At 45.3% G+C, this 72,089-nt stretch overlaps 1 protein-coding gene across 1 annotated transcript; it reads right to left on the reverse strand.

The window, feature by feature from the left end:
• Nucleotides 1-1,485: 1,485 nt before the first annotated feature.
• SLC34A3 (solute carrier family 34 member 3) lies at nt 1,486-30,645 on the reverse strand. Its single transcript, XM_063431779.1, has 13 exons — nt 30,601-30,645; nt 21,817-21,961; nt 20,127-20,234; nt 19,154-19,282; nt 18,504-18,647; nt 17,688-17,799; nt 17,329-17,524; nt 14,437-14,520; nt 10,349-10,469; nt 9,652-9,819; nt 5,523-5,639; nt 2,708-2,832; nt 1,486-2,395 (listed from the first exon to the last, which is right to left on the reverse strand). The coding sequence occupies exons 2-13, from the start codon at nt 21,914-21,916 to the stop codon at nt 1,886-1,888; spliced, it is 1,914 nt and encodes a 637-aa protein (XP_063287849.1). The 5' UTR covers nt 21,917-21,961; nt 30,601-30,645; the 3' UTR covers nt 1,486-1,885.
• Between the last annotated feature and the right edge of the window lie 41,444 nt (nt 30,646-72,089).

The following is a 72,089-nucleotide window of genomic DNA, read 5'->3' on the forward strand; positions in this document are numbered from 1 at the left end:
ACAGCAGTTACATTGTAATGTCCGTATCCCTTTAGTGTAAAAGATATTGGGGGGGTTTGGTTAATTGCCCCCTCCAGTGTGAGCTGCTGGGTTCCCTGAGTATTCTACAGACAGCAGTTACATTGTAATGTCCGTATCCCTTTAGTGTAAAAGATATTGGGGGGTTTGGTTAATTGCCCCCTCCAGTGTGAGCTGCTGTGTTCCCTGAGTATTCTACAGACAGCAGTTACATTGTAATGTCCGTATCCCTTTAGTGTAAAAGATATTGGGGGTTTTGTTAATTGCCCCCTCCAGTGTGAGCTGCTGGGTTCCCTGAGTATGCTACAGACAGCAGTTACATTGTAATGTCCGTATCCCTTTAGTGTAAAAGATATTGGGGGTTTGGTTAAGTGCCCCCTCCAGTGTGAGCTGCTGTGTTCCCTGAGTATTCTACAGACAGCAGTTACATTGTAATGTCCGTATCCCTTTAGTGTAAAAGATATTGGGGGTTTGGTTAATTGCCCCCTCCAGTGTGAGCTGCTGTGTTCCCTGAGTATTCTACAGACAGCAGTTACATTGTAATGTCCGTATCCCTTTAGTGTAAAAGATATTGGGAGGGTTTGGTTAATTGCCCCCTCCAGTGTGAGCTGCTGTGTTCCCTGAGTATTCTACAGACAGCAGTTACATTGTAATGTCCGTATCCCTTTAGTGTAAAAGATATTGGGGGTTTGGTTAATTGCCCCCTCCAGTGTGAGCTGCTGCGTTCCCTGAGTATTCTACAGACAGCAGTTACATTGTAATGTCCGTATCCCTTTAGTGTAAAAGATATTGGGGGTTTTGTTAATTGCCCCCTCCAGTGTGAGCTGCTGGGTTCCCTGAGTATGCTACAGACAGCAGTTACATTGTAATGTCCGTATCCCTTTAGTGTAAAAGATATTGGGGGTTTGGTTAAGTGCCCCCTCCAGTGTGAGCTGCTGTGTTCCCTGAGTATTCTACAGACAGCAGTTACATTGTAATGTCCGTATCCCTTTAGTGTAAAAGATATTGGGGGTTTGGTTAATTGCCCCCTCCAGTGTGAGCTGCTGTGTTCCCTGAGTATTCTACAGACAGCAGTTACATTGTAATGTCCGTATCCCTTTAGTGTAAAAGATATTGGGGGTTTGGTTAATTGCCCCCTCCAGTGTGAGCTGCTGCGTTCCCTGAGTATTCTACAGACAGCAGTTACATTGTAATGTCCGTATCCCTTTAGTGTAAAAGATATTGGGAGGGTTTGGTTAATTGCCCCCTCCAGTGTGAGCTGCTGTGTCCCCTGAGTATTCTACAGACAGCAGTTACATTGTAATGTCCGTATCCCTATAGTGTAAAAGATATTGGGGGGTTTGGTTAATTGCCCCCCTCCAGTGTGAGCTGCTGTGTTCCCTGAGTATTCTACAGACAGCAGTTACATTGTAATGTCCGTATCCCTTTAGTGTAAAAGATATTGGGGGGTTTGGTTAATTGCCCCCTCCAGTGTGAGCTGCTGTGCTCCCTGAGTATTCTACAGACAGCAGTTGGTCTCTCTAAATGTTTGGATCAGTGGCAGTAGTCTGAACACGGATCCTCACTCACTGACAATAAACCCTAATATCATTCATAGTAAAGGGTTTATGCTGTTACAGTTCTGCTAATATTAATATATGCTACAACATAGTCAGTTAACATTCCCCTTTAAGAATTCACTCGGCAGATCACCCTACATTCCAATCACCATCTGTCACACTCAAACCCATCATCATATTTAAAATATATAGTCAGTACTATGAAAATATAAAAATGTTTTCTTTAACTTAAATAGCAGGGTTGGTTGGAAGAGGAATATGAGTCCAGTTGAATTCTGGGAAGTCCAATATGGCAGCTGACGCCACCCTCATAGCTCCTGAGATTGAACAAACTCGGGATTATCATAGCAGTGCTTTTCACTGGCCAGTGGGTCGACAGCACCAAGGATCTTTGGTTTGTCCTCTTCTTCTTGGTGTTCAGAGCATTTCTTACAGCAGCAGCCACAGGTTTTCTTGATTAGCCGGTCCCATGGAGCTAGAGAGTGCATCCATTTTGGCAGGAAATCCCAGTTCCTCAGGCCCCGTGGGAGCCATGATGGCCGCTTCTTCTGGAGAATATTTATAATGATGGCTACCAAGATGATGAGAAGGATCGGACCACCCACTGCAGCCAGCACTATCCAGCCGGCCATGGAGAGGCCAAAGACAGCCAGCGGTATGATGAGGAAACTGAGGAGAAGATACACTACGGCAAACCAGCGGTACTTGGCCGTGATATCTCCAAATATCATCGCCACTTTGATGGGAATACGAAGAAAAGGTACCACGAACCACAGTAGCAAACCCGTGAGATTGAAGAACAAATGGATGAAGGCAACCTGCGATGGGGGCAAACAGACACAATGAAGACCATATGTGACATCACAGAATTCAAGGTCATCGAAAAGATCATTTGTAAAGCAGGTCATCTCCCACAGCACTACATTAATATCTACACTTCGGCTGTTTGTGTTTCTACAATACCATAACCCCCACCATCATAAGACAGGCTGACTGGAATTGATGAGAATTGTAGCCTAAAACCCATAACAGAGGAGAGGTCGACTCTACGTATATTGTGGGGGTAACACATACGTCCCACCGGTTTGATATAAGGCAATGTAGGTAAATACGGCAAGAAGTCATGTTACCTGAACAGAGTTGCTGAGCGTTTCTGCAGGACTGGCAAGGGCAGCAAGGACGGCTGTAGTAGTTGTACCAATATTGGATCCAAGGAAGAGAGGGTAGGCTCTCTTCATGCTTATAACTCCAACACCTGCCGACCAGAAACACCAGGATGCAAATATAGGACTCGTGAGGTGTACATTTCAGTGTTAAAACAATAATCATTCTCACTTTGCAAAAAGTTTATTAAAGCAGAAAACGAAAGTGGATCCAATCTACATCAGTTTGGTTGCTCCAAATCCCAACCAAAAGTGTTAACTTGCACATTATGCTGCAGTTGAAACTCGATCATATATAAACTGTATCCACTGAAGTCATGTTGTCCTTTCGTGGTTCTAGTGATTCCAACATACTCTGAGGACTTGGCTTGTTAGGATACTCTGAGTGCTAGAATACTGATCTGCCTTTATATTAGTTTTGGAGACTTTGTATCTGCATTGCTGCCTCTGGCTTTCTGTTTCTCCGTCTGGAGATATTCTGTAAGACGGCCATTGTACACTTGATAATACTCTATTATACTCTCAGGGTTTTTTTAGTAATGTGAACATAGTTTGTTTCCAAGTTGGAAGTAGACCGACTTGGAGAATGGTGCTAGTTTTGGTACTTTGGCCTCAAATTTGCAATTCACTTTGAATTTAAATTCTCACATTAGTGAACCCTCCAGAAAGTAAACAAAAGCTGAACAAGACTATGATTAACCTTGCCAATGGTTTAATGTTCTGCAGAGAAATTACTGTCCTAGATTATCAACAGGTCACATGTCCACTAAACACCGAGAGGAGAAAACACTAACAGATTGCAGGAATTAGGCATTCATTACACATAGTGACAGCACTGGACTCAAAGATTCATCCGAGGTCCAATACGGTCATTAATAATCTCCATTCCTCTTTTTAAAGAAAATGTTCCTTTTAAATCATTACCAGAATATATGCTCACTGCAGCTCCGCACACCTCCTATAACCCACACTACCTGAGCAGCACACTCACTGCAGCTCCCCACACCTCCTATAACACACACTACCTGAGCAGCACACTCACCGAAGCTCCTCACACCTTCTATAACCCACACTACCTGAGCAGCACACTCACTGCAGCTCCCCACACCTCCTATAACACACACTACCTGAGCAGCACACTCACCGAAGCTCCTCACACCTTCTATAACCCACACTACCTGAGCAGCACACTCACTGCAGCTCCCCACACCTCCTATAACACACACTACCTGAGCAGCACACTCACTGCAGCTCCCCACACCTCCTATAACCCACACTACCTGAGCAGCACACTCACCGAAGCTCCTCACACCTTCTATAACCCACACTACCTGAGCAGCACACTCACTGCAGCTCCCCACACCGCCTATAACACACACTACCTGAGCAGCACACTCACCGAAGCTCCTCACACCTTCTATAACCCACACTACCTGAGCAGCACACTCACTGCAGCTCCCCACACCTCCTATAACACACACTACCTGAGCAGCACACTCACCGAAGCACCTCACACCTTCTATAACCCACACTACCTGAGCAGCACACTCACTGCAGCTCCCCACACCTCCTATAACACACACTACCTGAGCAGCACACTCACCGCAGTTCCCCACATCTCCTATAACACACACTACCTTAGCAGCACAATTTACTGCAGTTCCCCACACCTCCTATAACCCACACTACCTGAGCAGCACTCACTGCAGCTCCCCACAACTCCTATAACACACACTACCTGAGCAGCACACTCACTGCAGCTCCCCACACCTCCTATAACCCACACTACCTGAGCAGCACACTCACTGCAGCTCCCCACACCTCCTATAACACACACTACCTGAGCAGAACACTCACTGCAGCTCCCCACACCTCCTATAACCCACACTGAGCAGCACACTCACTGCAGCTCCCCACACCTCCTATAACACACACTACCTGAGCAGCACACTCACTGCAGCTCCCCACACCTCCTATAACACACACTACCTGAGCAGCACACTCACTGCAGCTCCCCTACGCCTCCTATAACACACACTACCTGAGCAGCACACTCACTGCAGCTCCCCACACCTCCTATAACACACACTACCTGAGCAGCACACTCACTGCAGCTCCCCACACCTCCTATAACCCACACTACCTGAGCAGCACACTCAATGCAGCTCCCCACACCTCCTAAAACCCACACTACCCGAGCAGCACCCTCACTGCCGCTCCATACACTTCTTTTACCCCACACTACTTTCACCGTAACCGCTATAATTAGTTCTTTGTCATTATAAAAAGGACGCGGTTTGCATGGCCTTCACCTACAGAACTCCATAAACATGGAATAGACTTAGTGTTTACTGTACCACCAGTCTAAAGTTCCAAAAATATATGTTCAGTAAGAAGCCTTTGCAATTGCTGTTAATGTTTAATTGTATTATATATGACGTTTGTTAAATGTGTAACTTTGCTTTGTAGGAGGAAGGGTAAGCCCTCAGTTATTATTCTTGGTGAAATACTTTGCAAATAAAATTAATAAAAAAATAAATAACAATAAGATTGGTCAAGGCATAAAATGAAGATTTACCCACTGTATTCCATGTCCCAGTTTAACCACTTAAGGACACATTACATGTGTGACATGTCATGATTCCCTTTTATTCCAGAAGTTTGGTCTTTAAGGGGTTAAAGGGTATTGTACATCGTTGAGGAAGACGAATTCTTATGATTTCCACTGTCCATATCTTTTGTTGTGATTCAGATCAAGGATCAGTGGTTAAAAACAACTTACCCATTAAGGGGACAATGGCCGCAGTGAACACAGAGCTGCTTTGGACTACGAAGGTCATCACGGCTCCTACCAGGATGGCTAAATAGCCACTCAGCCAACTGAATGGAAATGGAAAATCTGGAAAACACAGAGGAAAACGAGGGTTAGACAAGAAACGTCCTTTCCAAATATTCACATAATAACCATTTCTCTTAAACTTATATAACTGAATAAAACATAGAAAGTCCTTTACAACGTGAGTAAACCTTTTTCGTGATTTTCTGTTTTATTTACCAATAACAGATCATAAATCATTTGTCATGGCATTCTCAGGGCACACAATGCAAACGAGGAGACGAAATAGAAAACTTGGTTTATGGTGACTGACAGGTGCAGAGGGCGGAGCTTCTAACATTGACATTGACAGGTTGCCAACATGCAGGCCCTCAGTCTCAGGATTCACTGATGTGGATTTAAATATCAGATTCCCTTTTTCTGACCATTGTCACGGTCACAGAACGGCTAGATCCAGGCAGCAGATCCAGACCACGTTCCGTTATAAAGTTTGCCCCTTCTAGGCACCAAAGGTCGTTAAATCTGCCCTTTCCCCCAAGAAGTAGCTTCTTAGCAGTTATTTTCCCATGAATCTTTCTCCACATGGAACATTCTGATTTATTACGGATTCACAATCAATCTTCTCTATATCTCATAGATTACATTTTAAACAACTGTGTCTATATAATAAAGTTTCATAATCATGGATTGAGCGAGTACAGATAAGTTTATCGCTGCTAACCGAACAGGATTATTTCTTTAGATGTCACAGGGATAATTGCTCTTTAATTGCAGGAGTTAATATATATCTAGTGATACAATGTAGCCCTTACTCTTCCAGAGATATTAAAGATGGCCTCTGACTGGCTATATCACCCCTGACTATTAACTAAATATTGGGACGAGATTTAAGGAGAAATGAGGACAGGTTGTGTTCTAATCTTCAGGGCTTGAGCCTTACAGAAATATTGATGGCTCGTACACACAGAGGTGGGAGTATGTCATGGCATATCCCCACAGTTCTATGTTATACCCCCTCCTCTCTGTGTTACATCCCCTCCTCTCTATGTTATATCCCATCCTCTCTATGTTATATCCCCTCCTCTCTATGTTATATCCCACCTCTCTATGGTATATCCCCTCATCTCTATGTTATATCCCCTCCTCTCTATGTTATATCCCCTCCTCTCTCTATGTTATATCCCCTCCTCTCTATGTTATATCCCCTCCTCTCTATGTTATATCCCCTCCTCTCTATGTTATATCCCCTCCTCTCTATGTTATATCCCCTCCTCTCTATGTTATATCCCCTCCTCTCTATGTTATATCCCCTCCTCTCTATGTTATATCCCCTCCTCTCTATGTTATATCCCATCCTCTCTATGTTATATCCCCTCCTCTCTATGTTATATCCCCTCCTCTCTATGTTATATCCCATCCTCTCTCTGTTATATTCCCTCCTCTCTATGTTATATCCCCTCCTCTCTATGTTATATCCCCTCCTCTCTATGTTATATCCCTCCTCTCTATGTTATATCGCCTCCTCTCTATGTTATATCCCATCCTCTCTATGTTATATCCCATCCTCTCTATGTTATATCCCCTCCTCTCTATGTTATATCGCCTCCTCTCTATGTTATATCCCATCCTCTCTATGTTATATCCCATCCTCTCTCTGTAATATCCCCTCCTCTCTATGTTATATCCCTCCTCTCTATGTTATATCCCTCCTCTCTATGTTATATCCCTCCTCTCTATGTTATATCCCCTCCTCTCTATGTTATATCCCCTCCTCTCTATGTTATATCCCTCCTCTCTATGTTATATCCCCTCCTCTCTGTGTTATATCCCCTCCTCTCTGTGTTATATCCCTCCTCTCTGTTATATCCCCTCCTCTCTATGTTATATCCCTCCTCTCTATGTTATATCCCTCCTCTCTATGTTATATCCCCTCCTCTCTATGTTATATCCCCTCCTCTCTATGTTATATCCCCTCCTCTCTGTGTTATATCCCCTCCTCTCTATGTTATATCCCACCTCTCTATGTTATATCCCCTCCTCTCTATGTTATAGCCCCTCCTCTCTGTGTTATATCCCCTCCTCTCTATGTTATATCCCCTCCTCTCTGTGTTATATCCCCTCCTCTCTGTGTTATATCCCCTCCTCTCTATGTTATATCCCTCCTCTCTATGTTATATCCCCTCCTCTCTATGTTATATCCCTCCTCTCTGTGTTATATCCCCTCCTCTCTATGTTATATCCCTCCTCTCTATGTTATATCCCTCCTCTCTATGTTATATCCCCTCCTCTCTATGTTATATCCCCTCCTCTCTATGTTATATCCCCTCCTCTCTGTGTTATATCCCACCTCTCTATGTTATATCCCCTCCTCTCTATGTTATATCCCCTCCTCTCTATGTTATATCCCCTCCTCTCTATGTTATATCCCCTCCTCTCTGTGTTATATCCCCTCCTCTCTGTGTTATATCCCCTCCTCTCTATGTTATATCCCTCCTCTCTATGTTATATCCCCTCCTCTCTATGTTATATCCCCTCCTCTCTATGTTATATCCCTCCTCTCTATGTTATATCCCCTCCTCTCTATGTTATATCCCTCCTCTCTATGTTATATCCCTCCTCTCTATGTTATATCCCTCCTCTCTATGTTATATCCCCTCCTCTCTGTGTTATATCCCCTCCTCTCTATGTTATATCCCCTCCTCTCTATGTTATATCCCTCCTCTCTATGTTATATCCCCTCCTCTCTATGTTATATCCCCTCCTCTCTGTGTTATATCCCCTCCTCTCTATGTTATATCCCCTCCTCTCTGTGTTATATCCCCTCCTCTCTATGTTATATTCATCCTCTCTATGTTATATCCCTCCTCTCTGTTATATCCCCTCCTCTCTGTGTTATATCCCCTCCTCTCTATGTTATATCCCTCCTCTCTATGTTATATCCCCTCCGCTCTATGTTATATCCCTCCTCTCTATGTTATATCCCCTCCTCTCTATGTTATATCCCCTCCTCTCTATGTTATATCCCCTCCTCTCTGTGTTATATCCCCTCCTCTCTATGTTATATCCCTCCTCTCTATGTTATATCCCTCCTCTCTATGTTATATCCCCTCCTCTCTATGGTATATCCCCTCCTCTCTATGGTATATCCCCTCCTCTCTATGTTATATCCCTCCTCTCTATGTTATATCCCCTCCGCTCTATGTTATATCCCTCCTCTCTATGTTATATCCCCTCCTCTCTGTGTTATATCCCCTCCTCTCTATGTTATATCCCTCCTCTCTATGTTATATCCCCTCCTCTCTATGTTATATTCATCCTCTCTATGTTATATCCCCTCCTCTCTGTGTTATATCCCCTCCTCTCTATGTTATATCCCTCCTCTCTATGTTATATCCCCTCCGCTCTATGTTATATCCCTCCTCTCTATGTTATATCCCCTCCTCTCTATGTTATATCCCCTCCTCTCTGTGTAATATCCCCTCCTCTCTATGTTATATCCCCTCCTCTCTGTGTAATATCCCCTCCTCTCTATGTTATATCCCCTCCGCTCTATGTTATATCCCTCCTCTCTATGTTATATCGCCTCCTCTCTATGTTATATCCCTCCTCTCTATGTTATATCCCCTCCGCTCTGTTATATCCCTCCTCTCTATGTTATATCCCCTCCGCTCTATGTTATATCCCTCCTCTCTATGTTATATCCCTCCTCTCCTGGACATGTCCTCTCCTCTTTACCCATTAAAAGCTGCTGATGTTCTCTGTTATCTCAATGAAAGCTGGAACCAAGCACATGCTGCAGAGCTATTTATTCAACGTGATCCCTCCACGCTACCTAACTAATAGAGGGGTGTGCAGAAAAGTTTTTTTTATCAACTCTCCATTCAGCTGTCCTCTTGGGGGTACCACAGAGTTCCTGAAAGTAGTAAGAATCCTCTCCATGGTGTAAAATTAGAAATATCATCCTCTTGCTTTCTCCATCAACTTAGAGGAACAGGGCTGAAGAGTCCTACAGTTGGGTCTTCAGCCATAAAGCCTCCCCTTATAACCCATCATAAGCAGTAGTCTATTTCCATACCAGCATTGATGATTTTCTTAATCACAGTAGCGATCTGCCCTTTAAGGACTGAATTGAGTAGTTTGACAATGAGGATGAGACATGTACAGAGGACAAGCAGGGAGGCTATGAGAAGGATGAAACCAACTTCCAGGTCGGACAAGGAGACATTCGCAAATATGTGCGTACCTGTTTGGAGATAAGTCAAGTTAGTCTTCTAGTACATGGCAGAGTTTAATTATTCTAGCCCCCCCCCAGCGCTGACACTGCTGAAAATAAAACTACAGATTGTGTCCTAAATCTACACAAACACTAATGTATTATAAATGACTATTGTGTGTTTCACCCTTTTAAATTATAGCTGCTTCCACACTTCTTGTGCTCCCCTCAAAATCCTTACAAAAACAATAAAACCATAAATAGTGATGAAATGGAGCGCTAATCTGACATTGGTGCTGACATTCGCTCAATTGATAATAACATAGCTTAGTTTGTCATCTGAACTCAGATTGTCTTCTTCTGGTAGATGACCTTAAAATAAACTCAGAGCAAAGTCCCCGGCATTTATCTAGAAAACTTGTGGGACACCAATACAACAAACCATGTGTCCGTGTGTCCTGAGTGGTCAGCAGTCAGACAGTACCCTAACGTGGACAATTTCTTCTTAAGGCTAACTCCTTCTAATGAACACCTGAAGCGTCCCAGGGGAGATACTCACATTGCTTGATGTTCTCAGTCAAGGTTACATTCTTTTCAATGACTGTCCCGTTTTCTGTGTCAAAGCACTGGAAGATGCCATCACATTCTGTCACATTTGTAATGGAGACATTCTGGAGGACCTGGAGATATCCACAGGCATTCATTATTCCAACCGTACCTGCTCCATTCAACCCTTATCCACTCCATTCAACATGTACCCACTTTATTCAACCTGTACCCCCTCCATTTAACCCGTACCCACTTTATTCAACCTGTACCCCCTCCATTTAACCCGTACCTACTTTATTCAAACTGTACTCCCTCCATTCAACCCGTACCTACTTTATTCAACCTGTACCCCCTCCATTTAACCCGTACCCACTTTATTCAACCTGTACCCCCTCCATTTAACCCGTACCCACTTTATTCAACCTGTACCCCCTCCATTCAACATGTACCCACTTTATTCAACCTGTACCCCCTCCATTTAACCCGTACCCACTTTATTCAACCTGTACCCACTCCATTTAACCCGTACCCACTTTATTCAACCTGTACCCCCTCCATTCAACATGTACCCACTTTATTCAACCTGTACCCCCTCCATTTAACCCGTACACACTTTATTCAACCTGTACCCCATCCATTCAACCCGTACCCACTTTATTCAACCTGTACCCCCTCCATTCAACCCGTACCCACTTTATTCAACCTGTACCCCATCCATTTAACCCGCACCCTCTCCATTCAAACTGTACCCAGGGGCGGAATGACCACTCGGGCAGATCGGTCCTGGACCGAGGGCCTCAGTCAGTCAGGGGCCCAGCAGCACAGCCATGCTCTGGCTGGAGAGATCTATTACAGTGATATGTAGCAGGACCTCCTCGCCCCTCCCTCACCCGTTTCCCCTCCCGCAGGGAGACCTGGCAGCTCCTGTTCTTGCTGCCAGGTCTCCTCCTCCTGTGCGGAGCTGTGTGTGAGCAGGAAGAGGCGGGCTGGGAAGTGACATCACTTCCTGCCCTCTCCTGAAGAGAAGGAGCTGCAGCAGCATGGCAGACAGCTCATGTAGGTTCCTTATAGATTTTTAGTTTTAATACTCACCTCAGCACACCCTGTCTCCCTGTACCCACCTCATCTCCCCCCTTTACCCACCTCAGCCCCCCTGTCTCCCTGTACCCACCACATCTCCCCCTTTACCCACCTCAGCCCCCCTGTACCCACCTCAGACCCCCTGTACTCACCTCAGACCCCCTGTACTCGCCTCAGACCCCCTGTACCCACCTCAGACCCCCTGTACCCACCTCAGCCCCCCTGTACCCACCTCAGGCCCCCTGTACCCACCTCAGCCCCCCTGTACCCACCTCAGACCCCCTGTATCCACCTCAGACCCCCTGTATCCACCTCAGACCCCCTGTACCCACCTCAGCCCCCATGTACCCACCTCAGACCCCCTGTATCCACCTCAGCCCCCCTGTACCCACCTCAGCCCCCCTGTATCCACCTCAGCCCCCCTGTACCCACCTCAGCCCCCTGTATCCACCTCAGACCCCCTGTACGCACCTCAGCCCCCCTGTACCCACCTCAGACCCCCTGTATCCCACCTCAGACCCCCTGTACCCACCTCAGCCCCCCTGTATCCACCTCAGACCCCCTTTACCCACCTCAGCCCCCCTGTATCCACCTCAGACCCCCTGTACCCACCTCAGACCCCCTATACCCACCTCAGCACCCCCTGTCTCCCTGTACCCACCACATCTCCCCCCTTTACCCACCTCAGGCCCCCTGTATCCACCTCAGCCCCCCTGTATCCACCTCAGACCCCCTTTACCCACCTCAGCCCCCCTGTACCCACCTCAGCACCCCCTGTCTCCCTGTACCCACCACATCTCCCCCCTTTACCCACCTCAGACCCCCTGTACCCACCTCAGACCCCCTGTACCCACCTCAGACCCCCTTTACCCACCTCAGACCCCCTTTACCCACCTCAGACCCCCTGTATCCACCTCAGACCCCCTGTATCCACCTCAGACCCCCTGTACCCACCTCAGACCCCCTGTATCCACCTCAGACCCCCTTTACCCATCTCAGCCCCCCATTATCCACCTCAGCTCCCCTGTACCCACCTCAGACCCCCCTGTACCCACCTCAGACCCCCTGTACCCACCTCAGACCCCCTGTACCCACCTCAGACCCCCTGTATCCACCTCAGCCCCCCTGTATCCACCTCAGCCCCCCTGTACCCACCACATCTCCCCCCTTTACCCACCTCAGCCCCCCTGTATCCACTTCAGACCCCCTGTACCCACCTCAGCACTCCCTGTCTCCCTGTACCCACCACATCTCCCCCCTTTACCCACCTCAGACCCCCTATATCCACCTCAGACCCCCTGTACCCACCTCAGCCCCCCTGTATCCACCTCAGACCCCCTATATCCACCTCAGACTCCCGTACCCACCTCAGCCCCCTTGTACCCACCTCAGACCCCCTGTACCCCCCTCAGCCCCCCATTATCCACCTCAGCCCCCCATTATCCACCTCAGCACCCCCTGCTCCCACCTCAGCACCCCTTTCTCCATCTCAGCACCCCTTTATCCATCTCAGCCCCCATTATCCACCTCAGCACCCCCCTGTTCCCACCTCAGCACCCCTCTCTACCCACCTCAGCCCCCTCTCTACCCACCTCAACCCCTCTTTGTACCCACCTTAGCTCCTCCTCCACACACCACATCTCCCCTTGCACCCACCGCAGTTCCCCTGAACTCACCTCAGCCACCATTCCTCCCTACACTCACCCCAGGATCTACCTATCCTATGCACCCACCACAGCCCCTATGCCTTCCAGTACCCACCACAGCCCCTATGTCCCTCCCTGCACCCACCACAGCCCCTTGTCTACCCACATCCACCACCCACCATAGTCCCTATCCCTTTCAGTACCCACCACAGCCCTTATGTCCCTCCTGCTCTCACCACAGCTCCTATGTTCCCTTTCTGCGCTTACCACAACCTCTGTCCAGCCCCGCACCCACCTCCGTCCCCGTGCCTCCCCGCGCCCACCAGAGCCCCCATGCCTTCCTGCACCTACTTCAGCATCTACCCCCTACGCACACACTACAGACACTATACTACCTATACACAGTAGAGCCCCTGTTATCCAAACACGCACACACCACCAGATGCTTACTACAGATTCTATCCCACACACATTGCAACAAAACCAGCCCTGTCCACTCACATACTGCACTGCATATAGCCCCATTAACACACGCAAACACCCACAAGGAGCCTCGCTGTATAGACACAATCCCACATGCAGCCTTCCTACAGATACACATCACAAACAGCATACCCACCATTGCAATACTGCACACAGCTTCCATACACACAATTATTACAATCACTTATATAGCGCCAACATATTCTGCAGCGCTGTACAATAGGTAAAACAAGAGTAACGATTAATTCACAACACTTTGACATACAGGCACACAACATCACTAGCAGCATCCCCACACACGCAACCCCACAAGTAGACTCCGAACACATGTGGCTATTTGTATGGTTGCACATGTGGGGACGCTGCTTGTGATGTCCTCAGCAAAATCAGTGAAAAGTCGTCAATAAATTTGCTTTATTTCTTTATTTTAATTGCTGGGGAGGCACGTCAGCAAGGGTTACTCCATCTAAATACAGTGTTTATTAAAACACTGTTTCTGGTTGGACTAACCACTTAAAAGTAAATGTAGCCATTTTTGGAGGCTCCACAGGTGTGGGAGTCAGGGCTGTGTGGCTCTCACACAGCCATTCTGTGTGCTGGCCAGCCTACACATAATACATGTGTGAAAGCAGCAGAAAGAAGGGGGAGAAGAGTAGTAGGGGACCAAGAAACCTTGTACCAGGACCAGGAGGGGGGGCCCTTGATCACGCACTGCCTGAGGGCCCTGTGAGATGTCAGTCCGCCCCTGACTGTACCCCCTCCATTCAACATGTACCCACTTTATTCAACCTGTAACCTCGTTATGCATCCTATAACCTCTAATCAGGAGCATAGAATAGACAAATAATTGATTTTCTAGTCTAATGAAACCCAGGGTTTGGATACTTACTACAGTTTTATTGGTGACACACCACCGTTTAATCAGACTGTCTGGGACTTCAATGGCGCTGTCAGCTACCAGCTTGCTGTCCAGCTACGGGACAAGAACGAGAGCCAAGGTTAGAACATTCAGTATACAGTGAGACACAGCAACGTGGAATGGGAGTGTGATAAACAGAAAGCTCACTCCAGCCACTCAGCCAGACGTGAGCCAAGGTTAAAACATTCAGTATACAGTGAGACACAGCAACGTGGAATGGGAGTGTGATGAACAGAAAGCTCACTCCAGCCACTCAGCCAGACGTGAGCCAAGGTTAGAACATTCAGTATACAGTGAGACACAGCAACGTGGAATGGGAGTGTGATAAACAGAAAGCTCAGTCCAGCCACTCAGCCAGACGTGAGCCAAGGTTAGAACATTCAGCATATCAGTGAGACACAGCAACGTGGAATGGGAGTGTGATAAACAGAAAGCTCACTCCAGCCACTCAGCCAGACGTGAGCCAAGGTTAGAACATTCAGCATATCAGTGAGACACAGCAACGTGGAATGGGAGTGTGATAAACAGAAAGCTCACTCCAGCCACTCAGCCAGACGTGAGCCAAGGTTTGAACATTCAGTATACAGTGAGACACAGCAACATGGAATGGGAGTGTGATAAACAGAAAGCTCAGTCCAGCCACTCAGCCAGACGTGAGCCAAGGTTAGAACATTCAGTATACAGTGAGACACAGCAACGTGGAATGGGAGTGTGATAAACAGAAAGCTCAGTCCAGCCACTCAGCCAGACGTGAGCCAAGGTTAGAACATTCAGTATACAGTGAGACACAGCAACGTGGAATGGGAGTGTGATGAACAGAAAGCTCACTCCAGCCACTCAGCCAGACGTGAGCCAAGGTTAGAACATTCAGTATATCAGTGAGACACAGCAACGTGGAATGGGAGTGTGATAAACAGAAAGCTCAGTCCAGCCACTCAGCCAGACGTGAGCCAAGGTTAGAACATTCAGTATACAGTGAGACACAGCAACGTGGAATGGGAGTGTGATAAACAGAAAGCTCACTCCAGCCACTCAGCCAGACATGAGCCAAGGTTAGAACATTCAGTATACAGTGAGACACAGCAACGTGGAATGGGAGTGTGATAAACGGAAAGCTCACTCCAGCCACTCAGCCAGACGTGAGCCAAGGTTAGAACATTCAGTATATCAGTGAGACACAGCAACGTGGAATGGGAGTGTGATAAACGGAAAGCTCACTCCAGCCACTCAGCCAGACGTGAGCCAAGGTTAGAACATTCAGTATACAGTGAGACACAGCAACGTGGAATGGGAGTGTGATAAACAGAAAGCTCAGTCCAGCCACTCAGCCAGACGTGAGCCAAGGTTAGAACATTCAGTATACAGTGAGACACAGCAACGTGGAATGGGAGTGTGATAAACAGAAAGCTCACTCCAGCCACTCAGCCAGACGTGAGCCAAGGTTAGAACATTCAGTATATCAGTGAGACACAGCAACGTGGAATGGGAGTGTGATAAACGGAAAGCTCACTCCAGCCACTCAGCCAGACGTGAGCCAAGGTTAGAACATTCAGTATACAGTGAGACACAGCAACGTGGAATGGGAGTGTGATAAACAGAAAGCTCAGTCCAGCCACTCAGCCAGACGTGAGCCAAGGTTAGAACATTCAGTATACAGTGAGACACAGCAACGTGGAATGGGAGTGTGATAAACAGAAAGCTCAGTCCAGCCACTCAGCCAGACGTGAGCCAAGGTTAGAACATTCAGTATACAGTGAGACACAGCAACGTGGAATGGGAGTGTGATAAACAGAAAGCTCACTCCAGCCACTCAGCCAGACGTGAGCCAAGATTAGAACATTCAGTATACAGTGAGACACAGCAACATGGAATGGGAGTGTGATAAACAGAAAGCTCACTCCAGCCACTCAGCCAGACATGAGCGGTTAACAACCAACACACAGAATTCACCCCAAACTGGGAACGTAGGAAAATAGCTGAATTGTATATTTTTATCAATAAGTCTTTCACTTTCTTCTGTTTGATTTCCATCAATCTAACACTACGGCTGCACATTAATCTATATCTTCAGGAGTTTATGGGATTTGTAGTCCGGCTGTCACCTTTTTATTGAACATTGTACAGGCCATAATTAGCTTAATTAAAATAAAACCTTTAATTGAGCCATTGTTCCATTAGCCTGTGCTGCATACTTGTTGCTACTTTTTGTATAGAAGAAAGCTGGACTTTCTGAAGTCCCTTCGATGCCAATAATGTTCTGCTGTGTAGCGGTTCATGTGGTTTACTTGGCACTACCAAAAAAAACAGTGGAATCCCTAGGATTGATAGAATCACTTCCTGGTTTGATGAGAGCTCATTAAAGTATTTCGCAATCCTGATGATTTGCAGGAAATGCAGGCATCGACGGCAAGTTATTTCAAATTTCCTTTAGTGTTTTGCATACTTTTATTTAGTTTTGATTTATTGTAGAGTTGTTTAGTTTCTTTGAGGTTGAAGACTAGATTATGTTGGACCAACATGCTCTGGGGCCGTCTCCAGGTAGATCAGCATGTGTTATCGTCCTATTTTGAGACTATACCAGTATAAAGATATAACACTATAAAGTAATAGCTTAATGGGACCTTATCGTCACTAGAACCATTACAGTTTTATGTAGGGGTTCTGGTCTCTATAGCATGTCCCAGCAGCCTTTTTGATTTTCAGAGAAAAGGCTGTGTTTACATTAATGCCTAGTAACACCTTTAGATAAAGTAACCCAGATGGCCATTGCAGGTGCTTTCTAGCCCTAGTTTTTAATGAGAATGGAAGAGGATAATAGGAATCACAATAAACAGACACAGGACGAGGCGCCTCCTCACTTACCTGGATAATGAGATACGTAAATGGGCGTGTGATGACTTTCAGAATGTCGGGTGCATCTCCACCAGCGTAGATGTTGAAACTGTTAATGATGGCTTTGGAAACATGATACAGGTATCCAGTGCCGATCTCGATGGGCAATAAAACTAGGACACACATCCAGTTGAACATACCGTGTACAGCAGAGCCACCAAATGCCCTGTGACAGTGAAATCCAAACGGTTACATATATAGCTGTACCTTGAAATGAGACTTTAGCAATATTTATCTATATAACATTACTAGAAACTGGTCAATAAACCTTTGAGAGGCACGCTGGCATACTACAACCGGTGCTTTAGTAGAGGTCAGATAGAATGTACCTTCGAAACTCATTACGATTTCCAGATTGTGCCAACGACACCAAGGTACTGGTGACTGACGTCCCAACGTTTACACCCATTATGATCGGGATCGAAGACTTCACGTCCAATACTAGGACAGAGCATGGAGTTAGTGCTGATCCCTACGTGTAAGAGGTTCCACATTTACTAAACACATTTTAAGACACTTCTTTAATCTACTTCTTACCATTTGTAGTAAGGTTGGGCAGGGCCAGGGCATGGTGAAAAAAATAGAGGAAGACCTGGTCTTGTCCAAGTTGAAAAAGTGGCAACTGACCTTTAGTTTTGTGACCAGAAATGATGGATTTAGCATTACAGAGGATATTTCCTATGAGACATTATAAGTTTAAGTTTTGTTCCTCTAAATCACTGAGGGCTAACCTTGACACCATAAATGTAAGACTCTAAAAGCTATCTGAGCATCATGGGAAATGTAGTCCAGAAACAATTTATGGTGTCAAGGTTAGCCATCACTGCTCTAGACCCTGTGTCTGATTCCCGTACACAGTTTGACCACTAGAGTGCTGTATATTGGGTAGTGGGTGCTAGGGATTGTAATGGTGGTACATGGACTCCCATTAGCCTAGAACAGGAGTGGGCAAACTGTAGATCCCTAAATGTTGAAGTAAAATAACTGCCATGATGCTTTGGCATTCCAAAGGCTCGCAATGCATCATGGCAGCTGAAGTTCTACAACAGCTGGATATCTTCCTTTTACCCAGCTCTGGACTAACCCTGAACTATGCAATCAGGCACAGAGGAAAGTCTGTTTCTCTAAGATGGAACCCCACTTACTGCCAGAGGACACCATGCTGACTATAATGGAAGAGGAGGTACTGGAGCTCTGTACGAGGACGGTAACTAAAACTCCTATCACCAGGCCAGCGATGGGGTTCGAAAGAACATCATTATCACTGAAGATATCATTTGTCAGTTTACCTGCAGAGGAAAGGAGAACGAGAGATAGAAAGAAAAGAAAAAGCACAAATAAGACACTAACAGACATTCCCGAATTATAGACCGTATTTACTAAGACTTTTCAACATACATAAGGAACTGCACTCAATCCCATCATTCTGAGCCAGGGTGCTTGACAAAGACCGCAAGGTCAAAACGTTGCTGTGGGTTCTTATAAATTTGCCTTTTCTGAACCTTGGAGTTTCTGAACCATCTTTATATTGTATAGTATTTACTAAGACGTGATACATTATGATACAAGATTGTCAGCTCACGCGAGGAAAACCCCACTCACCTTAACTTCCATCAATATCAATGATATTAATGACTTGGCCATTGTGTGGAAGCATTGTACAGGCCCACTGCATATGAAGGTGCTATAATAATTATTTTCAAATGGATTAAATGATCCATCCCCCCTCCCCTTAACATTGAAGGCTATCTTATGGAGTAACGCAAACACAGGGTTATGAACAAACATTACTCACTTCCCACCAGCTGAAAAGCCGAGCTGAGGACATCAAGGGAACAAATAAAGAGGTAAAGTAATCCCAGCAGGAGACAGCCTTTCACTATCCCTATCACAACTCGCTTGATCTTCTGTTCCGTGTTTAATTCTGGAGAGAAAATTAATTATATCAATATTTCTTTTGGGATTGACATGTTTGAACTGGAAGTGTAAACAATATATTAACACATGTATCTAGTGCGCTCGGCACGGAACGTTAAACAGATCTGTTACCTTATAACTTTCGACCAATCACTGCCCTTTGCTTGTGTCACGTGACTACGACTTGGAATTAATCTGACCCATACAAAATATGAATGTGGCAGAGTTTGAGGAGATTAATGTATTATTTCACTTTAAGTTTTGCTATTTTTACTGCAATGACTTTCCTTGCAAATGAAAAAACGTGCCGTATGTAAAATAAAATAATAAAAATAATATATTAACTAAAAGTATCATTTTCTGTTTACTAGGTGGAACATTACCTGTTAATTGCCCTTGTCAGGGCTCAGCACATTCCTAGTAACTAACACCATAATACAATGACGTGCTGTCGGTTTGTAGATAATAAAATAAAATCTGTGTTTGCCTGTAAAATCTTCCTTTGAAGTGATTATTGCAGTTCATAATACAATGTTTTTTTCCATATGGACATGAGCGACACATTTTGTGTTTACTAGAAGCATGTGTGCATCCATGTTCTCCCATAATGCTTTGCTTTCTCCCCGATGAGCGGGGAACGCTTTTACTGGCATTATATCTTTTCAACCCATACATTTTCTGACAGTTTTGTTACCTTAGAATTTAGAGTAAATTTTAAAACTCACAGATTTGTTCTGATGATATATATTCACTTTAAATAAGGGACAAACAATTAACTTTGTCTATTCTTTGTCCATCAGCTTCTCGTTCAAATGGTAGATAGTTGGTAAATAACTGGGAGATATATATACCATTCCAAGCCGGGCCCGTGGCCTGCAGTTCTGGAAGGGCCCATGGATCAAACTCTTCTTCCACCACCTCGTTGTCGGCACTGTCAACATTCGATACGGAGACGGCATCTGTACATCAAACATTTCATCAAAAAATTTAGAAACGTTAACCACAAATCCCACCTCCTATATAGAGTTTTGGGATCGACATGTTTGAACTGGAACTTTGAATAAAATATTATCACATCTATCAATGTGTTACGTGTCTGTTATCCCACCCATTGTACAGCGCTACGGAATTTTGCTGGCGCAATATAAATAATAAAATAATAAATAATATTAATCAAGTGCGCACAGCACGGAACGTTAAACAGATCTGTTACCTTATAACTTTCGACCAATCACTGCCCTTTGCTTGTGTCTTGTGACTACAACTTGGAATTAATCAGAGTTTTCACAGTTAATTCTGCTACGTTTGTTAGCTTTGCTGCAATGACTTTCCTAGCACCTGATAAACGTGCCATATGTAAATAAAATAATAAAAATAATATATTAACTAAAAGTATTTTCATTTGACTAGGTGGAAGATTACTTGCAAATTGCACCTCTCAGAGCTCAGCTGACAAGTGCAATTTACAGAATTCCAATTTACAGTGTTATTTACGGAATAAATACTGTGTGATACGTCAAATAATACCAGCAGATAAATAAAGTGTACATGTTTAACTAGTCGAAAAAACATAGCTGACTAGCTGACTTCTCCCTGTAAACTTGTTTCAGTCAAGGCGCTAATAATAAATTTTACGTTTCATGATCCGAAGTGGTGACATCAAGACATATGTAAATGCTAAACGGTCACTGATTAAACTGTTGCCATGGTGGTCCTCGAGACGATATCATGCCTCTATTCCACGGAAGCAGTAAATCAAGAAAATCATACAGCACCGGCCTTCCGCGGTACGTGTGCCTGGAGCCCCTACGTTAATCTGACCCTGAGTGCATTATATAATTGAGCACAAACTCTTAGGAGCATTGTCCAACCAAGAGAGAAATAAATGTTTAAAGGGACATTATAGTCACCAAAACAACTTTAGCTTAATGAAGCAGTTTTGGTGCTCAATTCTCTTCCATTTAGGAGTTAAATCACTTTTAAATCACTTTTTTTTTCACTGTTTATACTGCCCTAGCCCCGACCTTCATGCATGTTACATTCACATCCTTTTTACACTTCCTGTAAAGAGTGATCTAATGATTACACTTCCTTTATTGCACATTCTGTTTAATTTAGAATGTCTTATTTCTTGCCCTGTTATTAGCCTTCTAGAACCTGCAGTATCCTACCATATGTAATTAAAGTTACATTTACAGAGCAGGTAATAACAAAATTCTAAATTACAGTAAGTTACATTTGATTGAAAATGAAGCCATTTTGTTTTCATGCAGGCTGTGTCAGTCACAGACAGGGGAGGTGTGTCTAGGGCTGCATAAACAGAAACACAAGGGATTTCGCCCATAAATGGCAGAGAATTTAGCAGTGAGACTGCAGGGACATAATCTATACACCAAAACTGCTTCATTAAGGAAGTGAAGTGTACTCCTGAAAATAACATTGATTTCCCCAATAATTTAACATTCTTTTACATATTTTAAGTGACATGCTAAGAAAATAATGTTTTGATAATAACGTTTAATTTATTTTTATTTGCCTCACCCATTGTTCCATTTTCCAGGGGCACCTTGATGTTGATGTCATAGCTGTCCAGGGCGATTTTGGTGAGTGACGGCTGAGAGTTGTTAGTAGTGTATGGCATGTTGGAGGCGCTGGACTGAGACCTTCTCAGATCTGCTGATGTAATCTGTGTTGGAAGCAGAATTACTCAATAGCAGAGAATTTAACACGTAAACCAGTGGTAGCTGGCAAATGATCAAACTGTGATATGAAAAGTGGAGCACAGTTCAAAGAGTGGGGCAGTTGTCATGGAAACCAGTGCAAATGTTTGCAACTTTGCGACAGTTTGGTAACTGAGAAGAGACACTTTGTTCAAATTATGCAACTTTGCAGCAACATTTTAATTTTCTTTTTAATTGATTTAATATTTCTTATATTGCACCCTTATTCTGAGAGCTGTTAGATGCAGCAATTAAGAAGCAATGAGGGTTTACGGATTGTACACATCCCTCGGGAGCAGCGTGGTGAATGTTAATACTTGGAATATTTGTACAGGTTGACACCGGTGTCTCCATTTCCCTGAACCTGCCCACCGTCCTGCAATGCTTAACACCCTTCAAGTTCCTTAGGGTGAGCTATTACACTGTGTGTGAGGCATGGTAACAGTAGCATGTGTCAATCACAAGCACGTTACTTGCGAAGGCGTCTAGTTGTCCATCACCGTTATACTGGGATACTTATCAGTTTGTTAGTTTTATCTTTATGGATGTTCTTTTTTACATGAGCTAACAAGAAAATGTGATTACGGTACTTTTTCTCTGTACACATTTACTTGTGCAATTTGTTGCAGAAGTTCTCGAATACTACTTGTCAGGAGTTACAGGTCAAGTGTTAATCAGCGGTTGGGGACAACATGTGTAAAAGGCTTTAAGGCAGTCAATTGGGCTGATCAGGCTACGAAATCCCTGCGCATTTCACTATATCAAACAAAGGAGCGACCGTCTCTCTGGGTGTAAGATGTACGCCTCTAAAGTCTCCTTTACTGTAAACAATTGTTAGTCTATATTAAAGCATATCTGTACCCGTGAAAAGTAGAGACTTGATGAGGGAGAGGGAATGGTCGGAAGCTATAATACACCCCACGCATTTTGCATTCTCCTAGCACTTACTCATTGGTGGGTAAAGTAACTATACAGGGGTTAAGCACAATCCAGCATCGTGTTCATTCCATAATATTTTCTAAACCTTAGTTCTTAGTGTTTCCAGCACAATCACAATGCAAATATGTCACAACTTTTTTCTGCTATTAGAAATTATTATCAGCTCAGTAGTTATTGTTAATCACACAATCTCAATGAGGCTAATGACAATTAATAAAGATTTGTTGAACCTTTTTTTTCCTTTATTTTCTCTCTTTCCTCTCCTACACTGAAACACCAGTGTAAAAAATAAAATAAAACATAGTGTAAAAGATATTGGGTTCTTTGGTTAATTGCCCCCCTCCAGTGTGAGCTGCTGGGTTCCCTGGGTATTCTACAGACAGCAGTTACATTGTAATGTCTGTATCCCTTTATTGTAAAGATATGGGGGGGGGGGGAGTTAATTGCCCCCTCCAGTGTGAGCTGCTGGGTTCCCTGAGTATTCTACAGACAGCTGTTACATTGTAATGTCCGTATCCCTTTAGTGTAAAAGATATTGGGGGGTTTAGTTAATTGCCCCCTCCAGTGTGAGCTGCTGTGCTCCCTGAGTATTCTACAGACAGCAGTTACATTGTAATGTCCGTATCCCTTTAGTGTAAAAGATATTGGGTTCTTTGGTTAATTGCCCCCTCCAGTGTGAGCTGCTGTGTTCCCTGAGTATTCTACAGACAGCAGTTACATTGTAATGTCCGTATCCCTTTAGTGTAAAAGATATTGGGGGGTTTGGTTAATTACCCCCACCAGTGTGAGCTGCTGTGTTCCCTGAGTATTCTACAGACAGCAGTTACATTGTAATGTCCGTATCCCTTTAGTATAAAAGATATTGGGGGGGGTTTTGGTTAATTGCCCCCTCCAGTGTGAGCTGCTGTGTTCCCTGAGTATTCTACAGACAGCAGTTACATTGTAATGTCCGTATCCCTTTAGTGTAAAAGATATTGGGGGGTTTGGTTAATTACCCCCACCAGTGTGAGCTGCTGTGTTCCCTGAGTATTCTACAGACAGCAGTTACATTGTAATGTCCGTATCCCTTTAGTATAAAAGATATTGGGGGGGGTTTGGTTAATTACCCCCTCCAGTGTGAGCTGCTGGGTTCCCTGAGTATTCTACAGACAGCAGTTACATTGTAATGTCCGTATCCCTTTAGTGTAAAATATATTAGGGGGTTTGGTTAATTACCCCCACCAGTGTGAGCTGCTGGGTTCCCTGAGTATTCTACAGACAGCAGTTACATTGTAATGTCCGTATCCCTTTAGTGTAAAATATATTAGGGGGTTTGGTTAATTATCCCCACCAGTGTGAGCTGCTGGGTTCCCTGAGTATTCTACAGACAGCAGTTACATTGTAATGTCCGTATCCCTTTAGTATAAAATATATTAGGGGGTTTGGTTAATTACCCCCACCAGTGTGAGCTGCTGGGTTCCCTGAGTATTCTACAGACAGCTGTTACATTGTAATGTCCGTATTCCTTTAGTGTAAAAGATATTGGGGGGGTTTGGTTAATTGCCCCCTCCAGTGCGAGCTGCTGTGTTCCCTGAGTATTCTACAGACAGCAGTTACATTGTAATGTCCGTATCCCTTTAGTGTAAAAGATATTGGGTTCTTTGGTTAATTGCCCCCTCCAGTGTGAGCTGCTGTGTTCCCTGAGTATTTTACACACAGCAGTTACATTGTAATGTCCGTATCCCGTTAGTGTAAAAGATATGGGGGTTTGGTTAATTACCCCCACCACTGTGAGCTGCTGTGCTCCCTGAGTATTCTACAGACAGCAGTTACATTGTAATGTCCGTATCCCTTTAGTGTAAAAGATATTGGGGGGTTTGGTTAATTGCCCCCTCCAGTGTGAGCTGCTGTGTTCCCTGAGTCTACAGACAGCAGTTACATTGTAATGTCCGTAACCCTTTAGTGTAAAAGATATTGGGGGATTTTGGTTAATTGCCCCCTCCAGTGTGAGCTGCTGTGTCCCCGGAGTATTCTACAGACAGCAGTTACATTGTATTGTCCGTATCCCTTTAGTGTAAAAGATATTGTGGGGGGGGGGGTGGTTGGTTAATTGCCCCCTCCAGTGTAAGCTGCTGGGTTCCCTGAGTATTCTACAGACAGCAGTTACATTGTAATGTCCGTATCCCTTTAGTATAAAATATATTGGGGGGTTTGGTTAATTGCCCCCCTCCAGTGTGAGCTGCTGGGTTCCCTGAGTATTCTACAGACAGTAGTTACATTGTAATGTCCGTATCCCTTTAGTGTAAAAGATATTGGGGGGTTTGGTTAATTGCCCCCTCCAGTGTGAGCTGCTGTGTTCCCTGAGTATTCTACAGACAGCAGTTACATTGTATTTTCCGTATCCCTTTAGTGTAAAAGATATTGTGGGGGGGGGGGGGGGTGGTTGGTTAATTGCCCCCTCCAGTGTAAGCTGCTGGGTTCCCTGAGTATTCTACAGACAGCAGTTACATTGTAATGTCCGTATCCCTTTAGTATAAAATATATTGGGGGGTTTGGTTAATTGCCCCCCTCCAGTGTGAGCTGCTGTTTTCCCTGAGTATTCTACAGACAGCAGTTACATTGTAATGTCCGTATCCCTTTAGTATAAAATATATTGGGGGGTTTGGTTAATTACCCCCACCAGTGTGAGCTGCTGGGTTCCCTGAGTATTCTACAGACAGTAGTTACATTGTAATGTCCGTATCCCTTTAGTGTAAAAGATATTGGGGGGTTTGGTTAATTGCCCCCTCCAGTGTGAGCTGCTGTGTTCCCTGAGTATTCTACAGACAGCAGTTACATTGTAATGTCCATATGCCGTTAGTGTAAAAGATATTGGGGGGGTTTGGTTAATTGCCCCCTCCAGTGTGAGCTGCTGTGTTCCCTGAGTTTTCTACTTCCTGGTACGATTAGAGTATGTCCGCGCAGGCGTATAGTATTAACATTGCTTGGGTGAGCCGTTAGTCTAGCGTGGCCCCCCCACACAGGCCTTTTGATTGCAAAATTAATTTACTTCCTGGTACTATGCCTCCCAGGGGCCATGTATACCCTTTGTCTACGAATGATAACTTAGTCTTAGAGGAGTATATTCGTGAGAACCTAGACAAAGGGTTCATTAGGAGATCCTCCTCCCCTGCTGGGGCTGGATTTTTATTTTTGTTAAAAAGAAGGATGGTTCTTTAAGACCTTGCATTGACTACCGAGGTTTGAACAAGATAACCATTAGAAATGCCTATCCGATCCCCTTGATCACCAAGCTTTTTGATCGATTAAAGGGTTCCAAGATTTTCACTAAGTTAGACCTCAGAGGTGCTTATAACTTGGTGAGAATTCAGCAGGGACACGAGTGGATGACTGCGTTCAATACTCGTTATGGGCACTATGAGTATACAGTAATGCCTTTTGGTCTCTGTAATGCCCCGGCGGTATTTCAGGATCTAATTAATGAAGTTCTTAGGGAGTTTCAACATGACTGTGTTATTGTATACCTCGATGATATACTTATACATTCCAGGGATATTGAGACTCACCACGGACAGGTCAGAAGGGTTTTGCACAAACTTCTTCAACACGGCTTGTACTGCAAATTAGAGAAATGTAGCTTTGACCAATCCCAGACTAACTTTCTTGGTTACGTGATTTCTGGTGAGGGGTTTGAAATGGATCCGGAGAAACTCCAATCCATTTTAGATTGGCCTTTACCTAAAGGTCTCAAGGCCATTCAGAGATTTATTGGTTTCTCTAATTATTACAGACGTTTCATTAAGGGATACTCCTCTATTATTGCTCCTATCACCAATATGACCAGACAAGGGGCTGACACTAAGAATTGGTCTACTGAAGCACTTCTGGCTTTTAAGACTCTCAAGGAGCTGTTTGCTTCCGCACCAATTTTAGTTCACCCTGATGGTTCTAGAGACTAATCACGCCTCCGCCGAGACCTGATTAGTGTCCGGGATTTGACTGACAGGTCGGGCTAGAATAGCGTCATGACGTCGACTATTGAGCGTCACGTTACAAAAAGGCATAGCTCTCTCGCGGCCGGCGTTTACATGCGCGAGGGAACCGCGAGGAACGGGAGAATCATGCCGTCTGGATGGAAAAACGTCTAGGTCTCTACCCCTCTCAGGGGTAGAGACTACAGGTACCCTGACACCCCTCCAGTGTGAGCTGCTGTGTTCCCTGAGTATTCCACAGACAGCAGTTACATTGTAATGTTCATATGCCGTTAGTGTAAAAGATATTGGGGGGGTTTGGTTAATTGCCCCCTCCAGTGTGAGCTGCTGTGTTCCCTGAGTATTTTACACACAGCAGTTACATTGTAATGTCCATATTCCTTTAGTGTAAAAGATATTGGGGGTTTGGTTAATTGCCCCCTCCAGTGTGAGCTGCTGGGTTCCCTGAGTATTCCACAGACAGCAGTTACATTGTAATGTTCATATGCCGTTAGTGTAAAAGATATTGGGGGGGTTTGGTTAATTGCCCCCTCCAGTGTGAGCTGCTGTGTTCCCTGAGTATTTTACACACAGCAGTTACATTGTAATGTCCATATTCCTTTAGTGTAAAAGATATTGGGGGTTTGGTTAATTGCCCCCTCCAGTGTGAGCTGCTGTGTTCCCTGAGTATTTTACACACAGCAGTTACATTGTAATGTCCATATTCCTTTAGTGTAAAAGATATTGGGGGTTTGGTTAATTACCCCCACCAGTGTGAGCTGCTGTGCTCCCTGAGTATTCTACAGACAGCAGTTACATTGTAATGTCCGTATCCCTTTAGTGTAAAAGATATTGGGGGGTTTGGTTAATTGCCCCCTCCAGTGTGAGCTGCTGTGTTCCCTGAGTATTCTACAGACAGCAGTTACATTGTAATGTCCATATCCCTTTAGTGAAATAGATATTGGGGTTTGGTTAATTGCCCCCTCCAGTGTGAGCTGCTGTGTTCCCTGAGTATTCTACAGACAGCAGTTACATTGTAATGTCCGTATCCCTTTAGTGTAAAAGATATTGGGGGGTTTGGTTAATTTCCCCCTCCAGTGTGAGCTGCTGGGTTCCCTGAGTATTCTACAGACAGCAGTTACATTGTAATGTCCGTATCCCTTTAGTGTAAAAGATATTGGGGGGGGGGGGGGGGGGGGGTTGTTAATTGCCGCCTCCAGTATGAGCTGCTGGGTTCCCTGAGTATATTACAGACAGCAGTCTGATCACCATTTATCTAAAGGTAATCCACTAATAATAATAAAGTAACGTGTCGTATTTCGTTATGTTTCCTACATGGAGATGCAGTTTGTCAGTGATACGATGTGTGGATTATCCAGGAGGTGTCAGTTTTATGTTGTTCTCTATAAGTACGATATGAATCTTTGGCGTTACAGGCAATCTGTAGAGTCGGTGCACTTCGTACGGCGACAGACACTGCAGATAATCTGTTACAATTCCAGTACGAAAGGTTATCTGAGTACACGTTAATTAATTAACATCGGCAGAGGTCGTTCTATCTGTCTGTACAGCTAATAAGGAATCCCAGATCTCGCGGATATTCACGCAACGTATAGACCTCTGTATGGATGGATACAGCGAGAAATATCCGGAAAATGTCTGTAGAATACAGAATAACATCAAATCTATAGAGTAATAATGATATTATATGGAGATATTTACTCGATTCCATGGCTATCTAGCAGATTACTAATGTTTATACATTTTCTATTTTAAATTAGGATTTTGGGGTAAAAATGTGTGCTATTCGAGAACAAAGTGCTAAATAAAGAGCCATCACCATTGAAACCAACGGAATTTAGCAAAAGTTCCTACTTAGCATTTATAATTCTCTGCCATCTTGTTTTTTTTATAGTTACCGCGTATTGTATTGCTATTTATTGGTTGTTGGGTCACATTCTATTCCCCTCGTCTTGCGTACCATGATACGTGATTGTGTATAAAACTGTTCTGATCCAGGCATTATAAGTGTCGTCTTCCAGTAAGGATTCCACGTTTAGATTCATCGATTGATAATCAATCAGCATATAGATCTGGGTAATCAGCAGGTGGCTCTCCAGTTGTGGAGCAGCTACAAGTCCCATGATGCGGTAACAATGAGGCTAACAGATACCGAGTTAGTGGATCCCATGGGGGCGACAATTTTGTTTCTCGTTAGTATATTTGTTTAATCTAAATTTGTATCACCACGTTCAGTTAAACACTGGGAATATGTTGCGTTAAAACACAAAACCATCAAAATTATGGGAAAGAAACACATCTTGAATTTTTGGAATTTTTCTTACATTTGATCTGCCATACAGATCTGGACTCTCTCTAATTTGGACTCTATTGAATGAACCGCACTACAGTGAATATAAAATATAATCAGTCCCATTAGCCTGTACCTGCATTCCTAACCCATAACTCTACGTCTAACTGCGCTGAATGGCGTTGGCATGAAGGTGCCATGTTGACGCTTGCAGTTCCAGAATCCCCCCTGCAATTTCATACTATGTCTTTGTACAAATATTCCGGGGGATAGTCCTTAATGAACCCCAGAAGTCGTAAATTAGGAGTTACCATAGTCACAACATGGAGGAGGTGGACCGCCGATTAATAAAGATTTAATCATTAATAGATTATTATTATTAGTTACCTGTTATAAAGCTGTGTTAATGGTAATCTGTGCTCTGTTCGCCAGAATTAATTCTAGCTGTAGATATTGCTAAATGCGCAGTACTCCAATAATCTCAAACTGGGATTCTGACCCAGGAAATATTGAGAAATGGGTATTATGTCTGGTAGAACAATTAATCCCCAGCTGGTAAGCAGACCGAATAATAATTGAATTATTTTTGTCATAATTGTATCTGTGTTATGTACAATGAGGGTGGTTTATGAAACATATATGTATCTAACTAGCTCGTTACATCAGCTGGTAATGTGATATCAAACGTTACTTATAGTGTAAAATCGAAATGCTCCAACAGCCAGATTTAATGAGAAGCAGAATTCTAGACCAATCGGTGACCGGCAGAAATCAAACAAAAGCCAGGGGTCAAAGTTGGACACCTCTAATATAAATTTGGAAAACGAGGCACATTAACTGACGTAATAACATCTATTTGTTTGGGGTTATTTATCAGTACATGCACACAAAATTAAGTTCTGTTCTCAAACTCCCATTATGCCCGGGCAGCAGCGGCTTTCATCAACCAAAATACTAAGAACAAGAAAAACTGTTACTACCCCAACTGTTACTACCTATGGCTATTTAATTAACAAAGGTTTAAAGTGTAAGCTCACCTGCCCAGTCAGGTCAAAAGTGGCAAGGTGAGGCAAGACGAGTCCTGCACTAACAATTCATCTGCTGCTTCAGCTAAAATGCCAAATCTCTAATGAGACAGAAAGGGGTATTTTTATTAAAACATGCCCAGTGTGCGGTAATCTAACGTGCTAAATGAATGCTATTCTGTCAATATATTACATATAATATCACCGTTTCACTCTGGTTACTACTGTTAGAAAAGCAATAATCATTTCTTAACATCTATTGATCCAGTGTATCCCATGGCCGCGTGCTCACACTACGTGGAGGTCATATATAATATGAATCCCAGTCCTGGTCAGACCGGGACACGACTGATAACGCTGCTGTAATATAGGTGACATACCTCTCGCAGCGCAGTTCAGCAGCCGATCCAAGTGCGAAGAACACAGAGAAAGGTGTCTTCTATATAAGCCCCAAGGAGGGAGGTCAAAGTTTTCTGCTCTCTTTGCACATTATCTCTTGACTATTACTGTCTTCTTATTAATGTTTACCGGGCTAATCGTAGTAATCCTTTTAATGCCCTGCTTCATGGACTACCATGTGTTCTCTTCCAGGAAAAATAGTTTATTTGTTGTGTGTGTCTTGTGACTGCGCACACACATAGCAGGGATTGTGTCGTGTCAGATTCTGCGCAAAATCCTACTTACAAACAGGACAGTCATTGCAATAGGGCAACACAAAGCGGACGTACATTGAGTTCTAACAAACAGTATTTACAAAAATGGAGATACCGAGGGACAATCACAGGACAAACCATATTCACAGTCCCTTCTAACAGGAGATATCGAGGGACGAGTCACAGGACAAACCATATTCACAGTCCCTTCTAACAGGAGATATCGAGGGACGAGTCACAGGACAAACCATATTCACAGTCAGTTCTAATAGGAGATATCGAGGGACGAGTCACAGGACAAACCGTATTCACAGTCCTGTTTAATAGGAGATTTCGAGGGGTCAAGTCACAGGACAAACCATATTCACAGTCAGTTCTAATAGGAGATATCGAGGGACGAGTCACAGGACAAACCATATTCACAGTCAGTTCTAATAGGAGATATCGAGGGACGAGTCACAGGACAAACCGTATTCACTGTCCTGTTTAATAGGAGATTTCGAGGGGTCAAGTCACAGGACAAACAGCATTCACAGTCCGTTCTAATAGGAGATATCGAGGGAAAATCACAGGACAAACCATATTCACAGTCCCTTCTAACAGGAGATATCGAGGGACGAGTCACAGGACAAACCATATTCACAGTCCCTTCTAATAGGAGATATCGAGGGTCAAGTCACAGGACAAACAGAATTCACAGTCCGTTCTAATAGGAGATATCGAGGGAAAATCACAGGACAAACCATATTCACAGTCCCTTCTAATAGGAGATATCGAGGGGTCGAGTCACAGGACAAACAGTATCCACAGTCCCTTCTAATAGGAGATATCGAGGGACGAGTCAGGAGGACAAACAGAATTCACAGTCCTGTCTAATAGGAGATATCGAGGGACGAGTCACAGGACAAACAGTATTCACAGTCCTGTCTAATAGGAGATATCGAGGGACGAGTCACAGGACAAACAGTATTCACAGTCCTGTCTAATAAGAGATATCAAGGGGTCGAGTCACAGGACAAACAGTATTCACAGTCCAAGAGCTGTACTGTTATGTACAGGTAGCAGCAAATAGTTAAAGGTACAGAACTAAAAGGAGAAATGTGGAATAAGAATTCTAGATAAGAATAAATAGAGCATTAAGCTTGAGTCTAGCACAGAAATTATCATAAAGATCCAGTTGATAGAAAATGAATTCGCAATCGTCTAAAGTATAAAAAATTGCCACAACTCTTTTACTGTGTTACATGAAACAGCTCCGGGGAGTGGCGAGAATCAATAAATTATAGCGACGCATTAATAGGCAGCGTTGATTTATTGTGCGATTTCCCATGGGCTGTTATCAAGACGGATAAAAAAAAATAAAGGTTTTATCCATCTGAAAATTACAAAACACACTCTGCGTGTCTGTTAAGTACTAAACCTATTAAAGCATATTTTCACAGTCTAAATGCGCAGAAATCTTCCCCGGAGATATTTTTAAATTTATACTAGTTTGCCAGTGTTAATGGAGTATAAGCATCAAAATATATTACTATTCATTATTTATATAGTGCCAACAAAATCCTGCGGTCATAAATACATTAAGTAAAAGGAATAATAAAAGTACAGAACAATTTGAAAGCTTAAAGGAACACTCCGGATCCCTGGAGTACTTTAGATTGTTGAAATGCTTTCTATGTAAAGAGTACCCTCTTTTTTTTCATTTTTCAAAAAGCACAGATTTCAATTGACACTGTCACTGTGATAAATAACCTGGTTACACCCCCCTGGCTGTCAATCAGACACCCGGTCTTGTTACTTCCTGGTTTGTTTAGCTCAGTAAAGATTAACTCAAGAGGCAGCAATTGCTCCGAGCACCTGCCTTGCTAGCTGTTTTTATATTCACCAGTGAAAACAATACATAATTAAGTGCATGCATGATTTCATTGGAGGTATATGTCCTAAGCAACAATCACCATTTATTATTATTATTATTATTTTCATTTTGGCAGTGAAGTGGCCCTTTAATGCTTTGTCGCTGGGATGTGCTAAACATGAAACAATCACCATGGAAATGAAAAGAATATTGGGCAGAATGTAGGCCTCGGTCCCGGAATTTCACTTGTTTGCAGGCGGCACTACCAGTAGGAGAACAAGTCAGCCGCCTAGGTTCTCTACCCAGTCTGACAGGAAGTGCTCGCTAGGAGCAATGAACAGCTTCCTGTCAAACTGGGTAGAAGATACAGAAGATCCCCCACCACCAAGAGACACAAAGGGACGAGGGGGGTACGGGGTGGGGGAATGGACAAAGCAACACACAAAGGGCTGCGGGTGTGCCAAGAGCTACACAGAGTGACTGGGGGATGACAAAGCCACAGGGACAGGGGATGGGGGAGGGAAAAAGAGACGCACAGGGTCTGGGGAATGTAATAAACGAGACATGCAAAATCTCATTCAAGTTTTTTCACATTTTTTCATCAATCATAGTCCTGGAAAATCCACAATCTGCCCTCACATCTCAGATGTTCCAACCTCTGGCCCTTAGTTCTAGACACTCTTATCTATAGATTGTGTCTTATCTGCCTATTATAAACCAGTTTATAGGTTGTTCTGTTCCTGTTACGTTCTGTTCCACATGTACCTAGCACTGTACAATATGTTGGCTAAAAATACACATCTATAACTAATCAATAACCATGTTATGGTAATACTGAAACCACTATACGAGAAATAACTTAATATTATAATATCTAATCTAATAATATAAAATATTAATCTAAAACCTGTCTAATACCTGTCAGTGGGAACTCTTTGTAGAAGAAATGGAAAGCAATTTGGTGCTCCTTTACCCATAAGACGGATTCCCTGTTCCCCATTACCATAGGATGGATTTCTTGTACCCCATTACCATAGGATGGATTCCTTGTACCCCATTACCCATAGGATGGATTCCCTGAGCCCCATTACCATAGGATGGATTTCTTGTACCCCATTACCCATAGGATGGATTCCCTGAGCCCCATAACCCATAGGATGGATTCCCTGAGCCCCATTACACATAGGATGGATTCCTTGTACCCCATTACCCATTGGATGTATTCCTTGTGTTCCATTACTGATAGGATGGATTTCCTGTACCCCATTACCCATAGGATGAATTCCCTGAGCCCCATTACCATAGAATGGATTCCTTGTACCCCATTACCCATAGGATGGATTCCCTGTACCCCATTACCCATAGTATGGATTCCTTTTGCCCCATTACCCATAGAATTGATTCCTTGTACTCCATTACCATAGGACGGATTCCCTGAGCCCCATTACCCATATGATGGATTCCTTGTACCCCATTACCCATAGGATGGATTGCCTGTGTCCCATTACCAATAGGATGTATTTCCTGTACCCCATTACCCATAGGATGAATTCCCTGAGCCCCATTACCATAGAATGGATTCCTTGTACCCCATTACCCATAGGATGGATTCCCTGAGCCCCATTACCCATAGGATGTATTCCTTGTACCCCATTACCCATTGGATGTATTCCCTGTGTTCCATTACTGATAGGATGGATTTCCTGTACCCCATTACCCATAGGATGACTTCCCTGAGCCCTATTACCATAGCATGGATTCCTTGTACCCCATTACCCATAGGATGGATTCCCTGTACCCCATTACCCATAGAATGGGTTCCTTTTACCCCATTACCCATAGGATAGATTCCCTGTACCCCATTACCCATAGGATGGATTCCTTGTACCCCATTACCCATAGGATGGATTCCCTGTACCCCATTACCCATAGAATGGATTCCTTGTACCCAATTACCCATAGGATTGATTCCCTGTACCCCATTACCCATGGAATGGATTCCCTTTACCCCATTACCCATAGGATAGATTCCCTGAGCCCCATTACCATAGGATGGATTCCTTGTACCCCATTACCCATAGGATTGATTCCTTGTACCCCATTATCCATAGGATGGATTCCATGTGCCCCATTACCCATAGGATGGATTCCTTATACCCCATTACCCATAGGATGGATTCCTTGTACCTCATTACCCATAGGATGGATTCCCTCAGCCCCATTACCCATAGGATGAATTCCCTGTGCTCCTTTACCCATAGGATGGATTCCCTGTACCTCATTATCCATAGGATCGATTCCCTGTGCCCCATTAGCAATAGGATGAATTGCCTGTTTCCCATTACCCATAGGATGGAATCCCTGTGTCCCATTACCCATAGCATGGATTCCCTGTGCCCCATTAGCAATAGGATAGATTCCCTGTACCCCATTACCCATAGGATGGATTCCCTGTGCTCCTTTACCCATAGAATGGATTCCCTGTACCCCATTATCCAAAGGATCTATTCCCTGTGCCCCATTAGCAATAGGATGAATTCCCTGTTCTCCTTTACCATAGGATGGATTCCCTGTGCCCCATTACCACAGGATGGGTTCCTTGTGCCCCACAGGTTACACTATATAAAGACAGTAACAAAACAAACAAAAGTCAGGGAGGGTTTTAGACAAACACAAAGAAATTGTGCTGGTGATCTATTGGGATGTGCTGAACTCAGAACGATACGATGAGAGAGAAGTCTTGGCGCTGATCATGTTGACATTAGATGTGGATTCCCTGTACCCCATTACATATAGAATGGATTCCCTGTGTCCCATTACCCATAGAATGGATTATTTTTACCTCATTACCCATAGGATGGATTCCCTGTACCCCATTACCCATAGAATGGATTCCTTTTACCCCATTACCCATAGGATGGATTCCTTGTACCCCATTACCCATAGAATGGATTCCTTTTACCTCATTACCCATAGGATGGATTCCCTGTAACCCATTACCCATAGAATGGATTCTTTTTACCCCATTACCCATAGGATGGATTCATTTTACCCTATTACCCATAGGATGTGTGAAGGAATAACCCATCATATTCCCAGAATATCCGCAATCTGCCCTCACATCTCAGATGTTCCAACCTCTGGCCCTTAGTTCTAGACACTCTTATCTATAGATTGTGTCTTATCTGCCCATTATAAACCGGTTTACAGGTTGTTCTGTTCCTGTTACGTTCTGTTCCACATGTACCTAGCACTGTACAATATGTTGGCTTTTAGGCATGTGCATGGGGAACATTTTCGGTTCAATTTGAATTTTTGCAATTCGGGACATCGGTAATTCGGCACTTCAGCACTTCGGCAGTTCGACACTTCAGAAATTCGGCAACTTCGGAACTTCGGCACTTCAGCACTTCGGAACTTCAGGACTTCGGCACTTCTATTGCAGCCGCTTAGTAGATAACTCCCTAATTCCCACGGTATTAGGGAGTTATCTACCAAATGGCTGAAATACCTAAATTGGTCTTTCAGACAAATTTACTAATACTAAGTAAAAATGACTTAGTATTGGTAAATTTTGCCCCTACTCGCTATACCGCGAGTAGGGGCATGTCTAGTAAACAGTGAGCAGCCTGTGGCTGCTCACTGTTTAAAAAAATAAAAATAGGCCCCCCCGGCGGATGGGGGCCCTAAAGTAAGACGATGGGGGTGACCTATTGTCCTCCCCCTGGCCCCCACCCCTGAGCGGTGGGTGGGCGCCCTAAATACTAATAAGGGGGGGGGGACCTAATGTCCTCCCCCCTGGCCCCCACCCCTGAGCGGCGGGTGGGGGCCCTAAATACTAATAAGGGGCGATTCCATGAGCCCCATTACCCATAGGATGGATTCCCTGTGCTCCTTTAGCCATAGAATGGATTCCTTTTACCCCATTACCCATAGGATGGATGCCTTGTACCCCATTACCCATAGAATGGATTTCTTGTACCCCATTACCATAGGATGGATTCCTTGTACCCCGTTACCATAGGATGGATTCCCTGTGCCCCATTACCCATACGATGAATTCCTTGTACCCCATTACCCATAGAATAGATTCCTTGTACCCCATTACCCATAGAATGGATTCCTTTTGCCACATTACCCATAGGATGGATTCCCTTTGTCCCATTACCCATAGGATGGATTCCCTGTGCCCCATTACCATAGAATTGATTCCTTGTACCCCATTACCCATAGGATGGATTCCCTGTGCTCCATTACCATAAGATGGATTCCCTGTGCCCCATTACCATAGGATGGATTCCCTTTGTCCCATTACCATAGGATGGATTCCTTGTACCCCATTACCATAGGATGGATTCCTTGTACCCCATTACCATAGGATGGGTTCCTTGTGCCCCTTACCATAGGATGGGTTCCTTGTGCCCCATTACCCATAGGATGGATTCCCTTTGTCCCATTACCATAGGATGGGTTCCTTGTGTCCCATTACCATAGGATGGATTCCCTGTGTCCCATTACCCATAGGATGGGTTCCTTGTTCCCCATTACCATAGGATGGGTTCCCTGTGCCCCATTACCCATATGATGGATTCCCTGTGCCCCATTACCACAGGATGGGTTCCCTGTGCCCCATTACCATATGATGGGTTCCTTATGCCCCACAGGTTACACAATATAAAGACAGTAACAAAACAAACAAAAGTCAGGGAAGGTTTTAGACAAACACAAAGAAATTGTGCTGGTGGATCTGCTGGGATGTGCTGAACACAGAACGATCCGATGAGAGAGAAGTCTTGGCGCTGATCATGTTGACATTAGATGTGGGTAACTGGACGCGTACCTGATTTAGGCGGTTTTGTCAGATGGAAAGTATAGGTAAACACTTTCTACAACAGCAAAGATAAACAGCACGAACAGAGTTCAAGGAAAACCTGTGATATAAAGAAATAAGCGTAGGCTCATCCCGTACCGTAATCACACAATCAGCACTTCTGCCAATATCTGCATTAATTAACCCAATGTATACTTCACAAAGACACAGGGAATTATTCACTAAACGGTGACAGGCCTATTCACTACAGGGGAATTAAACATGTTACGCCAGAGTAGGCAAACGGCCAGAATTACTTGGAGAACTGTTCTATTTCGACTATCGTGGCCTTACATGTCAAACTCACTGTGAATCATAACAATCTGCGCTTTAGCGGATATCCTGGCAAAGTGTGAATTTGCTGGGAATTAATCATGAATTTCAGATTGTAAGCCACGATAACCAATTCCTGGTTAACCTGGTTAAAAACAAGAAACAACAGATATAAGTTTACTGGAAAAAATGGGCAAAAACGAAATTTATAAAAGTGAAGTGATAAACTCCCGACTTTACTGTAACTCATTAAAAATGATAATTTAATTTTTTGCATTTTTGTAATTCTTTTTTCTATATGTCTTGCCTCTCTGGCTCACCGAGACTTGTCTAACACAAACTGCGCGGTGGCGTCACCTGACGTTTTTAAAGAATAATAGTTTTAACTAATTTCACTTTGTTCTGTCAGATTGTAAACTCTAACCCTGTGTTTGTGGGTTGAGATTCATTTAAAAAAAAAATAAGCAGGTCAACGAAAGGCTTTTCCGAAGACAGTTGAACGGCATCATGGACACAAGTCGATCTCATGCCTACCTTTTATTAATAACGTCTCCATGGTAACAAGCATGGACCAAAATCAGATGCTGGCATTATTATTTATAATAAAGAATTCATTACAGAAATAATTTTTTACAAGGAGAAACAGCGCAAAAATAAAATTAACTAAATTTACATATTTTGACAACTGTTAATAATGTAATTTACACCAATGGAAGAGTCTAATTATCCTCTGGGGGCACACATCTCTCACTTGGTATGCTATTATTTAATACATTTATAGCATGGGAAATGTCCAGATATTCACTGTGGCGGAACCAGCCTCGCCAGTGGGCATTGGAGAAGACTGATTGCCAGCCTCCTGCCATGTGACTATGGCCCCTGGGATGTATTGCCTGCTCTCCTGTACTGCTGAGGTTTGCTACCAACTAGGTGGATTTGGCTATGGAGCTTGTCTAGTGCCCTCTGTTGGTGGCAACAGTAATATGCACTACCTGAATAGCAAGACTGGTTCATTTGCATATTCGGGTAGATTTGCATATTGCTAATTCTGCAGGCACGTGAGATATTTTCTGTTAATTATTGTCTCCCCTACTTCTTTAAAAATATGCCATTGTGTTAAAACAAGTCACTGTATGTTGCCTGCTATGATTTAACTGTTTGTAATTTTATTGAGATTTCACAGCAATGTTAATGTAATGACCATATGGGCTAGTCCCAAGGAAAATAAAGTTTTAGATAGTTCTTCTTCATTCTCAATCTAAAGTCCTGTCTCTTATTGGGGGAATTGCTATATCACTACAAGGGATTTCTATGCTCTGCATGCTCCCTTGGATAATCACTTTTAAGCTCTTTTAAGGGCTTGTTTCTGTCCTGCTCTCTGAAGGAGTCTATGGTGGTTATGGTGTTGTCTGGAGTGCTTGGAGATCTCTGTAAGTGCTAGGAGCATCCTTCAATGGAGGTACCCAGTTGGGGTGCCAGGTGATCTGTTACATTCACGCAGTTATTGGCTGCAGATACAATGTGTACAAAGGTCAGTCGCAGACAAACAAATTTCCAGCTCCCACCTCAGCCACAGTATATTCAGGGCAGCTGTAAATAACCCACACAGTTGGGAGGTACATGAGGTACATAAGTGCTACCCAGGCTAATGTAAAACACAACCTCTTTCAGATTAAGTCAGTTTAACACTGGGGTAACCCCTGACGGAATATAAATTTTACATCCTGGACAGCGCTCTTCATGAACCTCCCAACAGTTTGTGTATCTCAGTGCTTTCTGGGAGACTCCTACTAATGCTGGCCATATTGCTGGTATTGGAGGTTACAGCTGGCTCCATCCTGTCCCCATCAATTTATATTATAAGGAGGATCCTCCCCCTTACGGATTCAATTAATTTGATTGATAAATATTAAAAACATCTCATTGGCAGATAGACAAATGCTGCAAGTTATCATAAATATTCAGTAATTATCCAGGAATGTATTATAACTAAGGGCCAATTACTCTGGGTTACAGCTATGGCCTATGACCCCCGGCCTTTGTACAGAGTCTCTGAGACATGTCCTATGGGATCCCTCCTTGTAGTGCTGTTCTTAAATGGACACTCTGGGACCTGAATAGTACTGTAGCTTTCTAAATCATCTTTTTCATTTTACAAAAATAGCAGATTTCAAAAGAAATTAACCTGGTTACACCCCCCTGGCTGTCAATCAGACACCCGGTCCTGTTACTTCCTGGTTTGTTTAGCTCAGTGGAGATAAACTCAAAGGGCAGAAATTGCCCAGAACACCTGCCTTGCAAAGACTTCTCATTGAGCTGCATTGGACAGCCGCAGAAAGTCTGGGCAGGGTTAGAAGGGGAGGGCTAGTAAAGGCTGCAGACAAGAAATCTACAGTTTTTAGATATGCATGTATGTTTTCATTGGGAGTATATCTACTAAACATTGATTGTCTATTTTGTTTTGTATTTAGACAATGAAGTGTTCATTTACCCTTCCATGGAGTCAATATTTGATAAATCAATCGTTTATCTGCTAGCTCGTCTCGTGTAAAGTATCTCCCGGTGTCAGTGTGTGTAATACGTATTGATTTGAAAGCTTGTATCAGCTGTTATCACACTTACAGCATCCTGTTTGCTGCGTGCTTTGTGTGTTTTTTGTTTTGTTTGTTTTTTAATTCTTTATTTTAGTTGTGCGAAGGTGGTACAGACAAGCTTGCGGTGCCACAACAGCTAGAGCAAGCCATGCAAACAATAAAAACAATATGGAAAACATTTGTGTGGCATGCAATATTCCTGCACATTTTTTGTAGTAATGTAGGGTATCATAATAGATGCATAATATCTAGTGATGGCTCCACCACATGGGACTCTAAAAGTAGGAGATAGTTTCAATATACTATAGATTACTGGGCTAGAGAAACATTTGCGCTGAGAGGTTACTAAGAACAAGAATAAACATAACATGTTGCTTTAACTAAAATGGGTTGTTAATATTAGCTTAGCCTTATAAGGCAAAGTCCCATGTGTAATCCTCTTCCGATTCCCACCATGGGCAAGACTGTGCCCCTCACTATGTCACCGTTCAGCAGACTGGGCGTCAGAGATCGAGGTGAGGCAGTACCTGGGTGGCAAGTCAGGTCCTGTGTTGTTTGCTGGCGTCCACTCCGGCCATGATGTTTCTCAGGAGGCCCCCATTTTGGTCGATAGCTAGGAGTAAGCCTCAGTGTTGCTCCCCCGGAGCGCCACCCGCACGGCCTTCTCCTCTTGAGGCGGTCCACCCCATGCACTGCTGCTGTACGTCGGCTTCTGGGACTTTGGAGTCGCAGTGTAGGTGAGTATGTTGGTGTAGCTTGTGGGGCCGGCTGGAGATAGCTGCATAGCAGGTCCTGCCAGAAGTCTTCGCGGAGGCAATTCAGCTCTCGCAGTGTTCCAGATTCTCCCTCCGGATAGGGACTGTAACATGTTTTCTCTGCCATCTTGGATGCTTCCATCACAGGAACTCCTCGAGTCTCGCCAGTGTCGCTTGCCTTTTGTGAATGTAAGGAGCCCTCATAGTGGGGACCGGGATCACCCCCACTGGTCCATAGGGGGGAGGGGGTAGCGGGGCTTTAGCTTTATCATATTGCAGATCTGTGCACGTCGGGCCAGGAACACGAATTCGGGCTAATGACCCCTCAATGCTGGAAGAGGCGGCAGAAGCGTTCGCACTATGTTCCGGGCACTATGACCCTGCTGGGAGCACTGAAACTGTCCTGCCCTCAGTGTGCCGCCCAGCATGCAAGACAGGCAGCTTGACCTGCATTCACACCAGGCTGACCTGCCGCTACCTCGCGCGGACCACCCCCTTCCGGGTGAATCCACTGCTTTGGGGGCAGAGATAGTGATGTGGTTGCATCACTGGCCCTGCCACCTTCGCCTCCCTCATACCGATTCTCAGGTTGCCGGAAGTGGGAGGTGTGATGACCATTTCTAATCACTGAAGTGGTTGTGATGGTTGGAGTAATTCTTTAATGAATTTATCTAAATCTGCAAACGCCCAGTTATTTAAGCCGGAAACACGCTCTGGTTAGTGTTTCACATTTTGAATTAGGCCAATATGCAGATGTTTGTTCACTAAGCAGTAATTTCCGATGCACTGAAAACCAATTCCGTTAATACGATTGAGCTGTGATGACAGGCGAGCCAGAGATGCTTTATTTTGCAATCCAGTTTTAAGTTCCCTGCAATTCACTGTTTGCTGATGTGTTGCTATTCCCCCAGCAGGGGGCAGCAGTGACACATAACTTTCACTATGTCCCCTAACTATAGCAGAAAGCTGCCAGTTTTCGTGGTGGGTGCCTGGATGATGCTCTGTGTACCAGGGTCTGCCTTATTACTGGCAATCAGTACGGACTGCCACGTACCAGGGTCTGCCTTATTACTGGCAATCAGTACGGACTGCCACGTACCAGGGTCTGCCTTATTAGTGGCCCTCAGTACTGACTGCCACGTACCAGGGTCTGCCTTATTAGTGGCCCTCAGTACTGACTGCCACGTACCAGGGTCTGCCTTATTACTGGCAATCAGTACGGACTGCCACGTACCAGGGTCTGCCTTATTACTGTCAATCAGTACGGACTGCCAAGTACCAGGGTCTGCCTTATTACTGGCAATCAGTATGGACTGCCACATACCAGGGTCTGCCTGATTAGTGGCCCTCAGTTCGGACTGCCACGTACCAGGGTCTGCCTTATTACTGGCAATTAGTATGGACTGCCATGTACCAGGGTCTGCCTGATTAGTGTCCCTCAGTACGGACTGCCACGTACCAGGGTCTGCCTTATTAGTGTCCCTCAGTACGGACTGCCACGTACCAGGGTCTGCCTTATTAGTGTCCCTCAGTACGGACTGCCACGTACCAGGGTCTGCCTGATTAGTGTCCCTCAGTACGGACTGCCACGTACCAGGGTCTGCCTTATTAGTGTCCCTCAGTACGGACTGCCACGTACCAGGGTCTGCCTTATTAGTGTCCCTCAGTACGGACTGCCACGTACCAGGGTCTGCCTGATTAGTGGCCCTCAGTACGGACTGCCACGTACCAGGGTCTGCCTTATCAGTGTCCCTCAGTACGGACTGCCATGTACCAGGGTCTGCCTTATTAGTGTCCCTCAGTACGGACTGCCACGTACCAGGGTCTGCCTTATTTGTGTCCCTCAGTACGGACTGCCACGTACCAGGGTCTGTCTTATTAGTGTCCCTCAGTACGGACTGCCACGTACCAGGGTCTGCCTTATCAGTGTCCCTCAGTACGGACTGCCACGTACCAGGGTCTGCCTTATTAGTGTCCCTCAGTACGGACTGCCACGTACCAGGGTCTGCCTGATTAGTGGCCCTCAGTACGGACTGCCACGTACCAGGGTCTGCCTGATTAGTGGCCCTCAGTATGGACTGCCACGTTTCAGTTTCTTGCTTTCGTGGATGGAGCCGAGTTTGCCATTGCAGAGAGACGAGTGATTCTAATCCAAAAAAAATACAAATGTGCTAAATTGAAAACAAAATCAAAGCAAAATTTAGATTAAAATTGGAAAACTGCAAAAAGATCTGATCATTTTTCCAGTTCAGCACGTAAACAATTAATGTTTTAATGCAGCCAATTAACCGATCCTGGCTCAGATGTAGCAAAAAGCAACGTCATGACCATTTGTCGCACACTGTCCAGATATTTTTGGGTTTTAGAGAAATAATTTCTTTATAACAGCAGGTCCCACTTCTCTGGTAAGAAACTGGTTATCACTTTACCGCTGACTGACGGTGATTTCTGAATAAACATGGCCGTTCCCATAACTGTCTGTCTCTGTGGCGAATGGATGGGCACGGCCTGCTAAGTGCAACCTAATGGGTACATTTAGCTCACATCGCTCATCGTAAATCAATATATGGGATCAGAACGCAATCAAGAGAGAAAAAGGAGTGACAAAACCTACTGATAGTTTTTATATCTTATTCGAGTCACCCAGAGAGGCAAACAGTGCCGGGATTGGCTCTGCGGGCACTGTGGTCCTGTGCGGTGCTTGGGAAGACCTCTCTCACGCTGGGTGTAGGATAATTCCTATGGTTGTGCGACTTTTTGATATCTTAAATAAAATGTTTATATATCTAATAACATTTTTTCACCCAGTTTTGATTTGAGCTATTCTTTATAAAGTTGCATCACGTTGTTTTTTTTTGTTTTTTTTATGTTCTATAATGTTTTATAGAAAACCAGAATATGACAGGATTTAGTCGTTAATATAACAGCGTGTTCATCCTATGAGAAATATTTCTGACATTATGGAGTCAGGAAGATTTTTTTCCCATTTTGTGGCAGAACTTGAAACCACTTTGTAACAGTTCCCCCTGTCCCTGAACTATTGTTTTACATTGAATGGTATGGTATACGAACATCAGCGAGCAAACTGCTCCATTTGGTTCATATACTGAACAAAGTACCGAACGAACAGACCACCCAGAACAGTCGTGTGCCGCTCATTGACCTACATAACCTCCTTCTCATCTTCGCAAACCGCAATTAACAACATTCTAAGCGGTCGGCTGGGTGGCCGCCGTTCGCATGGACGAACACATGGCGGCGGCCATCTAGTTTTCAAAAACGCCTATAGCGGTGTTTGGTCGTCGAGTGTATGGAACTATTATCGGGCACTCAACAGTGCAACCACCACAGGGACTTCCACTTCCATGGATGTTTGGTTCCATTCGACTGAGAAAAGTGGCGTTCGGTGAGAACAAACTCCCGAACAAGGGACACACGACTAACTTCCACACGAACGGTTACCTTCAGTATTTAGCTGTGTTTTGTACTCCCGAAAGAAACCGACCGTTCCAACTGAATTCATGGAACTCTTTTGGGCAGGCGCCTCATGTGCGGTCGGTCTAAACTATACCCCGTGGCGTTTTGGCTGCGTTTGTGGGATCGGCGCACTTTCTGGATATGTTGGGCGCTCAGATCCAGGCTACCAGGGGATATGGGACTTGAGGGGGTATCTACTTGTTAAATGTGTATTTTGGGGTGTTTTTGGTTTTGTATATCCTGGACCGGAGAGTTAATGTAATAATGTGTGTACTTTTACTGTAGTCTCCTCTCAGGTCCAGTGGGGAATGCCCCTGGAATATGTAATAAGAAACCCCTTGCATGGGGACTTGCATATAAGGCCAGCTGTGGCTCCCATTAAACCAGTTCCTGGTCTCGGGATTGTAGGGAAGCGCTATACTTGCTTTATTACGGCTTGGATTACTGCTGGGGGATACTACAGCATTACTCATACTAGGGGGAAAGGACATCTCTGGTGGCACAAACCCCACTTCTCTTGGGGTGGCCATCACACACTTCAAATCAGGTCTATTCATTATTAAAGGGATCCGTAGTGTAAGGAACACAAATCTGGATTCCTCACACCATAGTTACCTCTAGCACCCCCTCTCTCGCAGCCCCCCCGGCTCAGACAGGGTTAATAAACCCTTTATGTAGTCACCCAATTCCAGGACCAATCTCCCTCAGCGCTGGGTCTGCACTCTGCCTCTTTTGGCATAATCTGACAGGGCACTTAATGCGCATGCGTGGCGAACGCATTAGGCTCTCCACATAGGAAATCAATGGGGATGGGGATTTAACTGATGTTGGATGTCCTCATGCAGAATGTGAAGATGTCCAGCGTCACTTAGGTGACCAAAACACGCAGAAAGTGCCTCTAGTAGCTGTCTGATTGACAGCCACTAGAGGCAGCATTTGTCCTGCAATGTTATTACTGCAGTTTCTATGTAATGATTTACATTGCAGGACCAAGGGGGGCAGGGACATGGCACCAAGATCATTTTGATGAACTGAAGTAGTCTGGGTGCCTATAGTGTCCATTTAAAGCTATGGATTGATAAACTAAGCCCTACGAATGGGAGACAGAATCCCTTCTTTGCTGAACTCCCATTGGCTGTACTGTGTTCTGATCTAGAACCCGGGCACATAGAGACAGGCGATTCCAATTCTACATTTAATAACCGCATGTTGCTCATCTCACTGGCATTGAAAAGGTTAATACTGACAGGTTTTACATTTTCAAGGTGACACAGCGATTATTATTTTATTATTTATATAGCGCCATCAGATTCCATAGCGCTGTACAATGGGCGATACACTATTATTCCGCTATTGACCCTGCCAGCCTGCCTTTCCAGGGTGCATGGGAACCCCCAGTTTTAAGTTTGTGCCGTTGGCCAGTGGGAAGAGGATTAATGTACAGAACAGCTTTGTACGCTCCATCTCTAATCTATCAAATCACGGAGTCCGCTCAGCGCCATATGGACAGCAGACATGTGCAGTCTGCATTGCACAAATTCTTCTCTCTCCCACCAATGTTTACAAATGAGACCATCTGCGTCCCACTAAAAATCCCCAGCACAAACTTTTCTACAATTTATGACACGTTTATAATTCATTACAGCAAGTTTCAGAGAACATTATATACAAAATGTTAGAAAACTGCCATTACACGTGTTAAAATAAACACGGTAATAAATCAGAGGGCTGCGGGTCGCGTACCGGTTGTGTGTGAGAGCTGCGTGTGTGCGTGGACTGTGACTGTCACTCGCCTGCTCCTAGTGAATATGCGTAAATGTGTGAGGATGCGTGTGTGACCGCAAGTGACTGATTGTCCGCATCGCGTTTATATCCCTGCCCGCCGTTATGTCACATTATGGAATCGCTCTCTATCTGCTAGACGAGGTTCAGTCCAAACTGCAATACAACCAAGTTTGAGCAGATTAGATTGTTGCGTAAACCCAAGCCAAGATGGACCCGGATCATAGACCAACTGAAGCGCTCAAAGCCAAACAAGTGGTGTCGTTTAGAGATTCTGAACTCCACCAGTGGTGGGATTGATGGGACAGTCAATAAATACACATAGATTTTAGCTACACATGGCTAAAAAAAATAATTTAGCTAATGATTAATGAATGTTGAACGTATATCAACCTAACGATGGTTGAGTTCCGAATAAATATTCTCCTTTAATTAAAAAAAATAAATCTGTTTCCTGCCGTAATGAAATGTGCGGTGCATGCCTATGTTTGTGTGTTTACTGAACGTGTCGCTATCACGCTGGCTGTGAGTGTAGCTTTGCTATTATTGGCTCATTTTATCAAATGTTCATGAAAAGGAAAGTTGGAAAACTTTCAATTAAAAATATTGTTAACGTGATTTGAATCTTCTCTCACTTATGAAAAATTAGGGCTCGGAAACCCTTTGGCCGTCTCTGTGTGCATTAGACGTGGGAAGTGGGAGGGGTCTGGTGTGCGATTAGCAGTAGTGTTAGCCTGTGATTGATAGGTGTGAGCACTGTGTCTGTGTGGCCTACCGTCACGCTATAACTATATCTGACGCACTATATTCTTCGTGGTATCATTAGACCGGCCTAGGAGTTGGCCAGCTGATTTACAGTTGCCTGTAGTGAAATGAGATGGCCATCTCGATATCAAGGCCCATTTAGTCCAAATAATCTCATTTCCATTTCCAGTGAATTCTCAGGATCACTGCTTTCCTTATGGACTTTACCAGCAGTGATAAGAAAGGTCAGTGCAGAGCCATTAAAATGTCATTTTCTGATGTGCAATCCTCTCATCTTACCAACTCACGCAGGTTAAACGCTTTGTGAAACCGCTTAATCGCAGGACATTATTCTACGCTAAAGACGCTCTCCGCCTTACAGTAAACCAGCCAGCGTTCAGAGAAAAGTAAAATTCATTTTGTTTTTTCTGGACTCAGACGGTGTTGCTGATCTCGAAATCTACTGCTTTCTGTAAAACGCAAACGGCAGAATTAAATGTGGCAATTAAGAACCACGTGCATGTCACAAAACAGACTCTCCCGTTAAAGCAAGCCTCTAAGGCTCAACGAGCAATATGCAGAATGAAAGGCAGAATTATCAAGAAAAAGACAAGTCCTGCTCTGCCGAGAGGAAAAACATCCTACAAATCACAGAAATATATCAAAGATTCCCCAGTCTATCATCAATTTATTAATCATCATCAGGATAAATAGTGCTGTGTCTGAACTTAAGAAGCTGGAATTGTAAATCTCAGTTATTTTAAATATTTAGTTTACAATTTAAAATAGAATTAAAGGTAGAATTTCCCTGACAAGTAGACTTATATTTAGTGGAGTTTTTTCACACTTTGCAATCATTCTTGGGCTGGTATTTGGGTTTCTACGTAGATCAAAGCGTTCCCAGAGCCTCAGACTGTATTGCAAGACATCAGATTGATAAATCTTTGTCGTACTCTCGTAATATCCCTAAAGTGAGAATTTTAAGGTCAAATAGCAAATTCAGCTATGCTTTGAGTTCGGATAGTTTAGCCTTCAGGAAACACTCCAGACCGTCAAACAACTTTAGCTGAAAAGTTTCGTGTGAAGAGTGTGTCCTCTTTTCTTCATTTTGCAAAACGTGCAGATTTCAGTAGAAACTGACACTCTTGTAAATTAACCCCCTTGGCTTTCAAGCAGACAACAGGTAATTTTACTTCCTGGTTTGGTTAGCTCATTAGAACTAAACTCAAGAGGCAGCAATTGCCCAGAGCATCTGACTTACAAAGACCTCTCTTTGAGCTGCATTGGGAAGTCTGTGATTGGACAGTCACAGAAAGTCTGGGCGGGGTTAGAAGGGGAGGGCTTGCAAAGGCAGCAGACAAGCAATCTGTAGGTTTTGCAAGCTGGTTTTAGCTATATCCCGAATTAAAAGATGCATAATTACATGCAAGATTTCATTTGGCGTATATCTACCAAATAGGGATTTTTATGTGTTTGGGCAATGGAGTGTCCCTTTAACCCCTTAAGGACACATGCCATGTGTGACATGTCATGATTCCCTTTTATTCCAGAAGTTTGGTCCTTAAGGGGTTAAATTTGAAACTCACTTTGAATTCTCACTTTAGTGAATAAGTCTGTTAGTTTTTGTTTTGTCCGGTCTCTCAGTTTGTTAACGTGTTCCCCTCTCTCCATCTCCATGTCTTCTGATCCGCTGAGGGCAAGGCCTTTCTTAACTTGCCGTTATTTTCCAGAACTTAGGTTTCCTGGAAAATTAATTATTCACAGTATTTGTCAAATGTATAATTATCCCACGGCTTTAGCAGGATGAAGCTGTGTTTATAAGAGCTTCGCTCTCGCTCCAGATGGCCTCGGTGACAAAACAGCGCAAATCGTACTATATACAGAGAGCTACATAGCAGGCTTTGTTCTTTAACACACAGCACCCACTTACACAGCTCAAACAATGTGTTTCTTATAGAAATCACACATCTTCCCTAAACCCCATACTTTACTCAAATAGCAAAAAGGTTTTATTTTTTTAGCACTTACGTATTTGATATGTGGTAGGTAAAGTGGGGCAAAAGCATCTCAGTTATGTGATGGACAGGAGACTGTAAATACAAAACAGACCATATTTTAAGCATCATGTCTATACCAAGCTGCAGGATTCAGTCTATGGAGAGCTGCAGGGTTCAGAATTCAGTCTATGGAAAGCTGCAGGGTTCAGTATTCAGTCTATGGAGAGCTGCAGGGTTCAGTATTCAGTCTATGGAGAGCTGCAGGGTTCAGTATTCAGTCTATGGAGAGCTGCAGGGTTCAGTATTCAGTCTATGGAGAGCTGCATGGTTCAGTATTCAGTCTATGGAGAGCTGCAGGGTTCAGTATTCAGTCTATGGAGAGCTGCAGGGTTCAGTCTATGGAGAGCTGCATGGTTCAATGTTCAGTCTATGGAGAGCTGCAGGGTTCAGTCTATGGAGAGCTACAGGGTTCATTATTCAGTCTACGGAGAGCTGCATGGTTCAGTATTCAGTCTATGGAGAGCTGCAGGGTTCAGTATTCAGTCTATGGGGAGCTGCAGGGTTTAGTATTCAGTCTATGGAGAGCTGCATGGTTCAATGTTCAGTCTGTGGAGAGCTGCAGGGTTCAGTGTTCAGTCTGTGGAGAGCTGCAGGGTTCAGGGTTCAGTCTATGGAGAGCTGCAGGGTTCAGTCTATGGAGAGCTGCAGGGTTCAGTATTCAGTCTATGGAGAGCTGCAGGGTTCAGTGCTCAGTCTATGGAGAGCTGCAGGGCTCAGTATTCAGTCTATGGAGAGCTGCAGGGTTCAGTATTCAGTCTATGGGGAGCTGCAGGGTTTAGTATTCAGTCTATGGAGAGCTGCAGGGTTCAGTGTTCATTCTATGGAGAGCTGCGGGGTTCAGTGTTCATTCTATGGAGAGCTGCAGGGTTCAGTATTCAGTCTATGGGGAGCTGCAGGGTTCAGTCTATGGAGAGCTGCAGGGTTCAATGTTCAGTCTGTGGAGAGCGGCAGGGTTCAGTGTTCAGTCTATGGAGAGCTGCAGGGTTCAGGGTTCAGTCTATGGAGAGCTGCAGGGTTCAGTCTATGGAGAGCTGCAGGGTTCAGTATTCAGTCTATGGAGAGCTGCAGGGTTCAGTGCTCAGTCTATGGAGAGCTGCAGGGCTCAGTATTCAGTCTATGGAGAGCTGTAGGGTTCAGTATTCAGTCTATGGGGAGCTGCAGGGTTTAGTATTCAGTCTATGGAAAACTGCAGGGTTCAGTGTTCATTCTATGGAGAGCTGCAGGGTTCAGTGTTCATTCTATGGAGAGCTGCAGGGTTCAGTGTTCATTCTATGGAGAGCTGCAGGGTTCAGTATTCAGTCTATGGGGAGCTGCAGGGTTCAGTGTTCAGTCTATGGAGAGCTGCAGGGTTCAGGGTTCAGTCTATGGAGAGCTGCAGGGTTCAATGTTCAGTCTATGGAGAGCTGCAGGGTTCAATGTTCAGTCTATGGAGAGCTGCAGGGTTCAGTATTCAGTCTGTGGAGAGCTGCAGGGTTCAATGTTCAGTCTGTTGAGAGCTGCAGGGTTCAATGTTCAGTCTATGGAGAGCTTCAGGTTTCAGTATTCAGTCTATGGAGAGCTGCAGGGTTCAATGTTCAGTCTGTTGAGAACTGCAGGGTTCAGTATTCAGTCTATGGAGAGCTGCGGGGTTCAGTATTCAGTCTATGGAGAGCTGCAGGGTTCAGTCTATGGAGAGCTGCAGGGTTCAGTATTCAGTCTATGGAGAGCTGCAGGGTTCAGTGTTCAGTCTATGGAGAGCTGCTGGGTTCAGTATTCAGTCTATGGAGAGCTGCAGGGTTCAGTGTTCAGTCTATGGAGAGCTGCAGGGTTCAGTATTCAGTCTATGGAGGGCTGCAGGGTTCAGTATTCAGTCTATGGAGAGCTGCAGGATTCAGGGTTCAGTCTATGGAGAGCTGCAGGGTTCAGTCTATGGAGAGCTGCAGGGTTCAGTGCTCAGTCTATGGAGAGCTGCAGGGTTCAGTGTTCAGTCTATGGAGAGCTGCAGGGTTCAGTGCTCAGTCTATGGAGAGCTGCAGGGCTCAGTATTCAGTCTATGGAGAGCTGCAGGGTTCAGTATTCAGTCTATGGAGAGCTGCAGGGTTCAGTCTATGGAGAGCTGCATGGTTCAATGTTCAGTCTATGGAGAGCTGCAGGGTTCAGGGTTCAGTCTATGGAGAGCTGCAGGGTTCAGTCTATGGAGAGCTGCAGGGTTCAGTATTCAGTCTATGGAGAGCTGCAGGGTTCAGTGCTCAGTCTATGGAGAGCTGCAGGGCTCAGTATTCAGTCTATGGAGAGCTGCAGGGTTCAGTATTCAGTCTATGGGGAGCTGCAGGGTTTAGTATTCAGTCTATGGAGAGCTGCAGGGTTCAGTGTTCATTCTATGGAGAGCTGCAGGGTTCAGTGTTCATTCTATGGAGAGCTGCATGGTTCAGTGTTCATTCTATGGAGAGCTGCAGGGTTCAGTATTCAGTCTATGGGGAGCTGCAGGGTTCAGTGTTCAGTCTATGGAGAGCTGCAGGGTTCAATGTTCAGTCTATGGAGAGCTGCCGGGTTCAGTATTCATTCTATGGAGAGTTGCAGGGTTCAGTCTATGGAGAGCTGCAGGGTTCAGTATTCAGTCTATGGGGAGCTGCAGGGTTCAGTGCTCAGTCTATGGAGAGCTGCAGGGTTCAGTATTCAGTCTATGGAGAGCTACAGGGTTCAGTATTCAGTCTATGGAGAGCTGCAGGGTTCAGTATTCAGCCTATGGAGAGCTGCAGGGTTCAGTGTTCAGTCTATGGAGAGCTGCAGGGTTTAGTATTCAGTCTATGGAGAGCTGCAGGGTTCAGCATTCAGTCTATGGAGAGCTGCAGGGTTCAGTCTATGGAGAGCTGCAGGGTTCAGTATTCAGTCTGTGGAGAGCTGCAGGGTTCAGTGTTCAGTCTATGGAGAGCTGCAGGGTTCAGGGTTCAGTCTATGGAGAGCTGCAGGGTTCAGTATTCAGTCTATGGAGAGCTGCAGGGTTCAGTGCTCAGTCTATGGAGAGCTGCAGGGCTCAGTATTCAGTCTATGGAGAGCTGCAGGGTTCAGTATTCAGTCTATGGGGAGCTGCAGGGTTTAGTATTCAGTCTATGGAGAGCTGCAGGGTTCAGTGTTCATTCTATGGAGAGCTGCAGGGTTCAGTGTTCATTCTATGGAGAGCTGCATGGTTCAGTGTTCATTCTATGGAGAGCTGCAGGGTTCAGTATTCAGTCTATGGGGAGCTGCAGGGTTCAGTGTTCAGTCTATGGAGAGCTGCAGGGTTCAATGTTCAGTCTATGGAGAGCTGCCGGGTTCAGTATTCATTCTATGGAGAGTTGCAGGGTTCAGTCTATGGAGAGCTGCAGGGTTCAGTATTCAGTCTATGGGGAGCTGCAGGGTTCAGTGCTCAGTCTATGGAGAGCTGCAGGGTTCAGTATTCAGTCTATGGAGAGCTACAGGGTTCAGTATTCAGTCTATGGAGAGCTGCAGGGTTCAGTATTCAGCCTATGGAGAGCTGCAGGGTTCAGTGTTCAGTCTATAGAGAGCTGCAGGGTTTAGTATTCAGTCTATGGAGAGCTGCAGGGTTCAGCATTCAGTCAATGGAGAGCTGCAGGGTTCAGTCTATGGAGAGCTGCAGGGTTCAGTATTCAGTCTGTGGAGAGCTGCAGGGTTCAGTGTTCAGTCTATGGAGAGCTGCAGGGTTCAGGGTTCAGTCTATGGAGAGCTGCAGGGTTCAGTATTCAGTCTATGGAGAGCTGCAGGGTTCAGTATTCAGTCTATGGAGAGCTGCAGGGTTCAGTATTCAGTCTATGGAGAGCTGCATGGTTCAATGTTCAGTCTGTGGAGAGCTGCAGGGTTCAGTGTTCAGTCTGTGGACAGCTGCAGGGTTCAGGGTTCAGTCTATGGAGAGCTGCAGGGTTCAGTCTATGGAGAGCTGCAGGGTTCAGTATTCAGTCTATGGAGAGCTGCAGGGTTCAGTGCTCAGTCTATGGAGAGCTGCAGGGCTCAGTATTCAGTCTATGGAGAGCTGCAGGGTTCAGTATTCAGTCTATGGGGAGCTGCAGGGTTTAGTATTCAGTCTATGGAGAGCTGCAGGGTTCAGTGTTCATTCTATGGAGAGCTGCGGGGTTCAGTGTTCATTCTATGGAGAGCTGCAGGGTTCAGTATTCAGTCTATGGGGAGCTGCAGGGTTCAGTGTTCAGTCTATGGAGAGCTGCAGGGTTCAATGTTCAGTCTGTGGAGAGCGGCAGGGTTCAGTGTTCAGTCTATGGAGAGCTGCAGGGTTCAGGGTTCAGTCTATGGAGAGCTGCAGGGTTCAGTCTATGGAGAGCTGCAGGGTTCAGTATTCAGTCTATGGAGAGCTGCAGGGTTCAGTGCTCAGTCTATGGAGAGCTGCAGGGCTCAGTATTCAGTCTATGGAGAGCTGTAGGGTTCAGTATTCAGTCTATGGGGAGCTGCAGGGTTTAGTATTCAGTCTATGGAAAACTGCAGGGTTCAGTGTTCATTCTATGGAGAGCTGCAGGGTTCAGTGTTCATTCTATGGAGAGCTGCAGGGTTCAGTGTTCATTCTATGGAGAGCTGCAGGGTTCAGTATTCAGTCTATGGGGAGCTGCAGGGTTCAGTGTTCAGTCTATGGAGAGCTGCAGGGTTCAGGGTTCAGTCTATGGAGAGCTGCAGGGTTCAATGTTCTGTCTATGGAGAGCTGCAGGGTTCAATGTTCAGTCTATTGAGAGCTGCAGGGTTCAGTATTCAGTCTGTGGAGAGCTGCAGGGTTCAATGTTCAGTCTGTTGAGAGCTGCAGGGTTCAATGTTCAGTCTATGGAGAGCTGCAGGTTTCAGTATTCAGTCTATGGAGAGCTGCAGGGTTCAGTATTCAGTCTATGGAGAGCTGCAGGGTTCAATGTTCAGTCTGTTGAGAACTGCAGGGTTCAGTATTCAGTCTATGGAGAGCTGCGGGGTTCAGTATTCAGTCTATGGAGAGCTGCAGGGTTCAGTCTATGGAGAGCTGCAGGGTTCAGTATTCAGTCTATGGAGAGCTGCAGGGTTCAGTGTTCAGTCTATGGAGAGCTGCTGGGTTCAGTATTCAGTCTATGGAGAGCTGCAGGGTTCAGTGTTCAGTCTATGGAGAGCTGCAGGGTTCAGTATTCAGTCTATGGAGGGCTGCAGGGTTCAGTATTCAGTCTATGGAGAGCTGCAGGATTCAGGGTTCAGTCTATGGAGAGCTGCAGGGTTCAGTCTATGGAGAGCTGCAGGGTTCAGTGCTCAGTCTATGGAGAGCTGCAGGGTTGAGTGTTCAGTCTATGGAGAGCTGCAGGGTTCAGTGCTCAGTCTATGGAGAGCTGCAGGGCTCAGTATTCAGTCTAGGGAGAGCTGCAGGGTTCAGTATTCAGTCTATGGAGAGCTGCAGGGTTCAGTCTATGGAGAGCTGCATGGTTCAATGTTCAGTCTATGGAGAGCTGCAGGGTTCAGGGTTCAGTCTATGGAGAGCTGCAGGGTTCAGTCTATGGAGAGCTGCAGGGTTCAGTATTCAGTCTATGGAGAGCTGCAGGGTTCAGTGCTCAGTCTATGGAGAGCTGCAGGGCTCAGTATTCAGTCTATGGAGAGCTGCAGGGTTCAGTATTCAGTCTATGGGGAGCTGCAGGGTTTAGTATTCAGTCTATGGAGAGCTGCAGGGTTCAGTGTTCATTCTATGGAGAGCTGCAGGGTTCAGTGTTCATTCTATGGAGAGCTGCATGGTTCAGTGTTCATTCTATGGAGAGCTGCAGGGTTCAGTATTCAGTCTATGGGGAGCTGCAGGGTTCAGTGTTCAGTCTATGGAGAGCTGCAGGGTTCAATGTTCAGTCTATGGAGAGCTGCCGGGTTCAGTATTCACTCTATGGAGAGTTGCAGGGTTCAGTCTATGGAGAGCTGCAGGGTTCAGTATTCAGTCTATGGGGAGCTGCAGGGTTCAGTGCTCAGTCTATGGAGAGCTGCAGGGTTCAGTATTCAGTCTATGGAGAGCTACAGGGTTCAGTATTCAGTCTATGGAGAGCTGCAGGGTTCAGTATTCAGCCTATGGAGAGCTGCAGGGTTCAGTGTTCAGTCTATGGAGAGCTGCAGGGTTTAGTATTCAGTCTATGGAGAGCTGCAGGGTTCAGCATTCAGTCTATGGAGAGCTGCAGGGTTCAGTCTATGGAGAGCTGCAGGGTTCAGTCTATGGAGAGCTGCAGGGTTCAGTATTCAGTCTGTGGAGAGCTGCAGGGTTCAGTGTTCAGTCTATGGAGAGCTGCAGGGTTCAGGGTTCAGTCTATGGAGAGCTGCAGGGTTCAGTCTATGGAGAGCTGCAGGGTTCAGTATTCAGTCTATGGAGAGCTGCAGGGTTCAGTATTCAGTCTATGGAGAGCTGCAGGGTTCAGTATTCAGTCTATGGAGAGCTGCATGGTTCAATGTTCAGTCTGTGGAGAGCTGCAGGGTTCAGTGTTCAGTCTGTGGAGAGCTGCAGGGTTCAGGGTTCAGTCTATGGAGAGCTGCAGGGTTCAGTCTATGGAGAGCTGCAGGGTTCAGTCTATGGAGAGCTGCAGGGTTCAGTATTCAGTCTGTGGAGAGCTGCAGGGTTCAGTGTTCAGTCTATGGAGAGCTGCAGGGTTCAGGGTTCAGTCTATGGAGAGCTGCAGGGTTCAGTCTATGGAGAGCTGCAGGGTTCAGTATTCAGTCTATGGAGAGCTGCAGGGTTCAGTATTCAGTCTATGGAGAGCTGCAGGGTTCAGTATTCAGTCTATGGAGAGCTGCATGGTTCAATGTTCAGTCTGTGGAGAGCTGCAGGGTTCAGTGTTCAGTCTGTGGAGAGCTGCAGGGTTCAGGGTTCAGTCTATGGAGAGCTGCAGGGTTCAGTCTATGGAGAGCTGCAGTGTTCAGTATTCAGTCTATGGAGAGCTGCAGGGTTCAGTGCTCAGTCTATGGAGAGCTGCAGGGCTCAGTATTCAGTCTATGGAGAGCTGCAGGGTTCAGTATTCAGTCTATGGGGAGCTGCAGGGTTTAGTATTCAGTCTATGGAGAGCTGCAGGGTTCAGTGTTCATTCTATGGAGAGCTGCGGGGTTCAGTGTTCATTCTATGGAGAGCTGCAGGGTTCAGTATTCAGTCTATGGGGAGCTGCAGGGTTCAGTGTTCAGTCTATGGAGAGCTGCAGGGTTCAATGTTCAGTCTGTGGAGAGCGGCAGGGTTCAGTGTTCAGTCTATGGAGAGCTGCAGGGTTCAGGGTTCAGTCTATGGAGAGCTGCAGGGTTCAGTCTATGGAGAGCTGCAGGGTTCAGTATTCAGTCTATGGAGAGCTGCAGGGTTCAGTGCTCAGTCTATGGAGAGCTGCAGGGCTCAGTATTCAGTCTATGGAGAGCTGTAGGGTTCAGTATTCAGTCTATGGGGAGCTGCAGGGTTTAGTATTCAGTCTATGGAAAACTTCAGGGTTCAGTGTTCATTCTATGGAGAGCTGCAGGGTTCAGTGTTCATTCTATGGAGAGCTGCAGGGTTCAGTGTTCATTCTATGGAGAGCTGCAGGGTTCAGTATTCAGTCTATGGGGAGCTGCAGGGTTCAGTGTTCAGTCTATGGAGAACTGCAGGGTTCAGGGTTCAGTCTATGGAGAGCTGCAGGGTTCAATGTTCAGTCTATGGAGAGCTGCAGGGTTCAATGTTCAGTCTATTGAGAGCTGCAGGGTTCAGTATTCAGTCTGTGGAGAGCTGCAGGGTTCAATGTTCAGTCTGTTGAGAGCTGCAGGGTTCAATGTTCAGTCTATGGAGAGCTGCAGGGTTCAATGTTCAGTCTATGGAGAGCTGCAGGGTTCAGTATTCAGTCTATGGAGAGCTGCAGGGTTCAATGTTCAGTCTGTTGAGAACTGCAGGGTTCAGTATTCAGTCTATGGAGAGCTGCGGGGTTCAGTATTCAGTCTATGGAGAGCTGCAGGGTTCAGTCTATGGAGAGCGGCAGGGTTCAGGGTTCAGTCTATGGAGAGCTGCAGGGTTCAGGGTTCAGTCTATGGAGAGCTGCAGGGTTCAGTCTATGGAGAGCTGCAGGGTTCAGTGCTCAGTCTATGGAGAGCTGCAGGGTTCAGTATTCAGTCTATGGAGAGCTGCAGGGTTCAGTGTTCAGGCTATGGAGAGCTGCCGGGTTCAGTTTTCAGTCTATGGAGAGCTGCAGGGTTCAGTATTCATTCTATGGAGAGCTGCGGGGTTCAGTATTCAGTCTATGGAGAGCTGCAGGGTTCAGTATTCAGTCTATGGGGAGCTGCAGGGTTTAGTATTCAGTCTATGGAGAGCTGCAGGGTTCAGTGTTCATTCTATGGAGAGCTGCAGGGTTCAGTGTTCATTCTATGGAGAGCTGCATGGTTCAGTGTTCATTCTATGGAGAGCTGCAGGGTTCAGTATTCAGTCTATGGGGAGCTGCAGGGTTCAGTGTTCAGTCTATGGAGAGCTGCAGGGTTCAATGTTCAGTCTATGGAGAGCTGCCGGGTTCAGTATTCATTCTATGGAGAGTTGCAGGGTTCAGTCTATGGAGAGCTGCAGGGTTCAGTATTCAGTCTATGGGGAGCTGCAGGGTTCAGTGCTCAGTCTATGGAGAGCTGCAGGGTTCAGTATTCAGTCTATGGAGAGCTACAGGGTTCAGTATTCAGTCTATGGAGAGCTGCAGGGTTCAGTATTCAGCCTATGGAGAGCTGCAGGGTTCAGTGTTCAGTCTATGGAGAGCTGCAGGGTTTAGTATTCAGTCTATGGAGAGCTGCAGGGTTCAGCATTCAGTCTATGGAGAGCTGCAGGGTTCAGTCTATGGAGAGCTGCAGGGTTCAGTATTCAGTCTGTGGAGAGCTGCAGGGTTCAGTGTTCAGTCTATGGAGAGCTGCAGGGTTCAGGGTTCAGTCTATGGAGAGCTGCAGGGTTCAGTATTCAGTCTATGGAGAGCTGCAGGGTTCAGTATTCAGTCTATGGAGAGCTGCAGGGTTCAGTATTCAGTCTATGGAGAGCTGCATGGTTCAATGTTCAGTCTGTGGAGAGCTGCAGGGTTCAGTGTTCAGTCTGTGGACAGCTGCAGGGTTCAGGGTTCAGTCTATGGAGAGCTGCAGGGTTCAGTCTATGGAGAGCTGCAGGGTTCAGTATTCAGTCTATGGAGAGCTGCAGGGTTCAGTGCTCAGTCTATGGAGAGCTGCAGGGCTCAGTATTCAGTCTATGGAGAGCTGCAGGGTTCAGTATTCAGTCTATGGGGAGCTGCAGGGTTTAGTATTCAGTCTATGGAGAGCTGCAGGGTTCAGTGTTCATTCTATGGAGAGCTGCGGGGTTCAGTGTTCATTCTATGGAGAGCTGCAGGGTTCAGTATTCAGTCTATGGGGAGCTGCAGGGTTCAGTGTTCAGTCTATGGAGAGCTGCAGGGTTCAATGTTCAGTCTGTGGAGAGCGGCAGGGTTCAGTGTTCAGTCTATGGAGAGCTGCAGGGTTCAGGGTTCAGTCTATGGAGAGCTGCAGGGTTCAGTCTATGGAGAGCTGCAGGGTTCAGTATTCAGTCTATGGAGAGCTGCAGGGTTCAGTGCTCAGTCTATGGAGAGCTGCAGGGCTCAGTATTCAGTCTATGGAGAGCTGTAGGGTTCAGTATTCAGTCTATGGGGAGCTGCAGGGTTTAGTATTCAGTCTATGGAAAACTGCAGGGTTCAGTGTTCATTCTATGGAGAGCTGCAGGGTTCAGTGTTCATTCTATGGAGAGCTGCAGGGTTCAGTGTTCATTCTATGGAGAGCTGCAGGGTTCAGTATTCAGTCTATGGGGAGCTGCAGGGTTCAGTGTTCAGTCTATGGAGAGCTGCAGGGTTCAGGGTTCAGTCTATGGAGAGCTGCAGGGTTCAATGTTCTGTCTATGGAGAGCTGCAGGGTTCAATGTTCAGTCTATTGAGAGCTGCAGGGTTCAGTATTCAGTCTGTGGAGAGCTGCAGGGTTCAATGTTCAGTCTGTTGAGAGCTGCAGGGTTCAATGTTCAGTCTATGGAGAGCTGCAGGTTTCAGTATTCAGTCTATGGAGAGCTGCAGGGTTCAGTATTCAGTCTATGGAGAGCTGCAGGGTTCAATGTTCAGTCTGTTGAGAACTGCAGGGTTCAGTATTCAGTCTATGGAGAGCTGCGGGGTTCAGTATTCAGTCTATGGAGAGCTGCAGGGTTCAGTCTATGGAGAGCTGCAGGGTTCAGTATTCAGTCTATGGAGAGCTGCAGGGTTCAGTGTTCAGTCTATGGAGAGCTGCTGGGTTCAGTATTCAGTCTATGGAGAGCTGCAGGGTTCAGTGTTCAGTCTATGGAGAGCTGCAGGGTTCAGTATTCAGTCTATGGAGGGCTGCAGGGTTCAGTATTCAGTCTATGGAGAGCTGCAGGATTCAGGGTTCAGTCTATGGAGAGCTGCAGGGTTCAGTCTATGGAGAGCTGCAGGGTTCAGTGCTCAGTCTATGGAGAGCTGCAGGGTTCAGTGTTCAGTCTATGGAGAGCTGCAGGGTTCAGTGCTCAGTCTATGGAGAGCTGCAGGGCTCAGTATTCAGTCTAGGGAGAAATGCAGGGTTCAGTATTCAGTCTATGGAGAGCTGCAGGGTTCAGTCTATGGAGAGCTGCATGGTTCAATGTTCAGTCTATGGAGAGCTGCAGGGTTCAGGGTTCAGTCTATGGAGAGCTGCAGGGTTCAGTCTATGGAGAGCTGCAGGGTTCAGTATTCAGTCTATGGAGAGCTGCAGGGTTCAGTGCTCAGTCTATGGAGAGCTGCAGGGCTCAGTATTCAGTCTATGGAGAGCTGCAGGGTTCAGTATTCAGTCTATGGGGAGCTGCAGGGTTTAGTATTCAGTCTATGGAGAGCTGCAGGGTTCAGTGTTCATTCTATGGAGAGCTGCAGGGTTCAGTGTTCATTCTATGGAGAGCTGCAGGGTTCAGTATTCAGTCTATGGGGAGCTGCAGGGTTCAGTGTTCAGTCTATGGAGAGCTGCAGGGTTCAATGTTCAGTCTATGGAGAGCTGCCGGGTTCAGTATTCACTCTATGGAGAGTTGCAGGGTTCAGTCTATGGAGAGCTGCAGGGTTCAGTATTCAGTCTATGGGGAGCTGCAGGGTTCAGTGCTCAGTCTATGGAGAGCTGCAGGGTTCAGTATTCAGTCTATGGAGAGCTACAGGGTTCAGTATTCAGTCTATGGAGAGCTGCAGGGTTCAGTATTCAGCCTATGGAGAGCTGCAGGGTTCAGTGTTCAGTCTATGGAGAGCTGCAGGGTTTAGTATTCAGTCTATGGAGAGCTGCAGGGTTCAGCATTCAGTCTATGGAGAGCTGCAGGGTTCAGTCTATGGAGAGCTGCAGGGTTCAGTCTATGGAGAGCTGCAGGGTTCAGTATTCAGTCTGTGGAGAGCTGCAGGGTTCAGTGTTCAGTCTATGGAGAGCTGCAGGGTTCAGGGTTCAGTCTATGGAGAGCTGCAGGGTTCAGTCTATGGAGAGCTGCAGGGTTCAGTATTCAGTCTATGGAGAGCTGCAGGGTTCAGTATTCAGTCTATGGAGAGCTGCAGGGTTCAGTATTCAGTCTATGGAGAGCTGCATGGTTCAATGTTCAGTCTGTGGAGAGCTGCAGGGTTCAGTGTTCAGTCTGTGGAGAGCTGCAGGGTTCAGGGTTCAGTCTATGGAGAGCTGCAGGGTTCAGTCTATGGAGAGCTGCAGGGTTCAGTCTATGGAGAGCTGCAGGGTTCAGTATTCAGTCTGTGGAGAGCTGCAGGGTTCAGTGTTCAGTCTATGGAGAGCTGCAGGGTTCAGGGTTCAGTCTATGGAGAGCTGCAGGGTTCAGTCTATGGAGAGCTGCAGGGTTCAGTATTCAGTCTATGGAGAGCTGCAGGGTTCAGTATTCAGTCTATGGAGAGCTGCAGGGTTCAGTATTCAGTCTATGGAGAGCTGCAGGGTTCAATGTTCAGTCTGTGGAGAGCTGCAGGGTTCAGTGTTCAGTCTGTGGAGAGCTGCAGGGTTCAGGGTTCAGTCTATGGAGAGCTGCAGGGTTCAGTCTATGGAGAGCTGCAGGGTTCAGTATTCAGTCTATGGAGAGCTGCAGGGTTCAGTGCTCAGTCTATGGAGAGCTGCAGGGCTCAGTATTCAGTCTATGGAGAGCTGCAGGGTTCAGTATTCAGTCTATGGGGAGCTGCAGGGTTTAGTATTCAGTCTATGGAGAGCTGCAGGGTTCAGTGTTCATTCTATGGAGAGCTGCGGGGTTCAGTGTTCATTCTATGGAGAGCTGCAGGGTTCAGTATTCAGTCTATGGGGAGCTGCAGGGTTCAGTGTTCAGTCTATGGAGAGCTGCAGGGTTCAATGTTCAGTCTGTGGAGAGCGGCAGGGTTCAGTGTTCAGTCTATGGAGAGCTGCAGGGTTCAGGGTTCAGTCTATGGAGAGCTGCAGGGTTCAGTCTATGGAGAGCTGCAGGGTTCAGTATTCAGTCTATGGAGAGCTGCAGGGTTCAGTGCTCAGTCTATGGAGAGCTGCAGGGCTCAGTATTCAGTCTATGGGGAGCTGCAGGGTTTAGTATTCAGTCTATGGAAAACTTCAGGGTTCAGTGTTCATTCTATGGAGAGCTGCAGGGTTCAGTGTTCATTCTATGGAGAGCTGCAGGGTTCAGTGTTCATTCTATGGAGAGCTGCAGGGTTCAGTATTCAGTCTATGGGGAGCTGCAGGGTTCAGTGTTCAGTCTATGGAGAACTGCAGGGTTCAGGGTTCAGTCTATGGAGAGCTGCAGGGTTCAATGTTCAGTCTATGGAGAGCTGCAGGGTTCAATGTTCAGTCTATTGAGAGCTGCAGGGTTCAGTATTCAGTCTGTGGAGAGCTGCAGGGTTCAATGTTCAGTCTGTTGAGAGCTGCAGGGTTCAATGTTCAGTCTATGGAGAGCTGCAGGTTTCAGTATTCAGTCTATGGAGAGCTGCAGGGTTCAGTATTCAGTCTATGGAGAGCTGCAGGGTTCAATGTTCAGTCTGTTGAGAACTGCAGGGTTCAGTATTCAGTCTATGGAGAGCTGCGGGGTTCAGTATTCAGTCTATGGAGAGCTGCAGGGTTCAGTCTATGGAGAGCTGCAGGGTTCAGGGTTCAGTCTATGGAGAGCTGCAGGGTTCAGGGTTCAGTCTATGGAGAGCTGCAGGGTTCAGTCTATGGAGAGCTGCAGGGTTCAGTGCTCAGTCTATGGAGAGCTGCAGGGTTCAGTATTCAGTCTATGGAGAGCTGCAGGGTTCAGTGTTCAGGCTATGGAGAGCTGCCGGGTTCAGTTTTCAGTCTATGGAGAGCTGCAGGGTTCAGTATTCATTCTATGGAGAGCTGCGGGGTTCAGTATTCAGTCTATGGAGAGCTGCAGGGTTCAGTGTTCAGGCCATGGAGAGCTGCAGGGTTCAGTCTATGGAGAGCTGCAGGGTTCAGTGCTCAGTCTATGGAGAGCTGCAGGGTTCAGTATTCAGTCTATGGAGAGCTGCAGGGTTCAGTATTCAGGCTATGGAGAGCTGCAGGGTTCAGTATTCAGTCTATGGAGAGCTGCAGGGTTCAGTATTCAGTCTATGGAGAGCTGCAGGGTTCAGTGCTCAGTCTATGGAGAGCTGCAGGGTTCAGTATTCAGTCTATGGAGAGCTGCAGGGTTCAGTATTCAGGCTATGGAGAGCTGCAGGGTTCAGTGCTCAGTCTATGGAGAGCTGCAGGGCTCAGTATTCAGTCTATGGAGAGCTGCAGGGTTCAGTGTTCAGGCTATGGAGAGCTGCAGGGTTCAGTCTATGGAGAGCTGCAGGGTTCAGTGCTCAGTCTATGGAGAGCTGCAGGGTTCAGTATTCAGTCTATGGAGAGCTGCAGGGTTCAGTGTTCAGGCTATGGAGAGCTGCCGGGTTCAGTTTTCAGTCTATGGAGAGCTGCAGGGTTCAGTATTCATTCTATGGAGAGCTGCGGGGTTCAGTATTCAGTCTATGGAGAGCTGCAGGGTTCAGTCTATGGAGAGCTGCAGGGTTCAGTGCTCAGTCTATGGAGAGCTGCAGGGTTCAGTATTCAGGCTATGGAGAGCTGCAGGGTTCAGTATTCAGTCTATGGAGAGCTGCAGGGTTCAGTATTCAGGCTATGGAGAGCTGCCGGGTTCAGTGTTCAGTCTATGGAGAGGTACAGGGTTCAGTATTCAGTCTATGGAGAGCTGCAGGGTTCAGTGTTCAGTCTATGAAGAGCTGCAGGGCTCAGTGTTCAGTCTATGGAGAGCTGCAGGGTTTAGTATTCAGTCTATGGAGAGCTGCAGGGTTCAGTATTCAGGCTATGGAGAGCTGCCGGGTTCAGTGTTCAGTCTATGGAGAGGTACAGGGTTCAGTATTCAGTCTATGGAGAGCTGCAGGGTTCAGTGTTCAGTCTATGAAGAGCTGCAGGGCTCAGTGTTCAGTCTATGGAGAGCTGCAGGGTTTAGTATTCAGTCTATGGAGAGCTGCAGGGCTCAGTATTCAGTCTATGGAGAGCTGCATGGTTCAGTATTCAGTCTATGGAGAGCTGCAGGGTTCAGTATTCAGTCTATGGAGAGCTGCAGGGTTCAGTCTGGTCTAAATCTTCACCAGGTAAAGTGCAACTGGTTGCGTTGAATGTACATAATCCGCTCAATTTGCTATCTGATCTCTTTTCTTTTTTGTGTTGTAATTCCAATGTAATGTTAGTCTTTTTTTTTCTTCTTATTTTATATTTTGCACTTTATTGGTCAAACTGCTAATGTTTAGAGTAATTGGTGATTTAGGAAAAAAAAAATGTTCATATGCATAAAATTGTTTTTCATGCACGGAATATTTTTTAATGTTACATGTGTCAGGCTACGGTGCGTTCTTTGTAGAAAATAGCATTGCTTTAGATAATTATTCAAACTTTGCGTCCGTGTCTTTCCCGTAAACTATGGTGCGACCCAGGGCACCTGCCTTTATACGTTCCTGATTAGAAAGACTTGCTCTGCGTTTGTTTTACATTCTCTGTTTGTCTCTTACATCTTCCGATATCTTCTGTGTGATTCCCACACCCAGCTATAAAAACACTCTGTTTTAATTATCTGTTGGGGGTTTGTCTTGTTTTCTCTCCTAAGATCCCTCCTGGGAGGATCCCTGTGGTCTAATCACCGCACGCCATCAGGCTAGACATGTGTTGCCGTGCGGACTGCGTCCCTACACTCCCATTGCTAGGTCTCGTTATGGGCCTTGTTTGAGGTTTCATTTATTTATTTAAGATATTCTTAATTAGGCTGGAGGATTTCAATGCTGCTATTATGATGTTCATTCCTGCTCTGGGGCCGTTAAATGACAGCTGCTCGGCATGTAATGTGCTGACTAATGGCACTACGCGATGGTGGTTCTCACTGCATCCTGGGACGTACAGGACATTTTCCTCGATGCTGATCCCAAGTCTCCAGTAACTCCGTATCCCTGGAAGGAAGACAGGGTCTCTGTATAACAATATAGATTCCACGTATGACGAGCACGGGAATTGGGGAACTGGATAAAATATAATTATTTCTATATCGCCAACATATTCCTCAGCACTGTATAATAGGCAAGACAAGACAATCAATTATAACTAAACACATTTGACATATGAGAACAGTAGGTGGAAAGGGCCCTGTCCTAATGAGCTTACAATCTTATAGCACATAGCGCTTTCTGATCACAGCAGTTTATGCTAGATTTAATAGAAACATAGAAACATTAATACTGAGAATATGGATTTTAATAATTACGAACTGGAGTTAGTTTACATGAAGTTCTAGATTGTTCTAGAATTTCTTGCTGAAGACGGTAACCCCCTGCCTCACTTTACCCCGTGGCCCCCCATTGAGATATGAACCATCTTATTGTGCTGGATGTAGAGCAGGGATATTCCATGGGTTTTCACGTTAACTGCCCCTCTTTTAGACAGTAGCCTCAGAAATTCCACTTTGTACAGTCCCCTCGGTGTGCGGTTTAACGTGGCACGTGGTGTATGTATCCAGAGAGCGCCGTTTTCTGTGTCAATGGCATATGGTAATGACAAGGGTTAGATCTGTCGATCATCAAACATTTCTAATTTACTGAGATCCTCAGCAGCCGTGAGTTAGATATCACAGAAAAATTACATCTTCCTTCTTCTGACCACAGTCCGCCTTCTCTGCCATGTTTAACTCTGCCCTGAGAGAGACTTTACGAGTGAGAAGAACCGATGGGAAACAATTTGAGTCAGTTGGAGGTATACGTGACACTTTGTAAGTTCTCTGAAATCTTAAAAGAGGTTTCAGTTACTTGAAGCAAATCATGGCACCATTCCCACCTCCCCAACATCTCCGACAGTGATACAATAAGAGACCTGTCACCAAAATCACCCAATAAGGCATTCCTCTGCCAATCAGACTGGCGCTGGCCCACATGGCCCTCGCTCTAGTACCCGCTCTGCCAGTCACCATTACTGATCAGTGAAAACTAGAACTGCTAGAAGATGTATCGACTAAAGAGGTAAAACCCCTCCTTTCCTAATACCTCACTATCTTGCTTCCTTCTCTATCTCCAACTGTGTTATTTAGTGTTCATAAATAGCATTTTCAACCAGTTGTGAATTAAATATATGTCACCGCTTGTCCTTTGTGTAATTATACCTCACTCCCCTTAGCTCCTTTGAGCAAGGCTCCCACTGCCTGCTGTCCTTGTATGTTTGACTTGTCTTCTTGTGTTGACTTGTCTTGTTGCAACAATTTGTTTATTAGTTCCTGTGTGGTACAGCGCTGCAGAATACGTTGGTGCCTTATAAGAAACAACACTAATAATATTTTACCGTAGGAAAAACAAGGCTTTAAATGACCCTGTGAACGAAGCTGGTGTCTCCTTCTTTGGTGCCACTCTAATAACCAAAGAAAGTAAGTTCGGTATCGCGGAGAACGCTGCATTAAAACATTAACTACAAAATGCTTAAAATGCGCTTCCTGTCGCCGGTGGAATGAATTGAATATACTTATCCCCTGGCATCATCGAGAACATCAGCACAGAAATATCCACTAATGGATTCTGCACTTAACAGACACTTATCAAGAACGACTTGTTTGGAGAATTCTAATATCTAACTGTACTGCTGGGCGCAACACAGGCCCACAGCGATGTGCGTAATTATACGGGTCCCATCGACGGCAATCAATCTTCGTCAGCTTCCCAAATGACATTAACTCCTTGGGCGCTGCACGCACGCGGGAGACAAGTCATTTAAGGAAATCAAAAACAACAACTTAATGTCATTTAAATCCAGTGAATAAACAGAACAGGATATCAATCATACAATAAAATTAGATTATAAAGAATTTGTGTTGTATGTTTATTAAACGGTTTGACAGGTAAGCTCTCTCCAAGGTGGTAATAATGTCTATTTTATTAGATTTTATAATGTTCAGTTTGTCCAGTTCAGTGTTCAGTGAATAAGCGGCGTTGTCTCTAAATGTCCCCGTCGTATCCACAGAATAAGTAATTTTTATAAAGTACTGTTACGAATTAATGTTTTAAACCTGCGCTTTGCATATGAAATGAAATCTGAATACGTCATTTTGTATAAATGATTGCCTAATTAAAGATGAGCCCCATTATGACAGACGGACTCCATAATTGTATTATTTTGCTCATTCTGTGGTTAGGGGCAGTTAGGGGACAGTGGTGACTCTAAGAACAGAACACAGGGGTGGGGGGCACACAAAATATCTCAGTTCAAACTGGGTGGCGGTAACAATTTCCACTTTTAAATTATATTAGTAGTGTTTGTGGGGATAATAGGGGTTGTAGTGGGAGGAGGGGGTGTAGGCACAGCTGCAGTGGATGCTAGGGGTAATAGGGGCAAACATGGGGGTAGGAGCTGAAATGGAGGATGGAGCAGTAGAGAGTGGATAGAGGAGATTTTATATATATATATATATATATATATAAATTAAACAAAAATACATTTAAAAAAAATGTTTATTCTCCCCTTCCTGAGTCTTCCCTTTGGCCAGGGAGAGGGGATTACTTATCCCTGTAGGTCCGGTGCTGGTTCCGATGGAAGACTAAGCTTTTTGCACTCTTCATTGGTGCAGACAGCTCTATCCGACCTGCGCAGGGGTGTAAGAAGATCGTTACCGTGGAAACACGCGGGAACGTTCTGAAGCAGTAGTTCTCCCTCCTCCTGCTCGGCATCCAGGCAGCCTGATCAGTGAGGGAGATCTCTGGTCTACCTCTGGCCATGAAATTTGGCAAGGACAGGGGAGGGCGGCAAGGCCCTCCTGTAGCGACACATGGGCTGGGGGGCCTGGGGTTCTATTACTGGGGGTTTAAACGTTTGCTCAGTAAGGCTTACAATCAATGGATTAATCAATCGTTAAAAGCTGCTGTCTCTTATATATGTATTTACCGTCTAAAACGATTTTTCAATGTTGTCTAATTTAGGCAAAAATAGCAGATTTGGTAAAATTCTCCACCTCATCGATCGGCTACTTTAGTCGCTGTTTTACAGTTTGATTTCCAATTCATTGTCGTTCAGTGTTTGGCGAATAAACTCGCGCAGTTTAATACAATGTTTCACCTCCCGCTATTTGTTCGCTTTGTGTAAGAATGAGCTGATCTCCCCACTGTTTATCTATTTAATTAGAAAATGATCCAGTAAATATTGGCATTCCTCATTATTTGTTTGTACTAATGTTATCCGCACAAAATCGCAAACAGAAGAAAAATGAGTGAAACACAACGAGAGGAAAAAAATATCTTTACAAAACGAATCGAGTGTGTCGGCCTAAAGCATTGTAAAAACAGCCTATTACATTGGGTCACCAAGTGTACCGGAAATACTGGTCTGTCTGTCTGTCTGCCTGCCTGCCACTCTGTCTGTCTGTCTGCCTGCCTGCCACTCTGTCTGTCTGTCTGCCTGCCTGCCGCTCTGTCTGTCTATCTGTCTGCCTGCCAATTTGTCTGTCTATCTGTCTGTCTGCCAATCTGTCTACCAATCTGTCTGTCTGTTTGCCAATCGGTCTGTCTGCCTGCCAATCTGCCTGTCTATCTGTCTGCCTGCCACTCTGTCAATCTATCTGTCTGACCGCCTGCCAATCTGTCTGTCTGCCAATCTGTCTGTCTGCCAATCTGTCCACCAATTTGTCTGTCTGTTTGCCAATCGGTCTGTCTGCCTGCCAATCTGTCTGTCTATCTGTCTGACTGCCACTCTGTCAATCTATCTGTCTGACCGCCTGCCAATCTGTCTGTCTATCTGCCTGTCTGCCAATCTGTCCACCAATTTGTCTGTCTGTTTGCCAATCGGTCTGTCTGCCTGCCAATCTGCCTGTCTATCTGTCTGACTGCCTGCCAATCTGTCTGTCTGTCTTGCTGCTATAGGTTTAATATATTTCCCCAGATATATCCCAGCTCATGGCTCCATCTCTGCTCTCAGATTTTGTTCCTAAAACCCTGACATTGTATTCGGACTGACTGCACCTGCAAGGTAAAAATATTCTCCTTTAAAACATTTTAAGAACAGTTCCGCTGTAATCTGGAATTTCTCTCTAAACAAATTGCTTATTAAAGGTTAGATATTAGAAGTTTTCAAATACAAGTTTTTTAAATAAAAAAATAAAATACTAAATACATTTTTTTTTTTTTTTTTTTTTTTTTTAATTCTTTATTTTTGTAGTGCATATGACGGTAACATACAAGCACATGGTACCCCAAAGGCAATCCACGTGTATATTGCAAAACAAAGATTACATAGTATAGAGAGCATTGGGGTGTAGTAGTACTGTGCACTATTTTTTATATATATGTGATCACGCTTAAATCATGCTGAGTAGGTATTGTATAGATTGCGATTCTATGAGATATCAAGAAAATATACAGGAAGATAGCTTTGCGTTAGATTTATACGGTTACGTGCAGGTAATAAGCTTATTTTAGGTAAGTACATGCTTAGGTATGAACGATTTATTTTCACCCCTTACTCCCCTTAGCCACACATGGATGCAGTAGGTAACGCTCGAGAGATATACTGTCAAGCCCTAGCCGCTGATAGCTATACATGAATACAGAAAATACTTAAAATACAGTAAGGCAGGTAGCATTTCGTTATATTTACACTAGGGAGGGTAAGGACTATTCAGATCATGCTTAGAAGGTCCCTTTGTGTCTGGAAAGTCCTGCCTTCTGTGGAGTCAATTTGGTCTCCCTGTTGTCTGGTGTTCAGCTCGCGTTGCGGCTGCTGTGGGCTGGCTAGCCGGTGCTGCATGGGGTGCTTTGCGACATCGGATTTTCTGGGCTTGGACCCCGGAGTGTCCAAGTGGTGATGTGGTGCAGAGTGAGGGCTGATATGCTCTGCTGGACTGGTGGTTGCAGGCTTGGTGCGTTGTGCCCTTTTTCCCGCCACTGGTTGCTGATCCCTCTCCTTACCGGAGCTGAGAGCCTGAGGAGGGATCCACGAGGTAAGTGTCCCAGTATGGTGCCTTTTTGCAGGTACACGGCTGGAGTCTATGGGTGTTTGATCCTGCAGCGCTATGGAGCCGCGTTGGATGCGGCGGTCGTGGGGTAGTTCTCTCCTGCCGAGATCTTGAGGTTAAGTGTGTTCCCCGCCATTTTAAGATCTGGCAGTACTGCAAGGCCTCCGTCCCATTCGTGGCGGTCAGGGTGCCAGGGTTTCAGGGTGAGGACCGGGATCACCCCCCCGGTCCAGGGGGGGGGGGGAACAGGGCCGGTTCCTCGAGGGCCCAGGCCCCCGGCTGGGTACCATTCGGCGGGATAGCGGGGCAGCGGCCGTCCGCTCCGCTCACCGCTGGAGTAGGCCTCAATTTCAGCCTCGAAGATTACCCTCCCAGGGGACTAAAACTCAGCGAGCTAGCCTCTCCCTGGGTCCCGGGCACTATGCCCATCGAGGGCCGCCACTGCCGGTCGGAATATGTGGCCAAAACTGCAGATTAATCGCTGAAAAGCTCATGTTTTGCTGGAGCTGGTCTGTCTTGCGACCGTCCAGCTCGGCGTCCGGCCCCGCCCCCCCCATATTTTTTTTTTATAATTCCATAATAATATACATCGAAAATCTGTACTGTCTAACCAAGAATTTCAGTTTGCGTTCCGGTATATAAAACGCGTGGGGGCCAGCGTGGCCTAGGACAGCCAGAAAGCGGTATGTTATATATAGTGTTACTGCGCGGTTCGAACTCCGGTCTGATGGCTGCTGCAGGTTTGTCAGATTAAGTAAATATATATTTTTACCAAATTCCCTGTGTTTTTATTAGTGCGATTTCTCTACCCTCGCTGTTCTAAGAATCACGATAGAAGCTTCATTTAAACGTTCCTCTATTTCTGTTTCACGGAGCACCACGCCTTATCAGCATGTCAGCTGCCACGGAATGCCACGTGTTGGTACTATGTGTGTGTGGGATTGTGACGTGTCATTGGATGATCCATCCGACCATCGATAAGGTCTAACATTTTCTATTTAAATTCTATAATTACACAAAGTGAAAACTTTTCAAACGCCATCACTTGAAGATTACTGGTAACTGCTTTGTGCTGCCCCCTGGTGGCCTTAGTTTGATAAATCCCAGATTAAACTAATTTACTTCGCCTTCACCCAGGCTAGTGATGGCCAACGTGACGACACGCCATGGTGTTTGGGACGGTATTTCCCATGATGCACTGCCATCAGCAAGACTTGCCATCAGTGATCCACGGAGCAAGGAATCGTTTTATCTGTCTCTTAAAAGCAGCACAATCGATACAAATCATTAATTCTAGTTACAATCTGTGTCTTGCTCGTTCGAGGCTATTTAACGGCTAGTTATCTATATAAAGATTGTTTATTACATTAAGTTCTGTGTTTCTTTATATGTATTGTATATCTCTGGAGGTAGATGTATTACTTATAGTAATTTATTAAGCTGGGCCCTCGTTGCCCCAGTCTCCTTTTAGACTCATTTGTCTCTCTAGAGTCACTCTCTATCAGTCTCTCTCTCTCTGCCTGTATCTCTCTCTCTGCAAGTCTCTCTCTCTCTGTTGGTCTCTTTCTTTTTGTCAGTCTCTCTCTGCCAGTCTCTCTCTATCTGCCAGTCTCTCTCTCTGCCAGTCTCTCTCTATCTGCCAGTCTCTCTCTGCCAGTCTCTCTCTATCTGCCAGTCTCTCTTTCTTTTTGCCAGTCTCTCTCTCTCTGCCAGTCTCTCTCTATCTGCCAGTCTCTCTCTGCCAGTCTCTCTCTATCTGCCAGTCTCTCTCTGCCAGTCTCTCTTTCTTTTTGCCAGTCTCTCTCTCTCTGCCAGTCTCTCTCTCTCTGCCAGTCTCTCTCTATCTGCCAGTCTCTCTTTCTTTTTGCCAGTCTCTCTCTATCTGCCAGTCTCTCTCTGCCAGTCTCTCTCTATCTGCCAGTCTCTCTCTGCCAGTCTCTCTTTCTGTTTGCCAGTCTCTCTCTCTGCCAGTCTCTCTCTATCTGCCAGTCTCTCTCTGCCAGTCTCTTTCTTTTTGCCAGTCTCTCTCTGTGCCAGTCTCTCTCGCACTCTCTGCCAGTTTCTCTCTCCCTCCCTGTATTTCTGTTTCCCGGTATCGCCAGCACTATTTACCCTCGTACTCTGATCCCCAGTGTTTTCTTCCAGGGTCGTTTCACCATTCTCCTTTACCCGAATTGTGTGTGATGAGAGTTGTACTGTGTACTGACTGTATGTTTGGGCCCCCCTTTTATGTTTTTTTTTATTTATTTGTGCGCTGAAAGTTGTTTGTTTGCTTTTTTTACATTTAATATTTATTTTGTTTTACAAGTGCACAGGGTTCAAAATACAAAATAAACATTTGCAATACACCATGCACTGAAATAGAATTACTGTACTCAAAAACAGGCATTAAAATATACCGTGAA

The sequence above is a fragment of the Pelobates fuscus genome, chromosome 9 (genome assembly GCF_036172605.1).
Source record: "Pelobates fuscus isolate aPelFus1 chromosome 9, aPelFus1.pri, whole genome shotgun sequence".
NCBI lineage: Eukaryota > Metazoa > Chordata > Amphibia > Anura > Pelobatidae > Pelobates > Pelobates fuscus.

Coding starts and splice junctions, on each gene's coding strand:
- SLC34A3 (XM_063431779.1), bottom strand. CDS start 21,916: ATGCCATACACTACTAACAACTCTCAGCCGTCACTCACCAAAATCGCC. Junction 20,235..21,816: donor CCTGGAAAATGGAACAATGG/GTGAGGCAAATA, acceptor TTTGATGTACAG/ATGCCGTCTCCGTATCGAAT. Junction 18,648..19,153: donor GGCTTTTCAGCTGGTGGGAA/GTGAGTAATGTT, acceptor TTTCCTCTGCAG/GTAAACTGACAAATGATATC.